The sequence below is a fragment of the Taudactylus pleione genome, unplaced genomic scaffold, assembly GCF_031769625.1.
Source record: "Taudactylus pleione unplaced genomic scaffold, aTauple2 ptg000151l, whole genome shotgun sequence".
In the NCBI taxonomy this organism is placed as follows: Eukaryota; Metazoa; Chordata; class Amphibia; order Anura; family Myobatrachidae; genus Taudactylus; species Taudactylus pleione.
The window spans coordinates 7,706,314-7,778,402 of NW_028284553.1; the positions used below are offsets into that span (position 1 = coordinate 7,706,314).

Below are 72,089 nucleotides of genomic sequence, written 5' to 3' on the forward strand. Positions count from 1 at the left end.
GGCATTGTGGAAGGGGCACAATTACTGGGGCAATAAAGGGGCACAACTACAGGGGACATTGAAGAAGGGGCACAACTACAGGGGGCATTACAGAACTGGTGCAACTACTGGGGTATTGCAGAAAGGGCACAACAACTGGGGGCATTGCAGAAGTGGCAAAACTACAGGGGGCATTGGACATCAGGCAAATAGACCAGTGTGTGCATGTATTTATATATATATTTATTTATATATATAACTTATTGATAGGGGCCCTCACACGTTTGTTGCCCAGGGGCCCCCAGAGACCTTAATCCGGCCCTGAATATCATTGAAGGACCGCTGTTTCTGGCTTTATTACTGGAGTTCCTTATAATTTCACTACTATATACTCTCCACAAGGTACACAAGGGGATCAATCCTCCACCAAGCCACCCAATTATTAGTGCATGGGGATCCTTTGCACTACCATGTTCTGTTCTACTGGACTCTATTTTACCACCTCTGATACAGTCACATCTGAATTTCTTACTTGATACGACTATGATGTTAAATAAATTAAATGATCTGGGTAATGTTCCACAGGGAACCGGGTTGGTTTGTACCAACGTAACTAGTCTGTACATAGTAATTCCACATTATGATGATTTGAAGGCTATGAAAGATCTGTTGATCTGAAGTCATTTATATGAGTCAGGTTTTGTTGAGTTTTGTGTCCAGATTTTGGGGATTGTATTGACTAAAAATTATTTTATGTTTGACGGCGGGTACTTACAGAAACTCATGGGTTGTGCCATGGGCTCGGCAGTGCCAACCGCGTATGTAAATAATCACATGTTTGGCATCAAGCAGGAGCTGTTTTTTTCTGAGATTTCTGTCTCTACAAATATCCTGTTCTATACTAGACATATACATGACATGTTTATGATTTGGAAAGGTAGTGAGAATGTGTTGTTACAGTTGTTTGACACACATAATAAATCTTCATGCCCTGTTAAATTTATTGTCAGAATGGATTAGCAATGTACTGATTTTCAGGATTTCTTGATTACCAAGAAAGGTTCAGTCTTAACTACATCGGCTTTTACTAAAAAGACTGACCGGAATACTTTGCTTCATATGAATAGCTGCCATCTCAGAAATTTGAAGTTGGGTTTACCATACTCCCAGATGTTGAGGGTGTGGAGAATTAATGATGATGCCAATACTGCAATGGTGCAGATTGATGCCCTCATTGATAAGTTTGTATCACGTGGTTATAGTAGCAAGAGTTTGTTTGCCACCAAGGAGTAGGTGATGTTAATTGACAGAATGTTTTTATTGACTAAATGTAAGCAAAGAGAAGAAGACACTATTGCCGTGTTTTAATAAGTTTAATGTCTTGTCTCCCAGTGTGAATAGAGCCTCTAAAAAATACTGGCTTATTGTTAAATATGATAAAACCCTGGGTTTGACTGATACTGACATCATGTCATATTATTCCAGAGGGAGGAATTTAGGCTGACATTTCTGATTGTGGTATAATATCCCCCCAAAAACATTTACTTGTCGATATTTAATCCCTGGTGATTCTTCATTGACCATAATTTGACATGCAATAGTTTGATTGTAGTTTGACAGATTATATGCCCCTATGGGCTCTCTTATGTGGGGATAACCCAACATAAATTTAAAGAATGCATGGCAATGCACCATTCAAGTATTCATGCTGCATTTTCATATGATTCAAATGATCAACCAGTGGCTCGCTACTTTGTGGATTCTAATCATAGTCTGTCATGTTTTTGTTACAGAATGATTGACCATATCCCACTGTTAAGTAGAGGTGGGGAAATAAACCATTTATTGTTACATTGTGAGTTGAGTTGGACTCATCGTCTGGACGTGGTTGTACCACGTGTACTGAATGAGTCACTAGGTCTATCATGCTTCTAACATGCTAGAATTATAATATACCACTATTCTGATATTTCAAATATTCTAGTAGCCTCACATGTGCTTCTAATATAGAATTAATCTTTCATATAATTTTTGTGCACATTATATTTGGCTGTTCTTTTGATACTATTTTGTTGTTACAATGTTATTTTGTGACATGAATCTTTTTGCATTTTTGCTAATGTGTTTATGTAGAACTTATACTTTTTGTTAGGGTCTAGATGAAAAGTATTATATAGATGTACGTGGGCTTACAGGGCATTGCTGTATTGCATATTTGGCATTGTATATTTGGCATCATATGTTTGGCAATGTTATTTCTTTGCATGTTCATTATCTGTGTATGTTTACCTTTAACCATGATGAGGTGTTGGGATCATTGAATGATGGAACATTTATTGATGAGGTCATCTGGATGCATTGCCGACCTCATGTGTCCCATCTGGTGCGCTTCTTGTGCATTGGGCAGTGGGGTGTATTCAAGGTAGGATTTGTATCTGTGTGTGTATGGCTGAAGATAGTACTAAAAGCACTGAAACTTTCTTTATTACTTTCGTGGTTTGTGTGGTTTTTTTTCAATGGAGTGCCACACTTTTAGCTGCTTATTGAACCCCTCTGTGAAGGCACCCCTGCAATATCTGCTGTTTATCAGGAGTGCTGGACCCTGGAGTGTTATATATATATATATATATATATATATATATATATATATAGTCAGGTCCATAAATATTGGGACATTGACAGAATTTTCAGATTTTAGCCTCTATTCACCGCCACAATAGTTTTTAAATGAAACAGACAAGATGTTCTTTAACTGCAGACTTTCAGATTTAATTTGAGGGTAATTACATCCAAATCGGGTGAACGGTGTAGGAATTACAACAGTTTCAATATGTGCCTCCCACTTTTTAAGGGGTCAAAAGTAATGGGACTATCAACTCAAAAGCTATTTCATGGACAGGTGTGGGTTACTCCCTCGTTATTTCATTATCAATTAAGCAGGTAAAAGGTCTGGAGTTGATTCTAGGTGTGACATTTGCATTTGGAATTAGTTGCTGTCAACTCTAAATATGAGATCCAAAGAGCTGTCAGTATCAGTGAAGCAAGCCATCATTAAGCTGAAAAATCAAAACAAACCCATCAGAGAGATAGCGAAAACATTAGGTGTGGCCAAATCAACTGTTTGGAACATTCTTTAAAAGAAAGAATGCACCGGAGAGCTCAGCAACACCAAAAGACCCCGGAAAACAACTGTGGTGGATGACAGTAGAATTATTTCCCTGGTGAAGAAAAACCCCTTCACAACATTTGGTGAAATCAAGAACACTCTCCAGGAGGTAGATGTATATGTGTCAAAGTCAACAATCAAGAGAAGACTTCACAAGAGTGAATATAGAGTGTTCACCACAAGATGCAAACCATTGGTGAGCCACAAAAACAGGAAGACCAGATTAGAGTTTGCCAAACAACATCTAAAAATCCCATTACAGTTCTGGAACAACGTCCTATGGACAGAGGAGACAAAGATCAACTTGTACCAGAGTGATGGGAAGAGAAGACTATGGAGAAGGAAAGGAACTGCCCATGATCCAAAACATACCACCTCATTATTGAAGCATGGTGGTGGTAGTGTCATGGCGTGGGCATGTATGGCTGCCAATGGAACTGGTTCCCTTGTATTTATTGATGATGTGACAGCTGACAAAAGCAGCAGAATGAATTCTGAAGTGTTTCGGGCAATATTATATGCTCATATTCAGTCAAATGCTTCAGAACTCATTGGACGGCGCTTCACAGTGCAGATGGACAATGACCCGAAGCATACTGCAAAAGCAACCAGAGTTTATTTAAGGCTAAAAAGTGGAATGTTACGCGATGGCCAAGTCAATCCCCTGACCTGAATCCGATTGAGCATGCATTTCACTTGATGAAGACAAAGCTGAAGGGAAAATGCCCCAAGAACAAACAGGAACTGAAGACATTTGCAGTAGAGGCCTGGCAGAGCTTCACCAGGGATGAAACCAAGCGTCTGGTGATGTCTATGCGTTCGAGACTTCAGGCTGTAATTGTCTGCAAAGGATTTGCAACAAAGTATTAAAAAGGGAAAAGTTAGATTTAGGATTGTTTAGTTTGTCCCATTACTTTTGACCTTAAAAAGTGGGAGGCACATACAGAAACCGTTGTAATTCCTACACCGTTCACCTGATTTGGATGTAATTACCCTCAAATTAAATCTGAAAGTCTGCAGTTAAATCACATCTTGTTTGTTTCATTTCAAAGCCATTGTGGTGGTGAATAGAGGCCAAAATCTGAAAATTCTGTCAATGTCCTAATATATATGGACCTGACTGTATATATATATATATATATATATATATATAGCAGGAGATTACAGCGCCAGTTAGGTAAAAATCCTCCTAATTAATATTTTCAATATGTGTTCCTTATCTCACACATATGTATACTATGGACAAACCAGAGCATGAACCAGTTATCATGCACTCCCCAAAAATATTGGTGTCAGCTCAACCAGTAGAAAATGTATCAGTGGTGATCTGCTATATACATAAAAATAGAAATATTGGAACTGGAATAGAGCGCCTTACGTGCTTATATACCCTTAAATATATATAAAAACAGTAGTTTCTATAGTTAAAAGTGCTTAGTGATCTACACAAGTAAAGTGCTTAGTGCAAAAAGTAATTCATTTGTAGAAATCTCAAAATAGAAAACAATAGCAGCAATAAATAGAGGCTCCTATCATCTACCCATTCATGAAATTGCCATTTTTAATCAGATAAGCTACTATTTTTTATCCTTATTTATTCTGAGATTATTGAGGCAATTTTAAATATATATATATATATTTATACATATATATACATATATACACATACATACACATTTTTGGTGTTTTTTATGTATTTTATCCTTCATGTGGAAGGATATTATTGTTGTGCTTGATTAAAATTAATTTATATTTTTTTTAAAAATTAGTTCTTTGCACTTTCATCAATCTGCACTTTAATCATTCATGCACAGCTGCAGATGTCCATGAAATTTTGTTGATATTTATTGCTGCTATTGTTTTCTATTTTGAGATTTATACTAGTTAATTACTTTTTGCACTAAGCACTTTACTTGTGTGGATCACTAAGCACTTTTAACTATAGAAACTACCGTTTTTATATATATTTAAGGGTATATAAGCACGTAAGGCGCTCTATTCCTGTTCCAACATTTATATATATTGTATATGTTTATGAACTTAGCCCAGAAGTGCCACCTGATGCCGACCTGATGTGTGCCGAAAAATAATCCATGACTAGTGTCATTTTTTCACCACAAAAAAAGGCAAAAACACATAGGTCTGTGGGCTTATCGCTGACCTTTTGGGTTTTTGTGAGATATATCCTATTATTTTGTTTGAAATAATATGATAGGGTAAAAAATGGATACCGCTTATAGTGGTAGTTACCAGAGGCAGGTCTTGTTTGCTCACACAGGATAGCCTCTGACTTCTGTTATAGTGCTACCAGCCCATTCTTGCATTGCCGAAGATAGTTTCTTGTGGAAGTCATGCCATCTGGTCCCTGATCCTGTATCTGCTGTTTGGTATTCCTGATTCCTGTCATGGCCCTGCCTTGCATTACCTGTACCTGTAGCAAGTATACCTGGAATGTTCATTGTGCTACAAATCTACTATGAAACCATTGGTTTTGTTTACTGGTGCTATTCCATCCTGCAATATATGTACATATATCTTGCTGCTATTATGCTCTGTAAAGCACACACTGGTTAATATATTGCTATTTCATTCTGTATTATATGTTACTGCAATTCAGAACTGCCAGATGCATGTTTCTGAGTTTATTGCTATATCATGTTGCAATTTATCTGTTGTTTGTGATTGCCATTATATTATGTAGTTGTGTTTATATGCAATCATATTCTGTTATTGTCCATACTGCATGCTGCTCTGTCGTAATTATCCTAAAATATCATTACTTAGTATTGCTGATATTCACATTACCTGTTATTAGTGTGCATTCTATTTTGCTTGTGTCCAAATCTGCAGGCTGCTTCTTGGTTAATATTACCTTTGTACTACTACTGCAGTTTACCTTGTGAACTGCTGCAGATTTTATAAGCCTCTACTGTCCGTTAAGACCTGGTGGCATCCTAAGTACCGGTGAGTGCATTGTACTCTATGAGAAAAATGGTTGATTGTTATCATCAGAAGCCCTCCCTAGATAGACTGTAGGGGACTTAAGCAAATAGAGGGAAGATTCATTACATTATCTCCAGCCTACCCACTGGAGAGACTTATTAAGGATCCTCCCTCGTGAAATCCAGGCACAGGTGTTAGCCAATCAAATCCAAGTTTTGTCTTATGTAGTGCAGGATCTATCTGTGTGTGTTAAAACACAGGAGGATAATTTAAGGTCAACTCTACCACGCCAGGTGACCTTAAATGAACCTAAGATGCATTTGCCTGATTATTTTTCTGGTGGATGTAAACTTTTTTGAACTTTAGAGAAAATTGCAAACTATATTTTCACATGAGGCCTTATTCCTCTGGGTCTGTAACTCACTGAGTAGGATTGATTATTTCCTTGCTTCAAGGAGTATCACAGACCTAGGCTTTTGGATTGAGTCAGGATTATGTTACCTTGCACTCTGTGGATGCTTTCTTTGCTGCTTTGGGCCTGCTGTATGATGTTCCTGACAGGGCTGCATCAGCAGAGGCACACCTGTGCACCCTGAGGCAGGATCATAACACTGCAGAACCTTTAAGTGCTGGCCCACTGACTGTGGATGGAGCAATCTGGCTCTCCATTAAATGAAGTAGAGAAGATTCATTTGGTCATACATCTGGTCTCTTCTAAAAATTCTGTGTTAGTACTTGCTCAGTTATCGTTCATGCAACATGCAGTACATATCTCCACTTTTGTGGATAGTGGAGCAGCAGGAAATTTTCTTGACATTAAGCTTGCGCAGTCACTAGAAATAACATTTCTGAAATAACCTCCTGCAATTACCATTTGTGGTCTCGATTGTAATTCTCTCCTTAAAGGAAAGATCTTTTATAAATCCCATTGGAAGATTCATGCAGTCTTAAGGACTGATGTGAACTTGACTGAGGTGTGGTCTAGGGCCGAGTTGCAACCTTGAGGGCTGACGTGTACTTAGCTGATTGCAGCCTTGAGGGCTGATGTGTACTGGCTGGTTGCATGCTTGAGGGCTGAGGCAGCAAGGATATAAATTACAAGAATTTATTCTGAAACTGCAGTGCAACATAGACTGCCGGGATGTCAGTAACTGATAGTCCACTCAGGCACTGAAGTGCAACTGAGACTGCCATGATGTTAATAACAGATAGTCCACTTTGACACAGATGTGTGACCAAGACTGCTGAGATATTAGTAACAGATAACCCACTCAGAAGCAGACATGCGGCAAAGACTGCTCAGATGTTTGTAACAGATAATCTACTCATACGCAGATGTGCGACTGAGATTGCTGAGATGTTAGTAACAGATATTCCACTTTGATGCTGACAATTGGCTGAGACTGCTGAGATACATGCTGGACAAGAGAAACTGGAACACACACGAGGAAGAATTCCATACACCGGAACCTGGAGTTACATACTGAATGCTATACCCGGCATCAGAGCAGAGAACCAGCAGTGGTGAAAAAGGAAGAAGGTGCAATCAGAGCAAGGTTGAGGTGACAGAGCTGTCAGGTAGAAGGATCTAACGGAGTAGCCACCCAGTGTCCAGGTCTCCTGGCAACAGATGCAAGAGAGCCACCAGGAGCACTGATAAAGTTGAGACTCCTCCTCTTTATGAAGCTAATGGCTCTCTGCACACTGAAAACTTGGTCTTCTATCTAATATGTTGTTCTATGGTCACTCTCATTTTGGGACACCCTTTGCTATAGGATCACAATCCTTAACAAGGAGACAGGAGAGATCATCCAATGAGGTAATAAGTGTTTTGCCAAATGTCTGTCCTTGTTGGCCTGGGTTGCGCAATCAATGTATGAAGGCCTGCCTCCTCAATACCAATCATTTTCAGGATATTTTACTTCCTCACAGTGATTAAGGAAGACTATATGCATTGTCTATTCCATAAACCAAAGCTATGGATGAGTACATAAAGGAGAATCTGACAAAGGATTTATTAGATTCTCTAAATCCCCAGTAGGTTCAGGGTTTTCTTGTGTCAAAACAGAATGGCAGTCTAAGCTCCTGCATTGATTTAGGGGCCTAAACAAGATCACGGTCAAGAACACATACTGTATCAACTACCTTTGATCTTGGTGTTATTCGACCAACTTAGTGAAGATACTATCTTATAAATTGATCTGCGAGGTGTCTACAATCTCATCCACATTAACCACTTGCCTGGCATGGTCATATCAGATACGACCATTCCAGACTGAGCTTTCCCTGACATGGTTGTACCTGATACGACCAGTCAGAAAAGCTCTGTAGGCGGCTACTGGAATATCATTTTCTAGCAGCCACCAATCACAGAGGGACCTTCTGGTCCCTCTGTACACTTTGTCCCTCCCCATGGACCGATCACTGCAGTGATTGGCCAGCCCAGTGCTGCCGCACCCACACCCCGGTGGCTGCTGAGAGGACAGGGCAGAGAAGGCAGCACTGACAGTGCTGTCCTTCTTTCCCTCCTCTGGATAGCAGCAGCCCAGCAGCTGCTGACAGGGCAGAGAAGGCAGTGCTGAGAGTGCTGTCCTTCTCCCCCTCCTCTGGATAGCAGCAGCCCAGCAGCTGCTGACAGGGCAGAGAAGGCAGTGCTGAGAGTGCTGTCCTTCTCCCCCTCCTCCGGATAGCAGCAGCCCAGCGGCTGCTGACAGGGCAGAAAAGGCAGTGTTGAGAGTGCTGTCCTGCTGTCCTTCTCTCCCTCCAACTCTGGCTAGCAGCAGCCAACAGGCAGAGAAGGTAGCGCTATCAGAGCTCTCCATTTTTGAAAGTCCCACCCCCATGAATAAAGCAGAGTCATGGTCATAATATATATGCGCGTGCATATATATATATATATATATATATATATATATATATATATATATATATACACACACATACACATACACATACACACAAGCATGGTTATACATGTAGATAGATGGCAGCCTCCAACCTATGTTAAGGAAACATCGGCAGCTGTGGTCACAATTGATGTTTCTATCGATGGCCATCATTACTATATACCATAGAAATTGTCATTTTTATGGTATACAGCATTTAAAAATATATATTTTTTGTTACAAAATCGTGTTGGATAAGTTTTAAAAATCTGTTCCTGACCTAATTCAATCACAAAAAAATTAGAATTTCGGAGCAGTTATTGGAAAAAGAATTTGTCAGTTAAGTGGTTAAGGAAGGTGATAAGTGGAAAACTGCAGGAAATTTAGCAATTTCTGAGTAATGTCTACCTTGTGTAATTGTGTGTGTGGCTCCATTGTTACATGATGGTACCAATGTTTTCACAGACTTGCAAGTTATTACAGATGTGAGACAGGGGAAGTGTGTGTCTTTGTATTGGCCTGTGAAGGCATTGCAATTGCAGACATTATCATATTTTCACAGCAGAATGACATAAGCGATTGCTACCATGATCACACCTGTGATCCATGCTGAATCAGGCCCTGAGTTTGTTGTCTAGATACAGTAATTCTCCAGACACATAATACCAATTTTTTTACCTCTCCAATGCAAGCTAGTGCTGAGGTCCACTTGTGCTGTACATCACTCCCAGATAGCACAGAGGTCCGCTCACATTACACATCACTCCCTGATGGTGCTGAGGTCTGCCTGCGCTGCTCCTATCCTGTCCACTCACTGTCCTGTTACTGAGCAGGAATATGGCTCTCCACAGTCCCATGCTCACAGCGTGTCTCCCCAGCATGGTGGTACACAAGATGCAAGCCAGAGTTCCCTTCAGGTCCACAGTATGGGTGCATACAGTACATGCTTAAGTTACAGTTCAGTGCTAAGCTCCCTGGTACTCAGTATTTGAATAGTCCCAGGGCCTGATTCAGCATGGATCACAACTGCAACAGCATACACAGTTGGCTGATTGTTGCTTACTGCACATGCATATACATAGCGGTGCGCATGCACAAACAATGAACTGCGATCACTTTTTTTTGGCAATAAAGGGTGCCATACATGAAAGGTGCTTATCCCAATGAACCATGCAGAGACATGTGATGTACGATAAAATAAATGGGGTTTATGCCACAGGTGTGTAACAAAATAGATGAACAGACAATCAATAAATCAAAAAACAAATTGATAAACAATGCAGTAATTGATAAACAATGTGGCAGGAAATATGCCAAGAAAAACACACATATATTAGGGCAAGTAAAATGCCCAGAAATGTCTCGAACGGGCCTCTAACAAAGGTGGTGTATCTTGATAGTGGCATCAAATGTCCGGAGAGCACAGGGGTGGGCCAATGTGTTTTGAGACACTTCCTGGTCTTTTCCTCAAGGAACTGCGATCACACTGCAATAAAGCAGAGCATGAAAAGCCATCAGAGAGTGAGTGACAGGCAGAGTGCATTTGGGGGTGGTGACGAGGGGTTGGTTGTTGTAATACAGGTGTGCCTTTTCCATTTAAATGCTTCTACATGGGTGTGCATACATTAGCCACTGCAGGGGCATATGCATATTGAGTGAGTATTCACTGCATGCAGAAAAGTTAGCAAATTCTGAGTTAGGTCTGACCTGCTGTAATTGTGCATGAGGCTCCGATGTACTTCGATATTACCAATGTTTTGGCTGGATTGCAAGGCAATGTGATAGTTTAAGCCTTTGACTTTATGTTGGCCATGCGATGGCTTTGCAATTGTAACATTAGCATTTTTTCGCAGCAGTCCTGCATGTGCGATGGCAGCCACAATCACATTAGCTATGTCCATATAGCCTAGTCCATTATATCCAGTTCCTAAATCTGGTAATTTTATATTCTTCAATACCATCTTGCAATCCAGTCTGGTTTTATCACTGAGCCTTGTTCTTACTACCTCCATCAGCACCAGCCGATACCTCCAATCATCAATCCCATCCCATCCGAAACCTCCAATCATTGGTCTCATTCAGTACCTTCAAGCAGTGGTCTCATTTAATACCTTCAAACATTAGTCTCCCATACAATGCCTCCATTCATCAGTCTCATTCAATAACTCCAATCATCGGTCTCATCCAAACTCCAAGCATCAATTTCAGCTATCATATTCAAATATTGGTCCCATACAATACATTCATCATCAGTTCCAAACTGATTCAGAAATCCAATTCATCATCATAGGTCTCAAACCACTCCAGGATATCAACTCATCATCATCGTCTCAAATCTTTTCAGAACGCCAGTTCTAAAATATCATTCTCAAACTGATCCAGCTCTACAGTTCAGTTTTACCCATCATTACGGCCTTACTCAACAATCCAGTATCATCAGTCCCAACCCGATTCTGCTCATCTACTGTATACAGTTTCATTATCTCCAGTTCTCATTCCTACTAGCTGTTAATAAAGACATTGCATTCTGATTCAACAATTATGTGATAAATTTTAGATCCCCAATTCCCATTTTTTTATGTTCCTTCAATTATGACATTTTATATCTAGTAAATTTCCTCAACTCAACACTCAGAATCCTACTCACACTAATGCACTCCAAGCATTATTATGTTTTTTGTCCTGTAATTCATTTCATATTAGGTATTTATACCCTGATTTGATAGACAAGGATCATATACACCATTGGAGATCTCTTTCCTCAGCTTGGTATAAAGACCTGCTCGAGCTAAGAGATTTCCCAGCCACTATTCACCCTTCAGACAAAATCCTGAAAGTGCTGGATACTACATCATTACAAGAGGTGCACTTAAAAACCATACATAGAGCTTATGTCTCATCAACCCAATTTCATTAAATATTTCCTGGACAGTCTGGTCATTGCCCAAAGTGTACTGCCCTGTACGCAGACTTTATTCATGGCATGTGGTTGTGTTCAAAACTCCGACACTACTGGAATAAGGTCCTACATTTTATTAATCAAAGTTTCCAGCTTCATCTACCTCTCCATCCAATCCCACTATTATTTGCTAATTTTAATTTCTGGAAATCAATATCCAATATCAATCACCTCATCCCCTTTTTTGCAATTATCGTTACAGTTGCAAAAAAAATCTTCTTAGTAAATGGATTAAAAATACTGTAACACTAATTGGTGAATTGCAGTCAGCCCTTTTACTGTAGATCTCATTTATTTTGACCACAGAGATACTTTTTCAGATATAGAGCGGGGTGTCCAACGTTTTTACGAAAAATGGGAACCATATATCAGTACACTTCCAGAAACCACTCAATCTCAGGTTTTTGAGCAAACAGCATGGTATATGCTGAATCAAGTTTCTTGATTTGGGATTTCTTCTACTTTTGTTTATATTAGGATATTTGGTTGCAACTTTTTATAAAATAAAAAAAATATATATATTTTGCTATAGAAACTTTGGCACCCTGATATTTCTTGATTAGGTTTAATATGAGAAGAGTTTAATGCAATATCAGTATCTATTTAAATATTCATTTTCATTGGTATGTGAGCTTTTTTTTATACAGGATTAATTTATTTAATTCGCCCCTTTCTTTACCTTTCTCTTCTTTCCTTTTCTATCCCTTATAATATTAAATATATATAAAAAAATAACATTTCATTGTTTATCCATTTGGTGTCACTTATTGTGGTGTTAAATTGGTTTTGATCTGATTTGATATATTTGGACTATTTCCATGTAACTCATTTTTTTGTGTGTATTTTGTATTTTATGTGACAATTGTGCTTGCTTTTGGAATGTCACAATAAAGTGTAGAAAAAAATAGCTGCTAATTAGTGTCTTTGCAGAAGTGGTGAAGAATAGCATTTAACAGGTTTTTTTTCAGAAAAAAATTAGTCCCAGCAAATTTGGGGTACACGAAAATGGATAATTTAAAGTTGCTAAAGTGAAGATTTAAAAAAATGTAAAAATTCTACCTGGTGCAAGCAGCTGCAAACTTAAAAACACCTGAGGCATCCTTGGGGACCTGGAGTCTATTTCACTAGTTTTTAAGTTTATCCCTCAACTTTTGTTTTTTTTTTGCTCCTTTTTTCAAAGTAATTTTTTGGGTTGTTCTTAAGTTTTTTTAAAAACTTTTTTTGACACATTTTACCTTAGTGTCCCAAGGCTGCAGTGGGATTCCCGCAAGTCTGCACCCCAAAACCCCAATTCTGCACTTATTTTCAACACCTATTCATAGGCAAAACTTATTCGCCAGGTTCATTGCATTGACTTTCTGCACCAGAGAAATGTCTTTGGAATTGAATACAGGGATAAGTTTTTCGCCTGGTGGCTTATCACCACTAATTGAATATGGCCCTATATTGTAATGTGTTGCCAGTAATAGATATATTTTATGTAATTTATTGAATGAAATGATGTTATGTTATTGCAATAGTGTATCTGCAAGTATTAGCACTTTTTTATATAAATTTTATTTGTGTCAACTATTTTAATGAAATGAAAAAATCTGCAGGTGCGGCAGTGTGCACAAATTAAATTATTGGCTTACTAACCTTATGCTTATATGCTTTTATATAAGAATATGGTTCTTTTTAATATTTTCTGTATAGCAATTAGTTCATGCAGCAAACCAATATGTACGGCAGTAAAATAACATCATAAATAAGACTGCAGTGCATACCAAAAAAGGATAGTGCATGAAGTGGACAGTGCAGAACACAGTATACTAATCAATACATACATCTCACAACATTTAAAAGAAACATATACAGAAGCGAGCATCTATTTCAAATATAATAATAGCTTCACAGTTTCAACAATATGAAAAAGCACATTGTGATATGTGCCGCAGATCAAACATATCACATAAAACCTTAATGTCATATATAAGATATTACTGTCCTGTATCCGAACTATAGCCCTTAATATTTAGCAGGGAATCACCATTTCTCATAAATAAGAGGTATAGCTAATTGTCTCATTGAGACCGTTAAGGTGCATATCCATTAGGCGATGGGGTAATGACAGTATGATTACAACATCCTCATCCCTGTGTGTGCCTACACTGAACGATATGTCATTCACCCTCCCTCATCCCTGAACATGGCCAATCTGTTATTATCGGCTGACTGACCAGTATGTTCAGTCGATGATTAATGTCGGAAATGACCAGCGGGAGAACGCATTGCTGCTTGTTTCCAACATTCTACTGCCTGGTCACTGCAAGATTAATGAACAACTGACTGATAACAAAGTCATTATCGTACAGTCGTCAATTAATATCGGCATGTAAATTTGTGCCTTTAGGTGACAACGTAATTAATTTAAAAGTCCAACAGGAATCTAACCTTAATAGTGAATTATCTATGTCTCTCCACCTAATTAAAGGAGGGACATGGTGCACTAGTTTGTATCTTAAGATTGCTAAGGAATGTTTTGCTTCCCAAAAATTCCAAGTAATGGGTTTATCAATATCCCTGCCTTGAATAGCTAAGCGTATGGCAGATCTATGCTGGGCTGCTCTTTCTTTGAACATACCAATGGTCTTGTCAACATAGGCAATACCACAGGGGCATTTGATCACATATATAACATACCTACTAGATCAAGTGAGTATGTGTTTGATTGGGATTCAACACCCTGAATGTGGGTTTGTGATGTACTGTATGGACCAGTTTCAAAATTACTGAAGGTACTGCAGCCAGTACATTGTAACACCCATTAGCTTTAGACATAAAGTGACTCTGATGAGACCTTCCATAGTCAGTAATGTCATTGTGAACTAGGGCATCTTTAAGATTGTGTCCCCTCCTGTAGAAATTCAAAACATTAGTATATTGGAAAGACAAGTTCTTATCTGTTTTCAGCAAAGACCAGAACCTTTTTGCACAATGTCCAATGAATTTGCTATGATGTGAATAAATATTAACAAATGGACAAATCTTTTTTTCACTATGATTCTTCAGATGGAGACATTTCTCACGGGGTATGGCCAATGCCATTCTTTTAGCAAATTCACAATATGAACCCAAATAACCCCTTTGAATAAATGCTTGGATCATAGCCTCAATCTGTACTTCTACTTCATGATCCTCACTTGTGACCCTCCTTACACATAAGTACTGTGAAAAGGGAAGTCCTTTCTTCATAGGTAAAGGATGATTGATATGCGCATGGAGAAATTTATTTCTGTCCATGGGTTTTGTGTATACACTTGTCACCAATTTATTATTAATGTTCTTTATCAATATGTCCAAATAATGGTCTTGTTTTTAATCATGTTCATGGGTGAACTTAATATGTTCATCCATCAAGTTTATAGCATCCATTTTAAGAGAGAACTCGGCTGCTGAACCCTTCCAAAAAATCAATATATCATCTATGTATCTAATGAATAGGATAATTTGTATCCAAAGATTGGGTTATGTCAGAAAAGTAATTGTGAGGTTCTGTATTTGTGTGGACCCGGGGTGGTGATAGGAGCAGACACAGAAGCAGACTTAAATGAAAAAGTGGAGTTTTTAATAAGTGACTTAGAAGACATGGGAATGGCAAATTAAAAAGTCCAGGTATAGCACTAAAGTGCACTTGATAACTGTAGTGGGGGTTAATGGGGAAATGTCCAGACAGTGACAGGCATGAACAGTCCAGTAAATAAGTATGGTGAGCTGAAAACAGAATGCAGGTTTGATGAGCTGTAACTGAATGCAGGTTTGGTGAGCTGGCAAAGGTAGTGAAGTGCAGCTGGGAGTGAAATGAAGCAAGGTACAGGGAAACAGCAGGTTCAGGTACTCAGGCAGGTACGAAGGTATATGGCGGGTGCAGGGTAAGTCCAGCAGGTTGGAGTAGGCAAGGTTCAGGCTAGAAGCATATAACAAGAAGGCAGATAAGGCACAGGTACTCTTTTTCAGCTGCAGCTGAGAATCACGTTGCACTGGCAAAGGAAGGAAGGCTCTGGACCTTCCTAAATACTCAGTGCTGCACTGTGACTGGCTGGAATGAGCATATGACTTACCAGGATTGGACAGCTGGACTCACATGGCTGCAGGCAAGATGGTGGCGCCTATGCCAACGGAACTGAAACACCGCCAGACCTCACCAGGCCTATTGACAATTTGCCCACACAGAACCACACGCAACCAATGCCCCTCGCCAAACACCATCACAGCTGCCAGAGACCCCCCACCATAATGACCTCACAGGTACTACCCAAAGACTACCTTGCTGAGAAACCCTGGCCATGACAGTAGCCCCCCTTATGGGTGGCCTCAGGACACTCACCAGGTTTCTCCGGATGGGCATCATGGAACCTCTTGATGAGTGCAGGAGCATGGACATCTCTGGCATTGGTCCAACAACGTTCCTCTGGGGCGTAGCCCCTCCAGTCCAGTAGGTACTGCAAATGTCCTCTGCAGAGATGGGAATCCAAGACCTGGGAAACCTCAAACTCTATGCCCCTTTCAGTCTGGATATGGGGAGAAGCACGCAGGACTCTGTGAAATTTGTTTAGCACCAGGGGTTTCAACAGGGAGACATGGAAGGAATTGGGAATTTTCAGATAAGGGGGTAGTTGAAGACAATAAGCCACAGGGTTAATGACTTCTATGATAGAGAAGGGCCCATTGAAGCATGGAGCAAATTTGATGGATGGCACTCGAAGTCGTAGGTTCCGGGTGGACAACCAGACCTGGTCTCCAACTTGCATACGTGGTATTTTCCTATTCTGCTTATCCACTTGAAATTTATAATGTGATGACACCTTCTCCAGGTCAGTACAAACATGAGACCAGATTGAAGCAAATCTCCATACAGTGGGCCTCATTCAGACCCACTCGCAAGCGGCTGTCTGCTCGCAAGTGGGTCGATGGTGTGCACTGCGCATGCGCACGATGGATGGAGCTCCGTCATGCGCCAGACGCGACGAGCGAAGGACTTTCCTTCGCTCGTTGTGTCTGATCAAAGGGGGCGTGCTGTCGATGTTGATTGACAGCACGCCCCCTTTGGTGGGCATGCCGGGGGCGTGCCTGCCAGACGGAGGCATTCCCAAGGGAACGCCTACCATCAGAAGCCGGCCCCACTGACATCACTAGTGATGTCAGTGGGAGTGATTTTGGCTCAGATAGAGCCAAAATCACTCCAGGGCTTGTGGTCGAAAACCCCGAACACAGGCTTCTGGTCGCACTCACGATGGTCGCGATGGTCAAGACCATCGTGACCATCATCCTGCATGCTCGTATGTGCTGTGGGTGGTGACCCACAGCTATACGAGTATCCAGGAGGACGCTCCATTTATATGGAGGACGGCCCTCATTCAGAGCGAGCGCTCTGCTCAGAGCGTCCGGCTCTGAATGAGGGCCAGTGTCTTCTACAGCTGGGACATCAAAGACGGGCAGACTTTGAAATTCAGGGACCCGAGGATGAACGCCGTAGACCACTTGGAATTGTGTTTGATTCGTGGTAGAGTGGTAGGAGGAGTTATGAGCAAATTTAGCCCATGGCAGCAATGCAGACCAATTGTCCTGGGAAGATGTCATAAAAATCCTCAGGAAGGTCTCAAGGTCTTGATTAACCCTCTCAGTGGAACCGTTGCTTTGTGGGTGATAATCCGTAAAAAAATTTTGCTTTACTTGCAATACAGAACATAAGGCTCTCCAAAATTTTGCTGTGAACTGGACACCACGGTCAGAGACAATCTCAGCTGGAAGACCATGGAGACGGAAAATATGTTGTACGAACAAGTGAGCCAGGTCAGGGGCAGAAGGCAATTTCTTTAGTGGTATGTAATGGACTATTTAAGAAAATCGGTCTACTACGACCCAGATGGTAGTGAACCCTTGAGAACTTGGCAGATCTGTGTCGAAGTCTTTGGAGAAATGCGTCCATGGACGTGATGGAATAGGTAGTGGCAATAACTCACCAGCCGGTGCCTGATGTGAAGATTTATGCTGGGCACACAAAGAACATGAAGAAAAAATTCTGACACATCTGCTTTCATGGATGGCCACCAATAGCCTCTCTTTAAAATTTCCAAGGTCTTCCGGGTACCTGAGTGACCTGCAAAGTGAGAGGAATGAGCCCAGGTGAGGAGCTGCTTCCTTAACTCCGGGGCCACAAAGGACTTCCCTGTAGGAGGCTGTAGCTGTAAGGTGGCGAAGACTCGACTCCAAAACAGGGGTATTTTGTTGATTCTCTGATTTGTCATCACAGCGGAAAGATCTGGACAGGGCATCTTCCTTTTGATTAAGGGCTCCAGACCAGAAGGTCAGGGTGAACTGGAGCCGAGCAGAAAATATCACCCATTGGGCCAAAAGAGGACTCACGCACTGAAGATTCTTGAGGAAGAGCAAATTTCTATGGTCCGTGAAGACAGTGAAGGGAAACTTGGCCCCTTCCAGCAGGTATCTCCATTCTTTTAAGGCTAACTTTACTGCTAAAAGTTCTTGTTCACCAATGGCATAATTTCTCTCAGCAGGAGAAAACTTCTTGGAGAAGAACCCACAGGGATGAACTCGATTATCATCATAACGCTGGGAAAAGAACTGCACCCACAGCCTCTGAAGATGCATCCACTTCCACTAGAAACGGCCTATCCAGATATGGTTGTCATAAGACTGGAGCTGAAATAAATGCTGTTTTAAAAGTTGGAAGGCGGTCTCTGCCTCAGGTGGCCATAGGTCAGGGTTAGCGTCTTTTCAGGGTCAAGGTGGTAATGGGAGCCAACAATGATGAAAATCCTTTATTAAAATGCCTATAGTAGTTGGCAAACCCAAGCAATCTCTGGATGGCTTTCAACATTTGAGGATGGGACCAATCCAAAATCGCCTGCACCTTCTTGGGGTCCATTACTAGACTGGAGCCAGAGATGACGTAACCAAGGAATGGCACACTGGGAACCCCGAAGGCACATTTCTCCAGTTTGCAGTAAAGGTGGTTCTTTCTTAGACGGGACAATACTTCCTTCACATGTTCATGAAGTTTTGTTACAGAAGACGAGAGAATCAATATATCATCCAGGTAAACTACAACAGGTTCACGGAAAATCTCATTAACAAAGCCCTGAAACACGTATGGGGCATTGCACAACCCAAAGGGCATCACAAGGTATTCAAAGTGTCCATCTCTAGTATTAAAGGCGGTCTTCCATTCATCGCCAACACGAATGCAGATGAGATTATAAGCCCCTCTCAGATCCAGTTTTGAGAATATGATGAACCCTTTAACTCTGTCAAACAATTCTGTGATCAGGGGAAGAGGATACCGATTCTTAATTGTTATATCATTGAGGCCCCGGTAATCTATATAAGGTCTTAGGCCTCCGTCATTATTTCCAATGGAAAAGAAGCTGGCTCCAGTGGGAGAGGTGGAAGGTCGAATAAACCCCTTTGCTAGGTTGTCCTGGATGTACTCTGACATGGCATGAGTCCTAGGCACGGATAGAGGATAGGTGCAACCACTGGGGTGGCATCTTGTCAGGCAGCAGCTTGATAGGGCAGTCCCATTCTCTATGGGGAGGTAAGACATTCACCTGTTGCTCGGAAACACCTGGTACTCCTCGGGTATAGCTGGAGATGGTAACAGAGTTGTCTTTCTTACAGGTCGTATTTTGGGAAGACAGGATTTCTGACAGTCAATTCCCCATGAAAGAATCTGCATTGAGCATCAGTCTATCCTGGGATTATGTTGGCATAACCAGGGTAGTCCCAAGATGATTTCTTGAGAAGCCTCTGGTATCACTAAGAATTTTAAAGACTCGGAGTGGAGTGCCCCAACATGAACTAATACTGGTTGAGTTTCCTTGGTTACCAGTCCTTTAGCTTGAGGACGTCCATCTACAGAAGTCAGGGAAATTGCTTGCTTGAGAGATGAACAAGGAATCTGTAGTTTATCAACTAGGCTGGAAGTCATGAAGTTTCCGGCTGCTGCAGAGTCTAATAGAGCAGAGATGAAGACAGGGTTGGGCTTGAGATCCAAAGCTAAGGAAATCTTGAAATCTTTAGTGTTTGGGGACAGGCAAATAACTCCTAACTTGATGTCCCCAAGGTCAGTTAGGAATGGGTGTTTCCCGAATTGCGGGAGCAGGAGGCCACCAGGTGACCCAAATCTCCGCAGTACAGACAGAGGTTTTTTAGCATCCTTCTCTGACATTCCACTTTGGAGAGATGGGTTTGGTTCACCTGCATGGGCTCCTCATCTATAGGAGGATGGGGTGGACAGGTAGGCAAGGAGACGTAAATGACCTTTGCCAGTCAGTTCTGTGCTTTTCAGCCTGATGTTCTCTGAAGCATAGGTCAATTTTGTTGCAGAGTGAGATCATATAATTTAAATTGGTAGGAAGCTCACGGTTAATCAGATAATATTTTAATTGGTCGGACAGACCATGCCAAAAAGCTGAGGTGAGGGCCTCCTCATTCCACTTAAGCTTTGATGCAAAGATTTGAAACTGTATGACATATTGGGTGACAGGACAGGTTCCTTGTCTCAGGGTCATGATGCTGGATGATGCTGACACTGTGCATCCAGGTTCATCGAAAATCCTCCTGAATGAAGATACAAAGTCTGTATAATTATCCAGCAGCGAGTCTGAACACTCCTAGAGTGAGGAGGCCCAATCCAGAACTGAGCCGGTCAGCAAGGACACGATGTATGCCACTTTGGTTCTAGTGGTGGGGAAGTTATCTGGCTGTAACGTAAAGTGTATATCACACTAATTTAAAAAACCATGATAGAGCTCAGGATTGCTTTCAAATTTGCTTGGCAAGGGTAGATGTAGACGAGGGGATACCCTGATCCCTGTATTACCAGGCACAGGAGGAGGTGTAGTTGCTGATACCCCTGGAGGGATTAATGAGGTTTGCAGATTATCTTGGCATTTAGACATCTCCTGTAGGAACTGGGCCATTTGATGTTGCATAGCTTCCAGGTTTTCTAAACTACCAGCAATACAGCTAAATGAATCCACTTTAGACTCCTCTTCTGTGGCCGGATCCATGGGGCCAGTGCAAACTGTGAGGTTCTGTATTTGTTGTGGACCTGGGGTGGTGATAGGAGCAGACACAGAAGCAGACTTAAATGAAAAAGTGGAGTTTTTAATAAGTGACTTAGAAGACATGGGAATGGCAAATTAAAAAGTCCAGGTATAGCACTAAAGTGCACTTGATAACTGTAGTGGGGGTTAATGGGGAAATGTCCAGAGAGTGACAGGCAGGAACAGTCCAGTAAATAAGTATGGTGAGCTGAAAACAGAATGCAGGTTTGATGAGCTGTAACTGAATGCAGGTTTGGTGAGCTGTAAATGATGCAGGCAGAGGTAGTGAAATCCAGCTGGGAGTGAAATGAAGCAAGATGCAGGGAATCAGCAAGTTCAGGTACTCAGGCAGGTAAGAAAGTATATGGTGGGTGCAGGGTAAGTCCAGCAGGTTGGAGCAGGCAAGGTTCAGGCTAGAAGCACATAACAAGCAGGCAGATAAGGCACAGGTACTCTCTCTCTCAGCCGCAGCTGAGAAACACATTGCACTGGCAAAGGAAGGAAAGCTCTGGACCTTCCTAAATACTCAGTGTCGCACTGTGACTGGATGGAATGAGAACATGACCTGCCAGGATTGGACAGCCAGAATCACATGGCAGCAGGCAAGATGGCGACGCCCATGCCATTAGAACGGAAACACCGGCAGACCTCACCAGGCCCAGTGACAATGTGCCCGCACAGAACAACGTGCAGCCAATGCCCCTCACCAAACACCAGCACTGCTGCCAGAGACCCCTCGCCATAATGACCTCACAGGTAATACCCGGTAACTACCATGCCGAGAAGCCCTGGCCGTGACAGTAATTCATCAATGGCAAACATATGTGTTAGTAAACACAGGGTCTACATTATATTAGAGCCCATAGCGCAGCCTTTTAATTGTAAAAATTATTTGCCATTGAAGAAGAAATTGTTTCATGTAAAAGTTTTACTGAGTAATGTCAGAAAAAAATCCATATAGTATTCATTGTTCTCAAGAAGATTGCATACAGCGTTAAGATCTTGTGTGTTATGCTAGTGTACAAACTAACCACATCTAATGTGCACTTCAAAAATGTATCCGTCAAATTCTACAATTTCTGCAATTTCTGTGAAAGATCAGTAGAGTCCTTTAAAAAAGTATTTTGATGCTGTTTAAATGGTTGAATAAAAAATCCAGGTATTTAGCAATATCTTGCATCAAAGATCCTCTTGCCGCAATAACAGCATGGCAGAGGGGACATGTAGGATGTTGTCTTCATGTGTTTGTGTTAAGATTTTATCAATTTATTTTTAAAACAGAGTTGTGGGATATTGATCCAGCCTTTCATACACAGAATCATCCTTCAACTGTTTATTGATTTCTTCAATATAGGCTGTATGGTCCTGGAGGACAATAGTCCCACCTTTATCAGCTGGCCTTATCACAATTGACTTGCAGTCACTCAAAGTTTCTAGGGCCTGAAATTCCTTTTTTGAGAGGTTCTTAGGAATATTGGTATTCACTTTCACAGACTCAACTGCTGCATGATCCAACATATGAATATAACTTTTAATAGAGGTAATATGCATAATTGGTTCAAAACATGATTTTTTCTCAAATGGATGATTCGTAGGGGTCAGCTGGGTTTCTATGAGTCTATTATGAAAATACTCTTTCAGCTTCAGTTCTGTTGGTGTCTCCAAAAGTCCACAGAACAAAAGTATCAAACTTGGCTGAGATAACATAAGATTCAGAAAAGATTTTTCAGATGGAGAGAGATCATGGGAGGTCAGATTGATAATTAAATCCTTCTGTTGTATTTTCTTCTGCCTCTTTCCTTGCCCACCACAGCAGGTTTTGGCACGTACTCTTCTGCATCACTGGCATGGGTAGTCAACCCTAAAGGGGCTTCTGATTAGAAGTACCAAATGCTGACTCTCTCTCACTTTGTGTAGATACTTCACCAGATGAAGGTTCAGTATCTAGAATATATCTCCTAGGGGTCCTCCGACGAATCCCCTCCTGCCTTCTCCTCTTCTCCTATATGTTGCATAGACATTCAACAATCGTTAATTTGTTCTTCTTATACTTGATAAGTTCTTTACAATAGGATTAGATATTAATATTTGATTTTTCATACCAATTAGTGGTTGAGTCATTAAGGAGCTATGGTTTAGCCAAGGTTTCTAAGTCCACAGTTTTCTGGCACACACTGATTAGTTCTCTTAAGGCTTCTTCTATGACTAAAATTATCAAGTCCATAGAACATTTATTTAAGACAGCCACTGAGCGGCAACACAAAGTGCTGTTGTTACGACCTATTGTGGGGATGTTATTATTAGGGAACCCCCTTGGGATCTTCTTTCCATGATAATAGTCAGAGAGCATGGTACCATGCAGGAAAAAGTCAATCTCCCTTTTTTATAATTAAGCAAATGGTGATACATTTCTTCCACACCATTTTCACCCACAGTTTCTTTAAATGTATTTTTAATCAACACTGCCTCAGCATCAAAATCAGAAAAAGTAAACATCTCGCTGATTGGGAGAATGATGAGTCCATCGCCTTCTTCATTGTATGGATTAATCTGAGTCATCATAATATTCTCTGATAAAGACTAGGAATCTAATGGCTTCTTTTTAGATATAAAAAAAAATCAAACTGTGAAACCATAACACAAACTAAGGCCCACAATAAATAGATAATAGTTAAATACTCCTTCATATGGGAGAATTGATGAAATCTTTCAAAAATAACTTAATATAGCAGCAAAGACATGAACTTTTTAAAGTGCAATAGCACAGAGCAGCATCAGCATGCAGATAATCATTAGATTGCTTAAACAATTTATAGCTGCAGAAAATAGATATCACATTCAGAATCCATTTTAATTGTATAGTGTGGAGTAGCAGGTTCTGGAACTTTTAAATGTTGCAGTGGTAGAGTGCATCCAAACAGAATTCAGCAGACATGTACTATAGATCTATATATACAGTATATAAGCTGGACTTCGTCAGGAGGATGATGTGAGAGTTGGATGAAAGTAGATAGGAACCACCATGACACTTGGGTATCCCGCGCATGTGCGGTTACATTAAAAATGGCGGTGCCCACCGGACATCCGATCCGACCATGTATGGGCTTTATGTAATGATTAGTAGGGGTATTAAAGAGGGGAAGAGGTTCTCTCACATCATCCTGACGAAGTCCGGCTATTTGAGCGCAGAGGACAAAACGCATTGAGGAAAAGGGTTACCTACGCTTACTGACTTTGGCTAGTCATCAGATAAGCTCATTGAAATTCTTTTTAATGTAATTGTTTCTATATATGTTTTTTGTGTGTATGTAATAAAATTGTGTTTACAATTACACTATGAGAGTGTTCTCTCTCTCTCTCCCTATATGCGTGGGGCTTGGTGAGATTCTGTGAACCAGTTATACTGACCTGTGTGTGGGGGACCAGGAGTGACATCCCTAAAAGGATCATATACTACAGGGCTTTGTTTAAGGGCAGCCCGGTACGTGGAATATATATGTGTGTTGCATGATCACTTCCATAAAACGTATTACACTATGAGGTGCTTTTTTCCACCTTTTTATTTATATATTTATATATATATATATATATATATATATATATATATATATACCCAAAGATGATGCACCAAAGTACAAATCCACCAGGCACTCCAGGATTTTTGTAAATAAATATTATTGTATCATGTACATCAATGTTTCTGTGCTACACAGAGCCCTGTCCTCAGGATGATAACATATCAATGAATACAAAGAGAAAAGCTTACCTTATATCCCTTCTTGCTAAATGTGTCAGCGACGGAGCCCGACTGTGCATGTCTGTCCAGTGATGATGACAGCTACAGGTGCCCGATTGTTGTCATGACAATGTCAGACGCTGCCTCCTGCTCTGCCGCGGCACTGGATAAGATACAACAAAACCCAGTGAAATGCGTAATAGAAAAATAAATCAATTATTATATTTACAGTGCTAGGTTAACACAGGAGAAAAAAAGAGAAAAATATGTTGCTATATATAAAACCGACACTATTCAGCTATAAACTATCTGGCTCCAACTTTCAATTATAAATTACATACTAATGCATACATCAGTAAATTCATAAGAGAAAGACAGTCCAGCACCTGTCTGCTCCTGATGACAGACCCAATCACTATTGCTATCATAGTGAACCCCAGTTAATTTTTTCATTAAGTCCTCTCATTTGTAGAGTGTCAAGATGCATAATACAATTGGCCTCCAATTTGAATAAGTCTTTACTAGTATCCCCACCACGTGGTCTTGGCAATATTTGATCAATGATCATATATTTGACAGATGATAGAGTGATTCATTTCTTTAAAATGTCTGTCCACTGGTTGGTCTATTTTCTTGCCAGCAAGTGTCATTCTGATTGAGGACCTATGTTGGGCCATATGTTCCTTGAATTTCCGTGAAGTCATTCCCACATAATATTTGCCACAAGGGCATATAATGATGTAAATAATGTCCCTCGAAGAACAATTGAGCACCTGTCATATATTGTATTTCTTTCCGGTATTGGGATGCTTAAAGTAATCTCCCATTTGTAGATATCCACAGGTAACACAATTAGGATATTGATAGCAGCCTGCCATCTTTATTTGTGAAAACAAAGCAGGTTTTTGTGAATAATCCATAATATCCGTGCGTACAAGATAGTTGCATAGATTTTTACCTCATTTGTAACTGGCCATAGGTCTCATTACTCTAAAGTTTGGTAGTTCGTGATCTGTTGCCACTATTGGCCAAAGTGCCCTGTTCACATGATGTATAATTGGACTGGCTGTAGAATATCTAGTTGTCCATACCAATGTGATAGCTTGTTTATTCTCTTTCTTCTGCTCAGATGGACCCAATAAAGTTTGTCTATTAAGAGATAATACTTTCATTTTTAGCTTGGTAAGATGTTTTCTTTCATACCCTCTTTGTTGGAATTTTTGTATCACTTTGTCCAGCTCTCCAGGAAGGTCATCAATACTGCTTGTTATCCTGGCTGCCCTTAGCATCTGCAAATATGGGAGATCAGTTTTCAGTGATTTGGGATGATGGCTACTTGCCTCCAAAAGTGTGTTCCTGTATGTTTCTTTATAGAATATACTGGTAACCACTTCCCCTTGTTTGATAGACATTAGGATGTCAAAGAAATTGATCCCTTCTCTTCCATTTTGAAAAGTTAATTTAATTGGCATGGGTTTTTCATTGACTTTGTTCATGATGCTATTGAAGAGTTCAGTCCCTCCATCACACTCCATGAAACAGTCATCAATATAACACATGTACCAAATGATGTGTCTCCTGATGTATGGATCACTAAAGAAGAGTTGTTGTTCCAATTCAAACATATACACATTTTCATACACAGGGGCCACATTTGACCCTATAGCACAGCCTGTGCATTACTAGTTGAAAGCCCCATCATATAAAATAGAGTTATGTGTCAATGTCAGATGTAACAACTTGTATAGATGTATAGATGACTATCAAAACTTAATGGTCTATTCAAATTTAAAAGAAAAGTATTCATGACTCTTTGTCCCTCTTCATGTGGTATGGATGTGTACAAGCTGCACACGTCCATGCTACATAAAATGGTCTCCTGTCCAAGATTGTGGATGTTGCTGAGACCATTCAAAATGCAGTGGTGTCTTTTAGATATGTCTGATGGACCACTATGTGTGGTTGGATTAGTTTGTCCAAAAGTTCTGACACTGGTTGGTATATCAACCCCCTGGCCAATATTATTAGTCTACCTGGGGCCTGGTCTTTGTCTTTATCCACCATCAGGACAGTGTACAGTATAGGAATGACTGGATGGGGTTGAATAAGGGTATTGTGTGTTGTTTGAGAAAGAATCCCCTCACTAACTGCTTTTGTCAGTACTTAATTTAGCTCCTGTTGGTATTGTCCTGTAGGGTTACTTTGTAATTTCATGTAAGTGTCAGGACATGACAAGTGTCGTATGATTTCTTTCTTATATTGTGATATATCTTGTATAACAAATCCTCCGACCTTATCTGCAGGGTGGATAACCATAATTTTGTCATTGCTCAGATCTTTTAATGCTTTCTGTTGTTTAATGAACAAATTAGGATAAATCCAATTAGAAGTGTAGTTATGTATTTTGATGGAATCATCCAATAGATGTGTATAAGTTTTAAAGGAGGGGTTCACGGACAGTGGGTCAAACGTAAATTTAGTATGAGTCATATGAAATTTATCCAAGAATGACAGATCCTTATCTATAGTATTACTTTTGAAGTGTTCACGCAGTCTGAGTATTCTTCCTAGATTACGTTTATTGATTTGCCACTCCACTTCATCATGCCAGTGTGTTGAAACAAAGGACAATCCCTTGTTAAGAACAGTCTCCTCTGTAGCTGCTAAATTTCTTGAAGACAAATTGAATATTAATTTTTCTTCCTTCCGACTGATTTTGTGGATCATTTCTGTTTGACCTCCACGTCTGCTTGGCCTATTTTTTCTCCACGGCCATGGGTTTTGAACCCTTAAAGGGGCTCTGGTTGCTGCTTGTGGATCATCAGAGACCGCTATTGCGAAGTCACTGTCGCTATTGGAAGTCGCATAATTTCTGTTTGTTCTATCTCTCCTCTGTCTCCAGCTTGGTCTTATTGAAAATCTGTTAGTCCGGCGATCCGGTTCTGCTCCTGTTAGCCAGCGATATACTTGCAATTTTCTTTTTTTAAATTTGATCAGAGTCCTGTAACAGTGTTTCATGAGTGGTTTTAAAGTTGTAAATCTTATTTCTAACCAGTTGTAATTCCTTTCCTGCCTCCTCTATCACTAATAACATTAAATCTAGGCTGCACTTGTTGAGGATTGCGCACCAGCGACTGCAGAACTTGACATTGTTACAGCCTATGGTGGGTAAATTCCGAACTCTAAAGCCTCCGGAAATAAATTTCTGGCTAAAATAATCTGATAGATATGATCCATGCAGTAGATAATCCACCTCATGCTTTCTCAGTTTAGTAGCTGATGATATGCATCATCTATGTTGAATCCAGCCGGTTCCAAAGAGCTGTCATTTTTAAACAGAATTTGATTGGCATCAGCTTTTGTAAAGCTCAATGTTTCCCCTGTTGTTAATGTTAGTCCCACAAATCCAGTATTTCCACTCAACATGGTGGTTCCTTGGCTAGGTTCCATAGTATTTCCTGGAATGTGAATAATCTTGAACAGATAAATCTTATGCTGATATAAGGTATCTTAAGATGAATGGTAGCAATGGGTGCCTTGAAACTGAGAGTGTGTGGGTACACTCTCATATACACCAAACCTTCAAATCCAGCACTCCTGCTGTTCACAGCACATTGCCAGGGTGCCACAGTCACTATTGTGAATATACCCAAAGATGATGCCCTGAAGTACAAATCCTCCAGGCACTCCAGTATATTTGTAAAGAAATATTATTGTATCATGTACATCAATGTTTCAGGGCTACACAGAGCCCTGCCCTCAGGATGATAACATATCAATAAATACAAGGAGAAAAGCTTACCTTATATTCCTTCTTGCTAAATGTGTCAGCGACGGAGCCCAGTGGTGCATGTCCATCTCTCTGGATGCATCCAGTGATGACGTCAGCTACAGGCACCCGATTGTTGTCACGACAACGTCGGACACTGTCTCCTGCTCCGCCACTGCACTGGATAAGATACAACAACACCCAGTGAAATCTGTAAAAGAAACTTAAATTAATTAATGTATTTACAGAGCTAGGTTAATACAATGTGGGTTACACTACACAGGAGGAAAAAAGAGATAAATATGTTGCTATATATAAAACAGACACTATTCAGATATAAACTATCTGGCTCCAACTGTCAATGATAAATTACATACTAATGCATAGATCTGTAAATTCATAAGAGAAAGACAGTCCAGCATCTGTCAGCTCCTAATGACAAACCCAATCACTATTGCTATCATTGTGAACCCCAGTTATTTTTTTTTTTTCATTAAGTACTCTCAGTTGTAGAGTGTCAAGACGCATAATCCAACTGGCCTCCAATTTGAGTAAGTCTTTACTACTATCCCCACCATGTGGTCTTGGCAATATATGATAGCAATATATGATAGCAATAGTGATGTGCTGTGAACAGCAGCAGTGCTGGGTTTGAAGCTTTGGTGTATAATATATATATATATATATATATATATATATATACATATACACATTCATCAAAGCTAGATTTTTTGTTATAAATTTCAGTTCCCCATGATGACTTGATCCAGGAAAGTGCATAATAATTCCATATTATCCGATCATCAAAAATACTTGTAATGGAAAATGCTTCTTAATTGTGAGAGGCACAATCCCTCTCACCACACATCCACCCTTTTTGCTTTTCCAAGCTTGGGGAAGCACACATCTTCTTCCGTGACAGTAGATTCCACTCAGCTTTCTCAAAGTTCTGGGACAATGCATCTGCATTGCTATGTTGAGCTCCCAGTCGATGCTGTATGACAAACTTGTACTGATGGATGGTCAAGAGCCAGTGTGTCACTCTGGGGTTAAAGTGCATCCACCTCAGAGGTGTTTGATCCATGACCATGACAAATTCTCTTCCCAGGAGATAATACTTAAGAGCTTCTACTGCACACTTTATCGCCAATCATTCTAGTTCAACTATCATGTATCTTGTTTCTTGTGGTAACAGCTTTCTACTTAAGTAGAGGATCGGCTTTTCTTCACCAGCAATGGACTGTGACAAAACAGCTCCTAAGCCTGTTGTGGAGGCGTCAGTTAGCAAAACAAAGGGTTTTCTGAAATTCGATGCCTGCAAAACCAGTTTCAGATCCTGAGCCATCCTCATATCTTCCCAGGCTGCTTGAATTATTTTGGTCCAGAGTATCTTTTCTGGTTGAGCCTTCTTAAGGGTCTCAGTCAGAGGTAAAGCTCTGTACGCAAAAATCGGAATAAAATGGCGGTAATATCCTAGCAGCCAAAGGAAAGTTCTCATTTGTTTCATGGTGGAGGGTCTTGGCCAGGACTGAAGCACCTCAACATTTCACATACTGTACCTGAGGTAATTGGCCTCTAAAAGTCCAATTGTACACTTGGCTGGATTAGCCATAAACCAGTGCTGTCAGAAGCAGTTTTGCACTTCTCAGACTTTGGGCAATGTGTTCTTCCCAATTTTCTATATAGACGACAATGTTGTCTGGATAGGCTATAGCATACACCTGGTGTGACCTCTGCAGGTGATCCATGGCATGCTGAAATGTTGCTGGTACCCCATGAAGGCCAAAAGGGAGCATTTTATATTAAAAGAGGCAATCAGGGGTTGAGATGGCAGGCTTCTCCTTTGCGGTTTCACTTAGGGGAATGTGCCAATATCCCTTTGTGAGGTCCAGGATCATAAGATACTTGCTACTCGCCAAATTTTCTACTAATTCATCCACCCATGGTAGCGGGTATGCATCATACCTGGAGACATGTTTCAGCCACCTAAAGTTATAGCAAAAACATTTGGTTCCTGTTGGCTTGGGGACTAAAACAATAGGACTTTACCAGTTACTGTTAGACTCCTCAATGACCCCAAGTTGGAGCAACTCTTTCGCTTCTTGCTGGACTTTTTGTGACCGCAACCATAGGGAAGCGATACAGTCGCTGCTTTACAACTACTCCTTCAGGCATATTTGTCTCATGCTCTAGTAAGGCAGTGCACCCTAGCAGGGAAGAAAACACATCCTGATTATTGTGAAGGCTCTGTTTTTCTAAGACAGTCCCATCATATATGACCTGGCTCTTTGCACTCATCGCAAATGACCCTGGTGTCTCCAGCAGTTTTTCCTTTAGGAGGAGTGACAGTTGGGGTCACAGGCCAATGGGGTGCCATCTTAATGGGTTGCTTATTCCCTGGTTTCTTTTCTGGCATTTTTGTCATATTTTGTGCAGTCTCTTACCACTCCAGCACTGTAATTAATACCTCTAGATTTTGAGGATCAGTGTGTATTTCCCAGAGCTGCATAATCCATTCAAGGGTTCTTATACACTGGTCAGTAACCACCATCTCTACAATCTGAGTGGCAGTGCAGTCTTCTGGCTGGAGCCAATTCTACCCCTGTCCAAATAGGGACCCTTGGTAATAGGGCCCATTCATGGAAGTGCTGTGCTATCCCAGAATGAGTGAGACCTGACCTGGCTAGAATAGCACTTTTGACTAGGTCATATTTCTCCACATCAGCAGAGGGCAAATCAGCATAGGCTTTCTCAGCCTCGCCAGTGAGATAGGGGGCAAATCTATTATCACAAGTATCTGCTGGACATATTAAATGCTGTGCCACCCTCTCAAATGTCAGCAAATACACCTCTGGGTCATCTGAGGCAGACATATTTTGCAGATGCCCAGCACCTGTTGTGCCCATTGACTTGGTCACTAACTGTAACTTTTGTGCCTCTGTCTTCTTGCGAGAGGCCAACAAATTTACTATAGTGCGAAAAACTTCCTCCATATTTATAGTTGGAGGAGTATGTATAAGTGTAGGTGCTTTTAGATAATAAAATGAAAGAACTGAAATGCAGCGCTATACAGTGATAAATTTCAAAAATGGATAATTTGAAATAGTAATGCTACAGCGGCAAAGAAAAAATGTGCCTGTGGGTGCACAATATTCACCAAAAAGGAGAAACATAGAGAAAAACAAATAAATATATATCTTTGTGCTAAATGTAACCAGAATGAGACCGGTATGGAATGAATCATGCACTACATATAAGTTTATAAGCACATTTAATTAAAATACATATCAAAGTCAATAATCATCTTAAATAAATACTATTAAATGACCGGTCATATTGTAAGCAAAATCTTGTATAAAATTCAAAAGTACATTAATCCTAATAAAAAAAAATAAAAAAATTCAAAATAATAGAAAAATCTGACTGTCAATAATGTGAATATATGATGTATAAATCACTTAAAGAGGTGGATCTATTAGCACAGTTATATGTAATCCCAATAGAATGGGAATGGAGATAATCAGTGTATCCACACTTGGAGAGTGATGAAGTCAATTATATCCAATGTGTAATAATGAACAACAAAGTTAGTAGTGTTAAGCTCCGTGGAGCTTCATACCATCAGGTAGATGTGATTGTAGATCTCTCCAAAATATATGGTAGCTCACACGAGTGAAGATGGGTTGGCAGAAAAAGGGGAGGCACGCTAGGAAAGACCCAATGTAAAGGGTGTGAGCGGCAAATAAGTGGAGCTCCAGCCGCGTCTCTATCCCAGCCTCTACCCCCAAAGCTGCAAACCATTTCTCCTGTCCTCCTCATCCAAATTATTGAAGTCAGTGTGTAGCTGATCCTGACAGGTCCACAGTTATTCCTCTGATGCATTTCGCTCCACAAGATAGGGGCCAACACATGTAAAATGGGGACTTGAAATGAGGACTACAGACAGTCAGGTACTTGGTAAAGCAATGTCTTTTAATTGTAGCAGACACTGCACCTTAGCATACGTGAAGTTATGCCTGGATACACAAAGTCACATAACAGAAAATAAGCAAATCAACATAAAAGTAAATGTCCCAGCACTCCTTGTGCTTAAAAGTCAACAGTTACAATATCTGTGTACTTTTACGTTGCGGACTAGAATCAACCGCTGTTCACCTCTGTGCTGGTTTCCTTGGGCTTAGGTGTTCAGTTGCTGGGAGTGGAGGTGAATGGTGGCTGAGTGTTCTCCCCAGGATCTGCCAGGGCTTTCGTTTGTGTGTCCTGGTTCCTGTGGTGGTGGGATTGGGCACAGCCATGTTGGTCCATATCACCTGACTAGTCTCTCCCAATGGTTGTACCATAGTCACTGAGCTGATCCTCTGATCAAATGACCAGCTACCTAGGTGTATTTAGCCTGACTCCAGGAACAGGAAGTTGCTGTTCGACTTTGGCTTCCTTGTGACTATGATGCCAGTATTTGTTCCAGGCTCTAAGTTACTTTCTTTGTGTATCCCACAGCTAGTCTGTGTCTGGTTCGTTAATACAATTGGAGCCAACTCACGTCTCTGAGACCTGTCACTTCCTGAGCATATTCGCATCAGGATTCCTAGTGTCTTACATTTATTTTACTTCAAGTTTTACTTCAGTTATCCTCCTGTGTTAACCCACCTCTGGCACATTTACCAAGTTTCCTGTGTCTCCTCCTGTACTATTCCCAAGCACTAGTTTCAGCAGAGTTCCCTGCACAGCTACTGCATTCTATGACTGAAACTTCTGTGTATCAAATAAAATACCTGCACCTGAGTTCCCTGCATAGTTACTTGTATGTTGTGACTGATTCTTCACTATATAAAGTTCACTAGCTGCACCTGACTCCCTGCACAATATACTTGTATGCTGTGACTAAATCTCCTGTGTATCAAGTTTACAAACCAGGGTCTGAGTTCCCTGCATAGCCACTTGTGTCACATGACTGAATCTTCAGTGTATAAAGTTCACTAACCTGTATCAAAGTTCCCTGCATAGTTACTCATATTCTGTTTCTGGATCTACAGAGTACATATGCACTAATCCGTGTCAGAGCTACCTGCACAGCATCTCCATTCCGTGACTGGATCTATAGAGTGTCTTTACACTACCCTGCATCCAGATCCTTTGAGTTACCCAAAGTATCCAGTACCTGACCTTCCAGTATTCATCATCACTCCCAATTAGTCTGTGCCTGTACTCCTATGTCACTTCTTGGTGTATATAGCAACATCTCATAGTACATACCAGTGCATCACTTCCACTCATTATTGCAGTGCCATTTCCTAGTCTCCTCATCACTCCCAGGCACCTAACCAGAGGGCCATGACCTGCTTACTCTGTGAAGACCACTGAGTGGGATAGACTCCACTCCTCTGGTTAGGACTAGCCAACACCTGGGACTGACATTTATAGAGGATACTACCTCATTTCGCTCGCTGCCTCATAGCCATCCTAACCCTCTGGCTCTCTGTCCTCCTCAGAGGAATTCCAAGCTTTGGATCATGACAGTTTGACAGCCACAACATGCAAGCTGACAGATTCCAGGGTGATGCAAATTTTCAAAATCTACTTCTTTGTGTGGCTGCTCAAGAGACAGTGCAGCAACTTATTGCTCTACAGTTACAAGAATTTTTTTTCTCAATTAGAATTCATTCATTCTGTTGTTGCCACTTTGTTTCCAGCCTCATTTCAAGTTCCATCTGTAAACCCCTCTGTGCCCCTTCTTCCCAAGTAATTTTGAAAACAGAATCTCTTTCTGATTGTACAACTCAACTTTCCAGTAGTCCTCTGGCTTATGAGTCCTCTAATATCTGTACCTCTGTACAGTTTACTAGTTTCTAAAAGTTTCTAAAAACTACTTCAAGATCTTCTCCCTAAATTGTTTCAAATTTTTCCAAAAGCTTCTTAGTGCCGCCTCTTTTTCAACTGAGTCTACTTTCACGCAAGATAGAGTGAAACATTGTTTCTTCTCACACCCAAAACTTAATGAGGCAGAACAACAGCGATACTGGAAACTTTTTCTCTGCTTATATTGTGGAAAAGCAGATCACTTTATTAAGGACTTTCTCCTTAGTCTTCCCAGAAAGGGTAATTTATGCAAGACTCCCAAGGTCCACACTATCAGTTCTATCCCGCAACCCTCTGCAGCTTCTCTTTCTTCTGCTTTGAGCAAGGAGGTGATGTTGTCCCTACAGGACAAGGTTTGCATTTATGATTGGTGTCCAGTGACCAGATGCTTCCACTCTCATCTTGGGAATTGAGAGAGAATATATTTTAACTGTCTAAAGTCAGTGCAACATGTCATTATGTCTGTGCTGGTCACAATCCGATAAGGTTTCTTCTAGTTCTAACTCTGACAATGTCATCAAGGCATTTACAAAACCCAGACATTCTCTTCTTGACAGTGCCTCTGAACTAATTATCCACTGTGATGAAATGCACAGAAGATGACTTCCTGTAGAATGAGGTATATATTATTTCAAATAAGCCAATCATCGGTCTAAGGAATATCTAAGTGGTTTTGTCTCTGTCTCTGAAAATACTTCTGTAACGGAGGACTAAACTGACGCTTTGGTATCCATAATTTTCATAGGAAAAGTGTGTCAGTACACTGCATTACTTAAGCAATATGAAGCCCTAATGAGAGCCGATCTGTCTTCTGGTATTACTTCCACTAATCTTGTCAAGTTTCTTATCTTGAACATTAGAGGAAATGCTTTGGAGTGAACTAACCCACTCATTCAGTCCAAGGATCCAATCCTACAAGATGTGAAAGCCTTCATTTCAGCTCTGTTTAATAATTTGCTTCTATGTGTCCATCTTCGGATACCTTTTCTTACAAAAGATCTAGTTTGCCTTCACTACCCTCAGACATTAAACTCAGATACACCACTTTACTCCCTTCTCAAGATTTATGGTACAGGATCAGTCCAATATAAAAAGTCTTGAAAGAATATTAAGAACCAACTTTGTGACACTATCAGAGTTGGTTATGCCTCCCTCTATTTATTTCCGAAGTCCTCCAGGATTTCTAATTATATAAATTTTTCCATTCTTCCATTGGATACAGACTTGGAGTCAGAATTCAATCCTATACAAGGCAAAGTCCCATTTTCTGACGATACTCTGTTGTTTGAACCTATCCTTCCAAGTCATGTATTCATCCAGGAGTTACATATGAGAACTATGACTGTTCGGAAGAAGAATCCATCCTTTTGTACAAGATATCAACTTAAGAATGGTAGATCTACAGTTCCTCAAACCATGTCTTGAAATTATTTACATTTTTCCTGGTATTTTAGCTTCCAGTTTCAGAAGTTTATTCAAGTCTTTCTGGTGTACTTCCTAGGTGTCTTGAGTCCACTCTGCAATGGGGGGGGGGGGAACTGTCAGGATAAGGTCTGGGATTGGCCACTACTCACCTCTTCACCAGTGTCCTTGGGCTTAGGTGTTCAGTTGCTGAGAGTGGAGGTAAGTGATGGCTGAGTATTCTACCCTGGATCTGCTATGGCTTCCATGCATGCGTCCTTGTTCCATTGTGGTGGGCACAGCCATGTTGGTCCATATCATCTGACTAGTCTCTCTCAATGGTAGTCCTGTGGTAACTCAGCAGGAAATCTGATCCAATGACCAGCTAACTAAAATTATTTTGCCTGAATCCAGGAACAGAAAGTTGCTGTTCAACTTCGGTTTCCTTGTGACTACAATGCCAGTATTTGTTCCAGGTTCCAGGTTACTTTCTTAGCATATCCCACAGCTAGCCTGCATCTGGATCTTTAATACTAGTGCCTGGCTGAGCATATTCTTATCTGGATTCCTAGGGGTAAATTTACTAAAGTGACAGTTTTTAGAATTGAGTTTTAAAAGTGATGTTGCCCATAGCAACCAACCAGATTTGAGCTATTATCTTCTAGAAGGTGCTAGTTAAATCTTAAGTTGAATCTGATTGGCTGCTATGGGCAACATCACTTTTAAAACTCACTTCTAAAAACTCTCACTTTAGTAAATTTACCCCTTAGTGTCTTACATTTATTTTACTTCAAGTTTTGCTTCAGTTATCCTTCTGTGTTTACCCAGCTCTGGCTCATTTACCAAGTTTCCTGTTTCTCCTCCTGTACTGTTCCCAAGCACTAGTTTTAGTAGCTTTCCCTATGTCTGAGTTTCGTGTGCAGCTACTGAATTCTATGACTGAATCTTCAGTGTATCAAGTTCATTACCTTATTTCCCTGCAGTTACTTGTATGCTATGACTTAATCTTTAGTATATCAAGTTCACTAGCTGCACCTAAGTTCCCTGTACAACTTAAGGCCCCCATACATCTATGACGGATTGCCATGACCCTGCGATTGGATCGGATACAGTGAACCACTGGTTGGGAATCCGACCAGTGGACATCAATATTCTGCGAACCATTGCAGGATAGGTGAAATTCTACATGTTAAATTTCACCAATCCTGATCATTTTTTAATCGTGACTGGTAAATCTGTGACATTCAACATGTTGGATATCACCAATCTGCTGACCAGGAATATCTGGATCATGGTGATGCACCGATCCATCTCTGAAATATGGGGGCCTTTATTTGTATGTTGTAAATTAATCTCCTGTGTATCAAGTTCACCAACCAGAGTTTGAGTTCCCTGCACAGCCACTTGTATTCTGTGACTGAATCTTCAGTGTATAAAGTTCAGTAACATGTGTCTAAAGTTCCCTGCACAATAAACAAATGTAAAGAGTGATACAAAAAGTTACAATGTGTATTAAGTGGTGAGGCCCAGCCAGAACAGCTCAGGAGGCCCCATGCCCAAACGCTCACCCCAAATAAACTGACACTATATAAATATAGCTATGACTTACTTTAGTTTATGCCTGTTATCAAGCGTAGTAAGATATTAGTGCCCTGCTTAAAAAATATATAGATGGAGTTGGGGGAGGGGTGCCAATATAGACTCAAGTAATCTGAGACTTCAGGTGTGTGAATGGATCCTAATAGTAATGAAAGGTGCTATCATGCTGAGATTTAAAGTAATAATCACAGAAAAAGAAAGTGCAGATGCACTATGTGATCATTACTATTGGAAATGAAATGTACATTGTAATTATGTATCATATCAGGTAGTTAGCATATTGCTGACATATGATATGAGCCTGCTGACCAATGTCAAGGTCACCTCATTGAGTATTTCCTTAACATTCTTGGGTTCACATCTGGGCACAAGGAACCCCAGCCAAAGACCTCCTCAAGGCATCATATGAAAAAAAGGGTGACAGTGAAGGTGTGTGAATGTAGCTAATGAGTGTTGAACTAGAAAGAAAGAAAGACAGGGAATACTATTTTTATTCAATAACGTCAATAATGTAGCTCACCCACACTGTGAAAGTGCAGAGCCCCAGGAGTCCAATCCTATCTTTGAGTCAAATAGAGGCTGGATTCAACTATGAAATCTCCCAAGCTGATGTCACTCACTGAGCCTGACTTACCTGTGACATCCTATCTGGGGCTATGGGCAGCCAACAGCAACAATCACAGAGGTAGTCAGTATGCATCAGTCCAGTCCTATGAGACAGAAGACTCTGCCTCTCCCTGAGGCTCCACCCCCACTCCCGAGTCTCCATCTCCAACTGCTGGGACTCCCAGGGGTTAAAAAAAGGCAGATTTACCCACTGTGGGTGGCCCCCTGCCACAATTTCTTGTTATGCTAAGGGGCTCCTTATGCAGACAGTGGTAGCATTGCAGACCCCACCCCTCCACTGCAGAGGGAGGGTCTTAGTGTCAGTGGGACCCCCTTTGGGAATAGCTTGGCTCCCCTGCAGCCAATTCTGACCCTGTTGACCAAGCTGTATATATACTTAAGTAATTGTACATTTGAAATATTGTTTCACCCATTAACCGCTTAACTGACAATTTTTTTCCCAAAAAATGCTCCAAAATTGTAATTTTTTTATGATCGAATTAGGTCATGAACATATTTTTGAAAGTATTCCCATGCAATTATTCTTAAACACTATGTATATACACATATATATATATATATATATATATACACACACACACACACATACATACACATATACACATATATATACACATACACACACACACACACGAGATAGAACAGGCGGCACTTGGAGACAGACAAGGGATTTTATTTTGGATCAACGTTTTGGGGTTCGACACCCCTTCCTCAGGAAAGCAACATTAACATAGTGCTCAAAATACAATGCTTAATACACATCTTAAACACACTTACCCCAATCCCTCCATTTACGACCATGTTCACCTGGTCTCCGTTGAGCTGCCACACTTCCGGTCGCGGCAGCTCCACAAAACCATAAGTGACATCACCCGGAAGGACCTCGGTGCCATGGAAACATATCAAAAATCACTGCAAGTGTAAACAGTAGAACCCATCACTGGAAAGCACCTAAATTATCTTATCTAGTAAAGTGCAATGTGCTAGTACAATTAAAGACATTAGAAAAGTGTGAACACACCTAGAATTAAATATATATAAAATATACATACAATTAATACATTTCTCATAACTACTAGTGCATGCTTATATATCTCTAAATGATATAGGTCTCACCGTGAAAGACCTCTTTTTATACCTATACTATGGCAACCTATAAGAAACATAAAACAATATATACAAGAACATTTATACAGTTACCTAAAACATTAGTTAAATAAAAAATACAGCATGCAAATACCTAGGATTAAACTACTCTCTTCAATAATCATAATATTGCCATCTAGTGGATACTATGTAAAAGTGCATTTGTATAGACGCACCTCATATATCAAAAGACAATATACATATAACTCCATTACATTTACACAAAATTTGATTAAATAAAATTAATTAGCCCTAGGGAATCATTTAAACCTTGAGTGAAAAGGGTATCTAACCAATTTATCCATCATGATGCCAATTGTAAAAGTTTCCTCCCCCTATCTCCCCCTCTAATAGACTTGGGCACATGATCTATGATTTTATATCATAATGTGGCCATATTATGTTTGAACTTCGAAAAATGCATCGCTACTGGTTGTTCACTATGATCAGAAACTAAAGCAGCTCTAATAGCTGATCTATGTTGGCCCATTCTAATTTTAAATTGACATTCAGTTTTCCCTATGTAATACAGGCCACAAGGGCATATAATTATATATATCACATAAATCGAGCTGCAAGTGAGGGGCCAGTTAATTTTGTAACTTTTTCCTGAGTAGGGGTGTAAAATAGTATCCCCTACGGTGAATTCTAAATGGATGAGATGGATTTGTTTGGACAAACGACACTCCTCTGTTCAAGACTTTACTTTCAGCTGTTGTTAATACTGTTGAGGACAAATTAAAGATCAAGTCCTCCTGGCTCTTGGAGGTCTTCTTATGTATCTGACCCCTCTTTTGGCCCCCTCTTCTACTCAGGCTGCTGTCCCAGCCCGAGTACTTACCCCTAAAGGGGCTAACCGTTTCTTAGGTCTAGATGTACAGGGTAAATTTTCTTCTGACTCACTGGCTGATGTGCTAGAAAATCTCACCTTTTGGAATCTTCTTTTCTGTCGTGGAGATTTATTAAATGTAGTATAATTTTGTGTACTCCCCAACCATGAGTATACCCTGTGTTGGGCATAGTCCATCTGGACTTTTTTAAATTTCTCTTTTTTGTATTTTAATAAAATTGTTTTATTCTTTTCTAGTTGTTCTTTTTGTCATCCAATCCGTATTGGTATCCGTCGACAGTATATTTAGATTCTTTGTCTCAAAAGTGCTAATTTTTTCTTTTGTTATATTTAGCTCACAAGTGGATTCCTCCACAACCAGCAATATCAAGCCAATCGAGCATTTATTTAATAGAGAAATCCATTTTTTGCAGAATAATATATCGTATCTACCAATTGTGGGTGTGTTATGTACACGAAACCCATGGGGAATCTGCTTCGCCCGTAAATAGTCAGACAGCGTCCTGCTATGATAAAGAAAGTCCAGCTCTCTCTTTTTCAGCTTGAATAATTCTCTATATCTTTCTAGATTAGAGTCATTACATTCTTCTGTCAGTGCAGGATCCTTATGCAGTATTAGCTCAGCATCAACATCAGAGAAACTTAAAGTTTCATAATTATCACATTCCAACAGGAATGATGTAAAATCACCTTCTGTTTTTTGGTTTGCCATGTTAAAGTGCTACGTGCTTTGTACCAGATTCCTTAAAAGAGTGCTACATAAAAAAATCAGTAATATTTAGAAAAAATATATATACAAAAACAACTAAAGTGAAAAACCATCTTTTGTGCAAAATAGTGAAAAATGGAAGCATGTATCCAAGGTAAGTCCAAAACAACAAAGGGTGCCTTGAGAGAAACTTACTGTCCTTGCCCTAGACCTAGGACCTTAAGTTCCACAAATATAGTCCAAAAGCTCCGACACTCCACTTAAAAAATCCAGGCAGTCAGCCCAATCTTGCTCCGGTGCCCTTCCCGGGGGACAGCACCCCCAATAGATACTGGAGATCGAACAGATGGCACTCAGAGACAGGAAAATGCAAATACCGCCACCAGAGGGATTTTATTGTGGTTCAACATTTTGGGGTTCGACACCCCTTCCTCAGGACAACAACATAAACATAGTGCTCAAAAAACAATGCATAAATACACATGTTAAATATACTTGCCCCATCCCTCCATGTATGACCATGTCCACCTGGTGCCCGTCTAGCCACCACACTTCCGGTCATGTCAGCTCCATGAAACCAGAAGTGACGTCACCTGGTAGGACCTCGGTGCCATGGAAACATATCAAACATCACTGCAAGTGTAAACAGTAGAACCCATCACTGGAAAGCACCTAAATTATCTTATCTTGTAAAGTGCAACGTGCTAGTACAATTTCTGGTTGAAGAAGATTCTCCGTGGGTTTCGTGTGCATAACACACCCACAATTGGTAGATACAATATGTTATTCTGCAAAAAATGGATCTCAATATTAAATAAATGCTCAATGGACTTGATATTGCTGGTTGCAACTTTTGAGACAGAAAAACTAAATATACTGTTGACGGATACCACTATGGATTGGATGACAAGATTAAAAGAACAACTGGAAAAGTATAAAACAGATTTATTAAAATAAAAAAAAGAGAAATTTAAAATGTCCAGATGGACTATGCCCAACACAGGGTATACTCATGGTTGGGGAGTACACAAAATTATACTACATTTAATAAATCTCCATGACAGAAAAGAAGATTCCAAAAGGTGAGATTTTCTAGCACATCAGCCAGTGAGTCAGAAGAAAATTTACCCTGTACATCTAGACCTAAGTAACCATTAACCCCTTTGGAGGTAAGTACTTGGGCTGGGACAGCAGCCTGAGGAGAAGATTTACTAGAAGAGGGGGCCAAAAGAGGAGGCATATACATAAGAAGACCTCCAAGAGCCAGGAGAACCTGATCTTTAATTTGTCCTCAACAGTATTAACAACAACTGAAAGTAAAGTCTTGAACATTGAAATGGAAAGTTGATACATTTAGATTTCACCGTTCATTAAAATTTAAAGAACATTTTGACAAACAACCTCCATCGAGTGCTTCTGAGACATTTCCGGATAGAATTACTAAATTAGGGACAAAATCTAAATTTGACCCTCCATCAACAAACGCCTCGATTAAAACTTTCAATCGATTACTTGAGGATTCTGTGAAAAATGATACCATATGGGTACATTACAATTTACCGGTTGATGAGAAGAAGGCGCTAGAGAGTCTCAGTAAAAGAAAATACATCATAATAAGAGGTGCAGATAAAGGTGGTTCGATTGTAGTGCAAGATACAAAGGACTATATCACAGAATGCAAACGTTTACTCAGTGATGGACGTACATATGAATTATTGACTCACGATCCAATGGATAAATATAAAAAAGAACTGGATATGCTATTGGAGTTAGCAGTAGAGGAGGGATTGATTACATCTACTATTAAAAATAAATTAATTGTTGAATACCCTGTGGCACATATATTTTACACATTGCAAAAGATCCATAAGGATACACAGAGACCCCTGGGGAGACCAATCATTTCTACCCAGGGGTCTCTGTTTGAACCAGTGTCTATTTCTAGACTCATACTTACATCCATGCATACAAAATACTTTCACGTATCTTAGGGATTCAAGTATGCTTTTGAAATTGGAGGATTTAAGCCATATTCCTCAACAAACAAATTTAGTCACCTTAGACGTGACTAGCCTATATACGTGTATTCCACATGTAACAGGAATATTGGCTGTTAAGCACCTTATAGTGGGCAACGTGCAATATCAGGGACCAGACAGCTCTATTTTTGAAATTACTGGAATTTACTCTCTCCCATAATTATTTTATATTTAATGGCCTGTTTTATAAACAACTTACAGGCTGTGCAATGGGCTCAGCAGTAGTCCCGGCCTTTGCAAACAGCTACATGTGGGAGGTGGACAGGGGGTTATTTTTTGAGACTCTGGAGATTACAGAAAATATTTTAATGTACTTCTGTTATATAGATGACGTCTTTATGATGTGGCGAGGAGAGATCCCCCTATTGACTGATCTTATAAAGTGACAAAATACTTCTGAGTGTCCGATTGAATTTACATTAAAATATCATTCTGAAACAATTTGCTTCTTGGATATATGTATTAAAGTAGAGAAAGGGCGAGTAAGTACATCTTTATACTCTAAAGCAACAGATTGCAATACCTTGTTGCACTATAATAATTTCCATCCAATAGCCACCATAAAAAGTCTACCATATTCGCAATTCATGCGAGTATGCAGATGCACAAATGACAAAAATGAAACAAATAAACAATTGGATTTTATGGTAGAAAAATTCTTAATGAGAGGGTATCCACTAGATAATTTGTTGAAAGCAAAGAGAAAGCTCTGGCAGTGGATAGAAAACAATTATTAGCTGTAAGACAGAAAGATACGAGTAAAAAGAAAATTCTGTGGGTTCTTGAATATGAGACTAGGAGTAAACATACTAACAAACAGGTCAAGAAATTGTGGTCTATCATTACTTCGGACCCAGAGTTAAAAAGTCTGCATAAAACTACCTTAATGCCTAGCTACACAAGAAATAGGAATATCATAGATCTAGTAGTTAGGACAGATATGACGGGTTGGGGGAAAGCGAAACCCCCAAATTTTTTGAGCCGGAAGAACGGCTGTTACTAATATTTGGGCTGTACTACGTGTACATATTTAGAAGTAGGGGATACTATTTTACACCCCTACTCAGGAAAAAGGTACAAAATTAACTGGCTCCTCACTTGCAGCTCGAGTTATGTGATATATGTAAATGTATGCCCTTGTGGCCTATATTACATAGTGATAACTGAATTTCAATTTAAAATTAGAAAGGACCAACATAGATCAGCTTTTAGAGCTGCTTTAGTTTCTGATCATAGTGAACAACCAGTAGCGATGCATTTTTTGACGTTCAAACATAATATGGCCATATTACGATATAAAATCATAGATCATGTGCCCAAGTCTCTTAGAGGGGGAGATAGGGGGAGGAAACTCTTACAATTGGAATCACAATGGATATATCAGTTAGATTCCCTTTTCCCTCAAGGTTTAAATGATTCCCTAGGGCTAATTCATTTTATTTAATCAAATTTTATGTAAATGTAATGGATAAGTGTGGAGTTTATATGTATATTGTCTTTTGATATATGAGGTGAGTTTATACAAATGCACTTTTACATAGTATCCACTAGATGGCAATATTATGATTATTGAAGAGAGTAGTTTAATCCTAGGTATTTGCAAGCTGTATTTTTTATTTAGCTAATGTTTAGGTAACTGTATAAATGTTCTTGTATATATTGTTTTATGTTTCTTATAGGTTGCCATAGTATAGGTATAAAAAGAGGTCTTTCACTGTGAGACCTATATCATTTAGAGACATATATGCACGCACTAGTAGTTATGAGGAATATATTAATTGTATGTATTTTTTATATATATTTAATTCTAGGTGTGTTCACACTTTTTTAATGTCTTTAATTGTACTAGTATGTTGCACTTTACAAGATAAGATAATTTAGGTGCTTTCCAGTGATGGGTTCTACTGTTTACACTTGCAGTGATTTTTGATATGTTTCCATGGCACCGAGGTCCTGCCGGGTGATGTCACTTCCGGTTTCCCGGAGCTGCCGCAACCGGAAGTGCGGTTGCTAGACGGAGACCAGGTGAACATGGTCGTACATGGAGGGATGGGGCTAAATGTGTTTAAGATGTGTATTTAAGCATTGTTTTTTGAGCACTATGTTTATGTTGTTGTCCTGAGGAAGGGGTGTCAAACCCCGAAATGTTGAACCACAATAAAATCCCTCTGGTGAGGGTATTTGCATTTGTCTGTCTCTGAGTGCCACCTGTTCTATATCCTGTATCTATTGGGGGTGCTGTCCCCCGGGGAGGGCACCGGAACAAGATTGGGCTGACTGCCTGGATTTTTCAAAGCGGGGTGCCAGAGCTTTTGGACATTACTATATATATATATATATATATATGTAGTATAGTCCATTGACAGCTGTACCATCGATGGCCGATGGGTTCAGCCATCAATAGAAGCAATCAATTTTTTGAGAGTGCAGCTGCCGATGTTTCCTTAACATTGGTTGGGGGGCTGCACACACAATTTATATACAGTATATATACATACATACATACATACACATACACACACACAGTATATGTATATGTACATATACTGATACACTCACTGACATACTCACTGATAGCTGCACCAAGGAGAAGGAGCAGTCCCTGGATACAAATCAGCAGCCACCAAGACAGAAAGAGAAGGAGAGCACACATCTACAGCAGCCGCTGGGCTGGAAGGAGAAGGAGGGCATCGGCACACATGAGCAGCAGCCATCAGGCCGGGACGAAAGGCACACAGAGCAGCAGCTACTGACGGACACCAAGCAGCTGCTGGCGGGAGGAGGAGGTGAGTACTTTGCTGCAGCCACTGCAGCCGCACCAGGACAAGGGGGTGGAGGGTGGGCTAGCTTGGGGACAGCAGCGCTGTAGAAGAGTGGGCCAACCCAGGGTCCCTGGAGCACTGGGAGAAGGGGGTGGAGAACGGGGAGTCTGGAAAAGGAGGGCACTCATCAGCAGTAGCCTCTGGCTGGGAGGAGATGGACACCCAGCAGCTGCCGTTGGGATGGGAGGAGAAGGTGAGTACACTGTAGCAACCGCTGCTGCACAGGTAGGAGGGGGTGAAGAGTAGACTGGCTCAGAGACAGCAGCATTATAGAAGAATGGACCAGCCCAGGGACACTGCAGCACTGGGGGAAGAGGTTGGAGGGTGTTCCAGCATGGGGAGTCACTGCAGAGATGGAATAGGGTGGGCTGGCCCAGGGACACTGCAGCATTGGGGGAAGGGGACCCAGCTGTACTGGGAGAAGATAAAGTCGTGCTGGCTGTCAGTCAGGAAGGTCACGCAGGCTGCCCGATCACTGCTGGCCACAGTGATCGGGATACACTGGAGCCTGTAGCTGCGCAGGGAGGAGGGTTCTACTAGATGCCTGATCACTGTGGCCAGCAGTGATTGGGACACACTGGAGGGGCAGCTATGGGTGCAAAGGGACCAGCAGGTCCCTCTGATGTAGACAGCTATGGGAAGATTAGCTTTCCGCAGCCGCCCAGTGATCATTTCTGACTGGTCATATCAGATATGACCATGTCAGGTAAAGCCCAGTCTGGTACGGTCGTATCTGATACGAACTTGCCAGGCAAGTGGTTAAATAAAATAGCAGTTGTTTCTGCATTTCCTCAACTATTTTTGATTTGTTACAAACTAGTGCATGGTTTTCTACTATGGGCAGTATTCAATTAGCGGCGATAATATCGCATGATAACTTATCACACTTTGATAGTGAGAAACAGTAGACCTCGTTTTTGTAAAAACCATAAAAAAATGCCTACTGTGGCCACGTGCAATGTTTAAAACACTTGTCACCTCCATATGGCTCCCCAAAAAACCAGACCCAATACTTTAAACCCATTTTCAATTTATTTTTTTCTGCCAAAAATTGTGCTGTCATTTTTCATTTTTCTGATGTGGTAATTTATCACTAGGGGTGGTGTCCAAAGGCTTCTAAAGAAATCTTCACATTTCTAGGAAAAAATAGGGATTTTACATTTTTTTTCTCGAGGTCTGAGATGGAGAAAACTTTTCTCCTGTTTCTCATTATAAAAGTGTGCTAAATTATCACAGGTATGATACAATCCGTTGATATTCAGCTGATTATCAGACGATAATCATTTGATCTTGGCACCGGTGATATTATCAATTACTGTTTCATACGGGCCTAAGTCAAATCAGGATAGGTATGAAATACCGCTGGACCTATGTCCGGCGGTTCAAATCCTGATGCCGAAAGACCGGCACCAGTGAAGATCCTGACAGCTGTAAAAGTAAGTACTAAATAACCTAACCCCCCCTAACCCTAACTCTCCTTTAGGGGTGCCAAACCCTAACCTCCTTCCCTAGTGCCTAACCCTTACCCCCCCTAAGTACCTAAACCTAACCCCCCTTCCCCACAGCCTAAACCTAAGTTTACCGGGGGATGCCTAAACCAAACCCCCCCTTCACCTAGCCTAACCCTAACCCTCCTGGAGGGGTGCCTGAACCTAAGTACCCCCCAGGACCCCCTATCCCAACTGTCCCCCTCCCGGCTTATCTTTGATCGGTATGCCGGGCGTTGGACTCCTGACATGGGTAAAATGACAGGCTTTGGTATATCGATGCCTGTCATTAGACCCCTGCCAGGATTAGACAGTCGAGAAGCTGGCAGTCGGCATTTTGACCGTCAGCTTCCTGACTGCATCCCGTCAAAATACCCATCATAGTGATGATGCAAGGGGCTAATTAACTTTATCTCTGTCTCCTTACTCTTTCTCCTCTCTCTTCCCTCCTTCCACACTCTTTTCTTTACTCCTCTTTCTCTATTTGCCCACACACTCTCTCCCTCTCACACACAATATCTTCTCTTTCTCTCTCTCCTCACTTCTACAAATGTGTTATTATACACCTAGCATTTTTTGCTATATGGCATGAGATTCAGTGGTGTACCTATAATAGGTGCAGCTCAGTGCACTGCTGGCCTCCTGGCAGAGAGAAGGGGCCCTTGGACATATACTGCGTATGGGCACCCTCCTCTCTTAATACTCACCTGCTTAGATTTGTAATTTTCTTCCAATTGTGGAAGTGTAAATTTGCTCAATGTAAGGTTACGAGATACACGGTGCTGTGCAACAATATCGGCCCCCGGCCTCTTTCCTATTTACAGCTTAGTTTTCTTGTCAACTGCTTTACAGTAGCATGCAAATCTACTAGTGGGTACTTTGTATTGTTATTGAATTTTAGTGTGAAACCAATGTAAAGTCAGTGAAAAATACTGAGAGACAGGACTCATTTACATGGCTTAGCTACATAAAATATTTCCCCTGATCTTTCTGTAGTACAGGACAAACAATATTGGGTGTACACACTGAAAGATAACTTTAAAGATATCATTCAATGAAGTCTTCCTAGCACATCTCTGAACAAGCAATTCATGATGATATTGTCAGATTGGCCTACATGTATGGAAGACAAAATACATTGTTAATGACCCGCAGGAGCGCGCATCATTGGTCGTTCATTGCATACACACTGAACAATATGAATGATATATCATTGAACGATATCATTATCATCCATATCATACATAAAAATAATCTAGTGTGAATGCAGCTTTAGATAGATCAGCCTGTTCAACTATAATCCAAATCTCACTGTGGAAGCTCTATGGAGGTCATTCAGACCTGGTCACAAGCACCAATGTGCTCGCAATCAGGTGGATAGGTAGCCCTGCAAATGTGCAGTGGCCACACTGTGTGAGTGCAAGCCCCGGAGTGAGAAAGAAACTCTGTCACTCCAAAGCTCGTTACAAAAGGGGCGGCTGTCGATGTTGATCAGAAAGCTCCCTGGGGCTTGCGATTGCCCAGACCCAACCTTAGGGTCTGGTCGCAAGCCCCGATGGTCACGATCACCACAGCTTAGCTAGTGACCAGGAGGCTGCACCAAAAAAAAGAAGTGCCCACTCTCATTCAGAGAGAGCGATCACTTCTTGTGACCGCCTCTGAATGAGGTCCCATGTTCTCTATCTGGACCATTGTTAAAAGATCCTCCAATGTATGACATAGAAAAGGTGAGAACAAGCGCCTAATAGTGTAGTATGGTTTATAGAATTCTGGCACACTGCTTAATAATATAATAATAATAGAAAGCCACATACTGCATCGAAGGTGTGGATCCAGGAAAAGACACAGGACCTCATTCAGAGCCGCTCATAAGCAGCAGTACGCTCGTTCCGAGCGATGTTCGCACATCTGCGCGGTTTTTAATACGCATGCGCGAACCAGTCAGTGCGGCCGAAAATTGTTTGTTCGCTATGTAGCAAGTGCCTGCTATTTTGAGTGACAGGAGGTGGCATATGTGGGTGGTAACAGGGGAAGGTGCTTGAAAACGGGGAGTGGAGATCAGAACGCAGGTGTGCTTAAAAGGTCAAAGCGGGCGTTTTATGGGTGTGCATAATTAATACAGCAGCGTCATTGACCACGTCACTTGGTTGTTTTATAGCCAGAACTGCCCGCAATATAGCGGTAGGAAAAACCAACCACAAGAATAGCGAGCAGTTCATACGCTGTTCGATGTACTCGATTAATCTAATAAATAGCAGACATGACGTATGATGCGAGCTGCCAGGGGGCATTTTTATCAAATAAACAAGCGTATGTTTTGCTTGCTTATTCAGACATGGAGGCGGCAACAGACCGCAAAGAGCGAACGGTTCATTTGAATAGCCACCCCCTTTTTCTGAACGAGCGAGCGCTAATTGCGACCGGCTCTGAATGACCCCCACAATATCAAATGCTATTAAGCTAGGTTAATATGGTACATATTCTATTATTAAGCAGTGTTCTGGAATTCTGTTAACCATACTACACTATAAGGTGCTTGTTCTCACTTTGTCATATATATATATATATATATATATATATATATATATATATATATACACACACACACACACACACACACACACACACTTTGGTGAGAGGGGTGGCCTTACCCTGCATTGCCCACATTCTGGTGGAATCAGTTCCTACCAAGGGAGGGGAAAAGAAGACAGGCACATTCTGCACCTGCAATACTGTAGAAGTTTGGAACTCCAGGTTTTCTGGGCTGCACAGGTCAAACTGGAAATATATAAATCTAGGTTTTCCAGGTCTCCCAGGAACAGCAGCACATCAACAGCACAGGAGGGGTTTAAAACTCTCACATGCCCGTTGCTCCTTTCCCTGATGCTGTCTAGTGGCCAGGTAGTAGGCCTTAGTGTTGGAGTGCCAGGGACCAAGGGCAGTTCTGGAAGAATATGCCCAATTGTGGCTGCAAGCCACTGCTGACTACTAAGCACAAGAAGTGCTGGGACAATAACTATTTGTGTTATATGCCTGTGTATGTTCAGGCTTAAGCTCATGTATGCTAAAGTGCAGTGTCTGCTGCAATTAAAATACACTGCTTTACCGAATACCTGCTTGTCTGAATCCTCATTTCTATACCCCATGTCACATTGCTGGCCCATACGGGCACTCTACACTGCTGTGTCACAGCACAATTTCTAGATGCCTATGGCATAGCGAAGGATCTGACCAAGCAAAATGTTCAATATAAGTGAGTACATGTTTGGCAAACCAGAAAAGCAGCAATTTTATTAAGGACATTGTGTAACTTTCTGTGGACTATAGAAACAGCTGTTGGCTGTGTGTAAAAAGAAAAGTTACTTTCATTTTTTTTTTACTAATGTGCTTAAGAATTATCAAAATGCTAATTAATATGTTCATCAGCTAGTGTTCATTTTGTTTAATTAAGTTCACCTGTTGATTGGAAGGAGCAGAGGGCCTGATTCAGAGCCGGACGCCATTTGCGGACGCTCGTTCAGAAAAAGGGGCTGGCTATTTAAATTAAGCGTTCGCTCTTTGCGGTCTGTTGACACCTCTACGTCTGAATGAGCGAACAAAACATGCGCTCAATATTTAGGAAAAAACGCCCCCTGGCTGCTAGCATCCTACATCATCTCCACTATTTATTTGATTAATCGAGTACATCGAAAGGCATATGAACTGCTCGCAGTGCTTGTGGTTGGATTTTCCTACCGCAATCATGCGTGCAATTCAGGCTAAAATACAACCAAGTGACGTGGTCAATGACGCTGCTTTGTTAATTATGCACTCCCATTAAACGCCCGTTTTGACCGTTTGGCACGCCTGCGTTCGGAACTCCACTCCCCATTTTCAAGCACCTTCCCCTGTTGCCACCCACAAACGCCTCATTCTGTCACTCAAATTAGCAGGCATTCGCTATTTTGTGAGCACACGATTTTCGACCGCACTGACTGGTTCGTGCATGACAACTAAAACCCATACGCATTCGCAGATGTGTGAACATCGCTCGGAGCGAACGAACGGCCGCTTACGAGCGGCTCTGAATGAGATCCTGAACACACATACTGAGGTTTAATTACTTTTTTTCCTGTGTTCTGTTTAACCTATGCATTGCTAAAGAAAAAAAAGCAGAGGTTTATTTTTCTTTGTTGTGTATACTCACTTGTTATCTAAAAGCACCTAGGCTTGTGTATATATCTTCCATTGTAAAAATGGTGAAAGTTTTTCATACTAAATTTGCTAGCCTTCCATCAAAAGACAGAAGAGCAAATGTGACAATTAGTGACCCAATCAATAGGCACAACAGCTACTACAGGGCATCTAAAGAAAATGTCTGCTTCATATGACCCAGAGGCATATTTGCTGATATTTGAAATGGTGGCACAGTGCTTAAAAGACCAGCAGACACTTAGACAGATAGACTTGTCCCTTATCTCACTGGTGAGGCTCAGAATGCCTATGCTGATTTGTCCTCTGCTGATGCTAAGAAATATGACCTAGTCCAAAGTGCCATTCTAGCTAGGTCAGGTCTCACTCCTTCTGGGAAAGCGCAGTGCTTCCATAAATGGGCCCTACTACCTGGGGTCCCTATTCAGAAGCAGGTTGCAGAACTCACCAGATAGAGACAGAGTTGGCTCCAGCCAGAAGACTGCACTGCCACTCATATTGTAGAGATGGTGGTTGTTGACCTATGTATAAGAACCCTAGGATGGTATATGCAGTGCTGGGTCATATGCGCTGATTCTCAGAATTTAGTGGAATTAATTACAGTATTGGAGCAGTAAGAGACCGCAGGAAATATGACAAAAATACCAGAAAAGAAACCAGAGAATGGGAGACCCTTTAAGATGGCACCCCATTGGCCTGTGACCCCGACTGTCACTCCACCTCAAAGAAACACCACTGAAGACACCAGGGTCATTTGCTATGAGTGTGAAGAGCCAGTACATGTAAGGCAAGACAGTCCAAGAAAAACAGAGCCCATGGAGTGTTGGGTTGCTAGTATGGGTGTTATATAAACCGATTTTTGCTTGATCATCCCCTGGATTTAAGACTATTATTAATGTGGGAAACTGTGTTACTGAATGGCCGAGATCTCCCAGCTACTATAGATTCAGGGAGTAAGCTAACCCTGATCTCAGAGGCTGTCCTTCCCAGGCCAGTGGAAAAGGTGACAGGGTTAGTTGAAGGATTCTGCATTCATGGATCCACAGAAAACTTGTCACAGGTGCAAAGAGAGCCTCACCTTAAAGGGACACACTTATGGGGTGGTTGTCACTGTTGGTCCAAATCTCCCGTATCCTAACATACTGGGACACAATTTCCCAGGTTTTTTTTGAGCTTGTAAAGGAAACAGAGACAATGCCAATGTAAATTCTTGAAGGACCTACCTTGGAAAAGGGAGACGAGTGGAAAAGCATTCCAGTCCACTTTGGAGAGGGTAACTTTGCGCAATTCTTGTCTGAGGAAAGAAATCTTCAACACGTTGCCTGATTACGGCCATACAAAAATATTGGCAGAGATTTTATAACCTATACAGATGTTGCCATGGTTGTGCTGGAAACTGCTACCCCTCATGTTACTAGGGGCTGCTGTAGTTTGCTTTGCCCTACAGAAGTTCCGATGTTAGACAACTTGTCAGCAGAACAGCAAAAAGAACCAAAAGCCTTGATTTGCAATAATCAGGATGTATGTTCTTCCCTGCCATGGTGCACTGCCTTAATAGCGACCGTACCAAATTCCTAAAGGCATGGTGACAAGCTATTTGGCAAGAAGAAAGTGCATTCCCTGTAATTCTTGCTTGACCACTCAGATGTCACACTGAAACTTTGAGGAATACTTTGTCTGCTGGGCAGTGGAAAAAAGTAGAACACGGTGTCCGCAAGAAAAGAAGGATGGTCGCTCCTTTGCCAGAATGGACCATGTTCAGGGGTTATGAAGAATACATGCCTGGAAAGGTGTTTCGGAAGGCTGAATGGTCTCAGCTATCATGAAAGGGAAAGTGCATTTTCCCAAGCTGGTGGGATCAGCTCCATCAAAGGGAGAGAAAAACAAGACTGGCACATTCTGTACCTGCAATAGAGGTTTGGGACCTGGGTTTTCTGACCTTCACAGCTCAACCTGGAAATATAGAATTCTGGGTTTTCCAGGTCACCCATAGCCAGTAGGGAATCAGCAGCACAGGAAGGGTTTAAAACTCTCACAATCATGTTGCTCCTTACCCTGATGCTGTCTAACAGTCAGGTAGTAGGCCTTAGTCTTCTTGTGCCAGTCACTGAGGACTATGCTAGTAGAGCATGGCCAATTGTGGCCATGTTAAAGGAAGATGCAACTTTTTTGGGAAAAAATAAGGATTTTAGATGTGTATGATTAAGGAAGATTTTTACTTTAGATGACCTATAAAATGTCAGTGATGTGTGGTCAGGTGAAGCAGAGTTTTTACTATAAAAATATATAAGAAAAAATGAAAGAAAATATTACAAATATCTTCTTTTTATTATTCTAATCATTTAAATAGTTAAAACTCTGGAGTAAAAAGCAGGGACATTTCTAGAGAGGAGGGGGCCCATGATGAAGACTGAACATGGGCCCTCTCCTCTCCGTCCAGTGGCCAGAAATGCACTGAGTGGTGCACGGCCACCACCACACTTATAGAATCTGAACACTAGAGTGTTCCTAGAGTCTATAGTGCATGCGCAGGCCAGTGGTAAAATGGCAGCGGCAGCTATTTTCCATGAAGTTGTTACAGTGCAGACAATGGAGCCAATGTGGGACTCTGGAGAGGTAAGTATAATATGGGTGCAGGGTGTGCAGTGCGGGACCCCTGAGCCCAGGGGCCCATGTGCACCACACACTCTGCACCCATTATAAATCTTAGTTTCATAGGATCATAGTTGCTGATGTTATACTGTAGTCCAGTGGACTAATATGCCCTTAATGTATAAAAACACCGGTAAAAGTTTAACTAAATGTCACAATTCAGTGACCCTCTTGAAATTAGTGGGACACAGATGTTAACAGCACTCTACAGTACTCTACTGGATTCTCAATAAGAAATAGAAAACAAAAAAGACAGCCTCAAATTGCACTCTAGATAGTCCCAGTAGAATGAATCCTAATTTTGTGATATAATGACATTTTTCTTCTTGGTACCAGAGATGATACTCATAAAAATAAAAGAAAAACACGATAGTATAAACAAGACAGTTCCATGTATAAATCTTTCAAAGTGAAGGGTGTTGTGGTAGATCATGTCCCAAGGTAGAGTTCCCAAGTTCCATTGAAGACACCCCACACTTTATCAAATGGTGATATTGTGCAATTTCTTACATGAATGCTTAATTGAAAAATATTGGTGGCATGCTCATAAAGGTTTCTTTAATATATTGATTTCACTGTCATAGGTGGTCTCTGATAAGGGGTAATGCCCTACAATATGTATGCATATGTATGACTATGTATGCATATGATGTAGTTAAAAGTATAACTGCACATATATTAATATATACAAAATGGGGATATAAACAACAATACCACAATAGCATAGATGGGATGCCAGCTTTCAGCAACTTTATTGCTATGAAACAAAAATGGCATCGGTCTGAACACAATGATTAGAGTTGTTACTTTCTTACAAAGACATTGCATAAGACTTGAAACACAATGATTAGAATGTCGTGTTTAATATGGGTAGACATTAAACTTCTTTACCGCAATCACTAATTGATGTTGTCCAGGTTCCATCTATTCCAGTGAAACTTCAACATCTATGCTATTGTGATATGGTTGTTTTTACCTCCATTTTTATACAACAAATGTGCAGTTATACTTTTAACAACATCTTGGCATATGTTTGATTCTTCAAACAAAATTGTTAGAAGAAATAATTGTGCAGTCAGAAAACATATGCTGTTTCTTATTCTTACTCCAGGGCAGCCAAAACCAAGCAGGACCTACACCAACCAGCTAGGTGTCTGCAGTGGAGGTGGGACAGCAACACACAGCCACTGACCTAAATGCTGCAGACCTCAGGGCCGGGTGGTGAGAGCCAATATGGCGGCTCCCAGCAAATCGCTGGTCTATGGACACCCATCACCTGAGGCTTTAGAAGGCAGTAGGGAGGTCTGCGGGAGCCTGCGGTCGGAGGAAAGAGTCAGCAGGTCCCTCCAAAGGCAGTGGAGATGTCCAGTAACTGGCGCTCCGGCAACATGACAGTCACGCCGTGGGTGTCCCAAACTTGAGGCCATGGCTTCAGTGCCCTGAGAAGGCCGCAACTGCTGCAGGGGCACAGGGCCTCTCTGGAAGAAGGGAATTGACACAGGTGGGTAGCGTGTGTTTAGGGACCACCCTGTATATGATGTGGCCAGCGATGGGGTAATTTATAAGTCCCACAGCAGATAATGGATCAGGATCTGTGTTCCAGCACATGCACCTCAGCTGCAAGCTAGGCCATGCCCATGGGGGTCTGTCATTATAATGAATAAAGTGATAATTGTATATAGAAGAAATCGAGGAGTGACCCAACTGAAAATATTATTAAAAAATTAAACTAACTAATGAACAAATCATTGGAGAAAGGGATTTTAACAGAAAATTATTATTTTTTTAAATATCTCTACCCCTACAATTCCCACTATGTATGTCCTACCTAAAGTGAATAAGCACCCAACTAAGCATCCAGATAGGCCTATTCTTTCAAGGACAAACAGTATCACCTTGAACCTATCAGTAATGGTAGACCATTATTTACAACCTCTTGTAATCCAAAATTATTCATATCTTAAAGACACTGCTGACACTCTAAGAATAATTAGAAAAGATAGAATGGGATAAAAATTGTATACTAGTGAATGCAGAAGTAAGTACATTGTATACAATAATTGATTGGGATAATGGCTGTGAAGCAGGGTAATTTTAATTTAAAAAGTGAGTACTCTAAGGATTTAAAAGATTTTATAATAGGATCTATATCCTTAATTTTAAAGATTAACTATTTTTATTTTAATGAGAATTTGTTTTGCATATTTTAGGAACCACTATGGGCACCTGGTTTTCCCATAGCTATGCTAATCTATTTATAGTCTACTGGGAACATTTTCTTATTAAACCATTAAGGCAAGCATGGGCAAATCTTATATGCTGGTTTCGTTTATAGATGTGCATCCCCTTTCTAAATAAAAAATGCATCATCTTTTAGAATAATTCTGTAAAAATCTGAAAATGAATGATTGATGTTAATTTTACATTTAATATTAATCAGATTTCTGTGTCAGTTTTATATCTAACCATATTATTAAAGAAAACAAACTATATGCAAGGACTATATCCAATGACTTTTAGAAAATGAACCAATTCTAATTCATATATAGATGTTACGAGTGAACATCATAGTAGATGGTTAGACAGCATTCCATTGGGACAGTACAAATGTCTGAAAAGAAACTGCACAGAGAATAATATATTGGAAGAAAAACTCAAGATATTAGAATCTTGCTTCAGTGCTAAAGGTTATCCTAAAGTTGTTTTGGATAAAGCAAATTAAAAATAACATAAGATAGATAGAGATCAGTTACTCAATGAAAAGGACAAACAAACAAATAATGATTCAAGATTTGACTGGGCTCTTATTAGCAGGTACAGTTCATATTACAGAAAATTAGAGAAGAGTACATTATAAAACTGGAGAATTCAAAAAGATGAGCCAGTTTTAGGTAAACACTTACCAAACAAACCTGCATTCATTTCCAAAACTTGAAAAATCACTTCATAAAGAGTGCATTAGTAGAAATGAAACCAACAAGTGACCGCACAAAGGGTTTTCATAGGTGCGGTTCATGCCTAATGTGTAGATAAATGAATAATGATAATAATTAAATATAAACAACCCATTTCCATATAGGAACAAATCTAAAAAATACAAGATTAACAGTTTGAATAGATGTTCACTTATCTATAAAACACAAGACATTTAAAGTGCTAACAGCACTTTAACATTATTCTCTGTGTTTTAAATTGATGTTTTATTCCCCCTTTTTTAACATTTCCTCTTTACCATTCCTTTTTTAACTTTTGTATTATTCTTTTATCTGCTATGTCCATAATAACTTGGGACTAAATTGGTATTACAACCTAATCTCCACCTTCCTTTAGGTAGGGTTGGAATGCATGGGTGGGTGGGTTTTCATGCTGAGCCACCTCCCCGATAGTTGTTGTTTTGCCATCATTTTTCTCTTGTGTTAAACATTCTAACCCCGGTTCTTGGGCTAATTTAGTTTATTTCTTTTTTTCACTATACTGTAGTGTGGTTATTTTTTTATTTTTTTATGCCCCTTTTATTCCTGTTTATTTTTAGGAGTCCGGATGCACTGTTTCATATATGCTGGATAGAGCTTTGGATATATACTACACCAAATGGGTATTTTTTTTCCTTTAAATAAACATGGGCTGAATTCCCCTAATAAAAGGAGATTAGCACTAGCCGCTTTCCACTGAGAAAAAGCAAAGGTGATAGCAATGCAGGAAACTCATTTATTTTCATTAGTGCCTCTGGTGATAGGTGATTCTAGTTTTCCTGAAGTATATTATGCCAATGGTCCCTTTAAACATAATGGGGTGGCTATATTATTTCATAGGTCAAAATATTTTGAACTCTCCTGCAAAATGGCAGATTTCTAATTTTAGTGGAAATTAGATGATAGGGAAGTTACCTTGGTTTCCCTCTATGCTCCAAACTCAAGACAAGTTCCCTTTTAAAAAAGGTGTTAGAGGCTATCCATAAAGTCCAAAAAGGTCATCTGGTAATCATGGGTGACTTTAACCTGGTCCCGGATATCAAACTTGACAAATCATCTACTGTAGGAAATTTGAGTCAGGGATCAGCTAACTCCATCAGTTTCTGTAACCTAATGGCAGAGTACGATTATACAATGTCTGGCGTGTTCAGTCTCCATCAGATAAAGATTGTACCTTCTTCTCCCATGTTCAAAATTCCTACTCCCGAATTGATCTGATTTTATTAGATAAATGGATATTGTAAACTGCTCGTCAGGCTAAAATTGTTCAGATAGTATGGTCTGACCATGCAGCTGTAACCTGGTTTTGGGACTATAATAACTTCAGATTCCCCTCTAGACCATGGAGATTTCCCGAGTATTTGTTGACATCTCCTAAAGCAATGAAGTCTATGTCTGAGGCTTTTCGACTTATATATTGGTGTGCTCTTAAAGCAGTGGTGAGGGGAGTAGCCATTCAGTCTGGCTATAGGCTAAAACGCCAATATCTACAACAACAATCTGACCTATAACAACAGCTTGCACAGATAGATTCTTTTGATCGGGCATAGACCATATCATCTCTTTAGGAGAGAAATGGTGGCCATTTGAAATCAGCTTCAAAAATTATTTTTGACTCTTACGAAAAGGGATCTATCTAAGCTTCAGCAGAAGTTCTATACTTTGGGCAAAAAGTCTGGTAAATTTCTAGCTTGAAAGCTGTGATTGCACCAAACAATAAATATAATTAAAACCATTATCACCCCAGATGGACAGAGGTTACTTAAACCATCGTCCATAGCAAACACATTTGCTAAATACTATGAGAAGCTGTATAACTTAGATAAAGATTCCACCACACCTCAACCCACAGAAGATCTTATCACTATGTTTTTGGACAAATTGCATCTGCCCAAATTGAAAGCAGGGGAGTTGGAATCCCTCAATGCTTTGTGGACTAAGGAGGAGATTTTAGCTGTTATTAAAACACTCCCTTCATGTAAAATCTCCTAGGCCGGATGGTTTTACCAATTCCATCTATAAACACTTCTCAACTGAAATTGCCCCTGCACTTACTATGCTTTATAATTCAACTCCTAAGTATGGTTCCCTGCTGAGATCTTAGAGGCCCAGTTAATCACTATTCGCAAACATGGGAAAGATGCTTCTTTGTGTCAGAATTATAGATATATCGCTCGCCTGAATTCTGATGTGATGATATTTTTCAAAATTGATAGCTAACCATCTTTCTCCCATAGTTCCCCAACTTATCCACCCTGATCAAGTGGGTTTTGTCTGGGGACGTCAAGTCTCGGGCAACATCCAAAGAGTTTTTGATCTAGCTGAACTTCTGGTCAAAAAGAAACAGCATGCTCTTTTGCTCTATTTAGATGCTGAAAAGGTGTTTGACCGCCTCCATTGGAAATTTCTTATTGCCACTTTGACATGCTTTGGTTTTCAGGGACAGATTCTCTCTTCCATTGATGATCTGTATAGTAACCCAATATACCCATATTGAATCTGTGGGTTTTCTGTGATTTCTTGTATGTAAACTCCTATCTTTAATATACACATATAGATCTAAAACACAATCTCAACCAGACTGATAGTAAAACTTAACGTAATATTAAAATACTTTTTAGACTTGTTTTCTAGACACCATATTAGATAAATAATTTATAGTTTTGTGCATATTTGTTATCATTTGGGTTTTGTTGCTTAAATTATTCTTTAACTTGGCAATTAAAGCTTCATTGGATGCTGCTTTATTTTTGAATTCATTAATTTCTGTATATAGTACTGCTAACTCTTTATCAACATCCACATAATATCTCTTTTTCTAAAAATTGAGATTTCAGCATACAAATTTGTCTTCCTCTATCAATATTGCTCAAATTTTTCTCTTGTTATTGTGAATCAGGGTAAACACCTTTTTCACTTTTTTGATATACAGTAGCACCTGCAATGAGAATTTGCATCTATTTTTTGTTATTAGCCAACATCTCAGCAAGTTCTGGTCTCCAAATTGTATCCTCAAATGCATGTTCCAGTTTAGCTAGAATCTGCAAACATTTTTTCTATTGAACACGCTTATTTATACATAAAGTATCATGTGTAAAAACCTGCTCTAGCAGTGTGTTCCATAGCATCTCAGCTGATGTGTATTTGTTTGGAATTACAGGGTTAAATGTACTGTTTTTGCACAATTTTCCAATAGTAAAAATTCACTTACCTGTTCATTTGTAGAACTCATTGTCTGTCTGTGATCTGTGTTATTTCTCACCATGGTAAATCTGACCTCCTTAAGTCACCAATACTTTACTGTGTGCATAAATTCTCTTTAAATTTGGTTAGACAAAGAAATAAACAAGTATCCAAATTATTTTTAAATATTTCTAGGTTTGCTGTAATTAATTGTATTTTTTGTCTTTGTCTAGTATTCAGGCAAAAGCTTTTTATCTGTCCAAATTTCTAAAAAAAAAAGACTTGAAATAACATCACACTAGTAATATTTCCTTCTGTGTACTTTGTTACCTATCCCTGGCTTTTCTTCCAAATATTTGGCCTACATATTAACCCTGTTTCACCACTGTATCCTAGTATAAAATGACAATTAAAACAGTAGGACTGGCTCACCAATGTTAAGGGATTCTTATATTCCCTCTAATTCCTTATACTGTTCATTGCTTTATAAATCCTAGTCCACTATATAAGTCCTATCACCACATGAAATAACGTAAGATATCCAGAGTTCAGTGTAATATTAGATTTATAAAAGTAGGACTACACAGTATATACATGACCCTCATATACATATATACACTTATAGCTTAGATGTTGTTCAGGCAGCATTCTCCACCTCATGTATACTCACAGTCTTTGTTAATTCACATATAAGATTCTGTCTGTAACCTGACCCAGGAAATGGGGGTAGTGGTCTGCTACTTCTGATTAAATGTGTGTGTTTGAAACAAGGTCTTTTTAGCTGACTAAGCAGAGAAAGAAGGGGGTTGGGAGAGATAATTTTGGGAAGATAGAGTTTGGAATATAATTCTCCTACAACAGAATCTATCATATATAATAGTATTTTTGATAAACAAATACAATCATCCAATAGGAAAATTAAAAAAAAAGATTTCTCAGTCTAATAGGCAATCTCAAGAATTGAGTGATATACTTGGTGGCCACCTTTCCATTGCAATACTTGTCATGTGAGTTAAATTGTTCTCCCTGAAAATATCCACTTTTATGCTGCAATAAGTCCAGAAAATAATGTTAGTTCCAGGATATTTCCTATATTAAAACTACTGCTGTATCCACACAGTATATCTCCCCGCAGTATGTCCTGCTAACTCTGGTACAAGTGTTCTTGTAGTGCACCACGTTAACCCTATCATTGCACAATCACTGTATAAGCTCTAAAACTTGTAGCAATATATGAACAATGTCACTAGTTTGTGGTTTAGCTATGAATGGGCACAATCATAATAGTGGTCTGATCTCATCCAAGTTAGCAGCTTTATTAGTTGTCACTCATTGGTCTGGAAAAAATTGCCTGATCAGGGAAAGGCTAGCAGACAGCTCACCTGATGGAGGTGCAGCGGTGCTGGGTCCCAGTTCATCACGCTGTGTGTAGACCATGGTCAGCTGCTATATTTTCAGTGTGTAAGGATCCTGGCTTCTAATAGCATGTTGCTGATGTTTTTAGCCCCTCCTTGAGCTGCATGTGTGCACACGGTTAGTGGTCTCATGCACATGGAGGATGATATTAATAAGTTAAAAGTCACAGAAGCAATAGTATCCCAATCAATGCATTTGGCTCACAGCACAGAGCTTTTTCAAGATGGGGTTATCTGCATAACATTACTCCTATATACAGTATTAGAGGATTTGGATTACTAATTATTTATCATCTGTTTTCCCTTAGACTAACACTGTTTTGTGATATATACATTTAATATATTACATTTAATTCAAAGAAGCTTGTATGATTACTATTCCACATACAAATAGAAAATATATATTTATTTGTATATGTTGAATTAAAACAGATTTTTTTTATTTTGTATTAATTATTTCTTAATTGTATATATCTGAATGTATTTAGTATTCAGTAGAAAAACACCACAATCATGTCATTACACACATCTATTACATTACACATATAATCTAATAAATCTGGCTGTTAATAAATAACAAAAAAAATATTATATATAAGGATAATCAAAATCTCAAAACATTTTCATACATATTTATTCTCACTATCTGTGCAGAGAAAATTTTTTTTTATAGGTTTGACCTAGATGAAAATTCCATCTTAATATCAATCTAATTCAATAATACTTGTCAGTTAAACTTACAAATATAATGATATCTAAAACTGTATATAGCATATGACATTTATGACATGAAGAACCTAAATAATGAGACACAGTAGTTCCATCTTTGTGATGATTAGTTCTGGGATACCCACAACCTGCAATCTTTAATACTGATATTGCAATCTAACAAAGACTTCCCCATATATGTGAATCTCAAGGAAGAAATGAAGACAAAATAGGAGACATGAGTTTAAACTGAGCACATAAGTATGATGTATCTACGAAAGGAAGATAGGAATGAGAAGTTAATATTAAGGTGGAGGGAGGGACAAGGGTGTTAGGACCACCATATATATCATATGACATTTATTATGTGAAGAACCTGAATAATGAGCTAATTCCATCTTTAAGATGGTTAGTTCTGGGATACCAACATCCTACAATCTCTTATACTGATTTGGAATTTAAAATAAAGATTTCCCATATATATTATTCTCAAGGATGAATTGAAAAAGAAAAAAAGATATGGATTGAAAATGAACACATGTATATGATGTATCTATGAAAGTAAAATAGGATTGTGATATTAATATTAAGGTGGAGGGAGGGACAAGGAGGGTTAGAACCACCGTAGACATGCAAGTGCAGTGATGGACATCCACTTGCACTTGACTAGGCCACCCTGGTTCTCCCCCAGAATTGATGGTACATTTCCATAAACTGCTCCTAGATACTCCGCACTGTATGAACTACTCCAGAAATGTATAATCCATGGCCACATTAAAACCTTTGGGGTGTATTGTGTCTAATGTGAAGATCCGTGATGACTCCCCTAGGCCAAGATTGTTAAATCTATCTCCTCCTCTCCTAGTACCCTCAAATTGTTCCAAAACTGTGATTCGTATAATCCCCCTGGATCTCTCCTATGGACTTGGGCGAAGTGTCTAGACACACTATGGTTTTGAATATTTCAAAATGTTGCATTCATGTTCTCTTGCACCTAGTTACTGTAATCTCTTTATGGGCAACTTATTTGGAGCTGTCCATATAGAAATAACCTGGTCCTCTATGGCTGTTTTATTGATGATTTATTTATTATTTGGAATGGGGGATTTGAAATAGCACAAGAGTTTGTCACAAACTTGAACACCAACACATTTAATTTGAAATTTACTCATTTGATTCCAAGCACGTGAACTTCTTAGATGTTTCCTTCTCAGTTGGAGAAAACATGGTTAATCAGTAAGTTAGTGGGATGTTATAAATGTGACAAACTATTTTGCCTCAATTGTAAACATATGAGTAATAGATGTATTTTATTTATTTATTAACAGTTTCTTATATAGCGCAGCATATTCTGTTGCGCTTTACAATTGTAAACATTAATAGAACAAAACTGGGTAATAACAGACAGATATATAGGTAGGAAGGCCCTGTTCGCAAGCTTACAATCTATAAGGAAATAGGCATTGATACACAAGGATAGGTGCTATATATTGCATTTTGGTCCAGCCAGAATGCACAGTATGATTATAGTGTCAAACATGAAATGTGAGTCAACATATTGTGTCTATGTTTGGAATGTCCTTGCTGGCTACAATATGTAGGGAGGACAACCAGAACTGTCAAAACCATAGTCAGAGAACATTGATGCAATATTTTGAAAAAGATTCAAAACCATAGTGTGTCTAGAAATTTCACCCAAGTCCATGGGGGAGATCCAGGGGGATTACAAACCACACTTGTGTAACAATTTGAGGGTACTAGGAGAGGAGGAGATAGATTTAACAAACTGCCTAGGAGAGATCATGGATCTTCAAATTAGACACAATATACCCCAAAGGTCTTAATGTGGCCTTGGATTATACAGTTCTGGAGTAGTTCATACAATGTGGAGTATCTAGGAGCAGTTAATGGAAATATACCATCAATTGTGGGGGGAAACCAGGGAGGCCTAGTCAAGTGCAAGTGAACGTATGTTACTGTACTTGCATGTCTATGATGGTTCTAGCTCACCTTGTCCCTCCCTTCACTAAATATTAAATATGTCATCCCTCTTTTCCTTTTCGTAGATGCATCATATACATACAGTATGTGCTCATTTTCAACCCATGTCTTCTATATCTTCTTCAATTCTTCCTTGGGAATCATATATTTGGGGAATCTTTATGTTAGATTACAAATCAGTTTTAAACTGTGTAGGTTGTTGGTATCCTAGAAATAACCATCTTAAAGAAGGAATTAGCTTGTTATTCACATAAATGTCATATGTTATACAGTATATGGTGATCCTAACCCCCTTGTCCCTCCCTCCACCTCAATTTTAACATCTCATTCCTCTCTTCCTTATGTAGATACATCATATACTTATGTGCTCAGTTTCAACCCATGTCTCCTATTTCTTCCTTGAGACACACATATATGGGGAAGTCTTTATGTTAGATTGCAATATAAGTATTAGAGATTGTAGGTTGTGAGTATCCCATAACTAACCATCACAAAGATGGAACTAACTCATTATTTAGGTTATTCATGTAATAAATGTCATATACTAATAATATATATATATATAGTTTTAGATACCATTGTATTTGTAAGTGTAACTGACAAGTAGTTTTTAAATTAGATTAATATTAAGATGGAATTTTCGTCTAGGTCAAACCTATAGAATTTTTTCTCTGTGCACAGATAAGGAGAATAAATATGTATGATAATATTTGAGATTTTGATTATCCTTTTTATATTTCATATTTTTTTGTTGGTGTTTATTAACAACCAGATTTATCAGATTATATGTGTGTAATATAATAGATGTGGATATTGACATGATTGTGGTGTTTTTCTACTGAATACTAAATACATTCAGATATATACAATTAAGAAATAACTAAAACAAAATAAGAAAGTTTGTTTTACTTCAACATATGCAAAAATATATATACTGTATATATTCTTTATGTATGTGGAATAGTAATCAAGCAGGCCTCTCTGAATTAAATGTAATATATCAGAGGCATATCACAAAACAGTGTTAGACTAATAATGGAATACAGCTGATAAATAATTAGTAATCCAAATCCTCCAATGTATAAGAGGAATGTTATGCAGATAATTCCATCTGGAAAAAGCTCAGTGTTGTGAGCAAAATGCATAGATTGGGATACTACAATTGCTTCTATGACTTTTAACTTCTTAATAACATCCACCATAAGCTGCTTTTGGATTCTTTCAGGCAGCAGCATGAGACGGCTAACTGTGCACACACCTACACATGTGGCTCAAGGAGGGGCTAGAAATGGCAGCAACAGGCTTTTAGAAGCCAGGATTTTTACATGCTGAAAAGATAGAAACTAACTGTGGTCTACATACATTGTGACAAACCAGGATCCAGCATCGCTGCACCCTCCATCAGGTGAGCTGTCTGCTAGCCTTTCCCTGATCAGCAAGTTTTTTCCAGACCGATGAGTGACAACTAATAAAGCTGCTACCTTAGCTGAGACCAGACCACTATTACTGTTGTGCCCATTTACAGCTAAACCACAAACTAGTGACATTGTTCATATGTTACAACAATTTTTAGAGCAGATACTGTGGTTGTGCTGTGAAAGGGTTAACGTGGCACACTACCAGAACACTTATGCCAGAGTTAGCAGGACAATCTGCAGAGAGAGATATACTGTGTGGATACAACAGTTTTAATATAGGAATTATCTTGGAACTAACATTCTTTCTGGATTTATTGCAGCATAAAAGTGGATATTTTCAGTGAGAACAATTGAGCTCATATACCAAGTATTGCAATTGAAATTAAGGTGGCCACCAAGTATATCACTCAATTTTTGAGAATGCCTATTGGACATAGAAATCATTTTTTTCCTATTGGATGATTATATTTGTGTATCAAAAAAACTATTATAGGTGATAGATACTTAGATATAATTTTTTAGCCAGTATTATTATAGACAATATATTAAAAACCATCAAATAAGTTATAAAAGGATGAAGGAACATCTTTCTTGCATCAACACAGAACCAATATTCAAAAAAGACTATGGACCTCATTCAGAGTCGGTCGAAGCGGCCGCACAGTCCTACACCACCGATGTTCGCTATACTGTGCATGCGTAAAGTTTGCAATGCGCGTGCGCAAACTAGCCGCTATGATCAGAAATTTCTCTCTCCTTGAACACAGCCAGGTCGGTACTTTGAGTGACAGATGGAGGAGTTTGTGGGTGGTAACAGGGGAAAGTGCTTGAAAACGGGGGAGTGAAGATCCGAACGCAGGCGTGCCTCATTATGCGAACGGCGTTTTATGGGAGTGCATACGGATTATGGGAGTGCATAATTAACAAAGTAGTGTCATGGCACATGTGACATGGGAGGTTTTTACACTGACATGATCGTAGAGCTTAAGAGAGGGTATGGTCAACCTTAAGCTCTACGACCAGTTCCGATGGTTCCCGATGGTCTTGATTAATCCTTATATGCCCGGTGATGATGTGCAATGCGTACGAGAAGGGGGCGTATTTTTTTGTTTCCCCTTGGTCGGCCAACTACCGATCCGAAATTAGGGACGCAACTTGCGAGGGAATCATTTGCATATCCGGCCCCATTTTCCGTACGACCGTGCGGCCGCTTCGACCGACTCTGAATGAGGTCCAATATGCCACCATTTAGGATAAATGAGACATGTATATTGTTGCAAAAAGGATATCGGGAGCCACAACAACAAAATTTGCCTCACAGTAAACAAAAACACAGTGTAAGATTCTCAAATAATGGAAATAAACAAAAAAGGGATTTTTATTATGATAATGAATATACCAAAAGAAGACCCCCAATCCTTTTAAAAATAGATTCAACCCCCTGAGGAGAACAAATGAAGGGGAGGAATCTTTTTAGAATGGGAAACATGGACACCCAGGAGAGAGTAGCACATAAAAAGACTACAAGGGGAAATAGGAGTGGCCAAAAAAATATGTAAAAAGAATCAACATAAATCAAAAATTTATCCTATTGGAAATTACTTATTAAATGAAGAAAAATTGTTTATTTTAAGTACATATAAATTGAAAGAGGATTAAGTAAAAATATTACAAAAAGGACTCAAATTTGCTCCCTCAGCTGAGTTTAATTATTTTGAAACATATACTGTATAGACTTATAGAAATATATAAGTCAATCTCATAAAAAATTCTTATCATTTGACTTCCAGTGGGCGGGGCATCAAGTATGGCCGCTTTTTAATTCAGCTCCCAACTGTGGCTGTTATCTGCCTTAATCCTCACTACAGACTCCTCTATTACACTATTGAGCATCTTTCCTACAAGCCTTAGGTGTGAAGAGTATTCTGGTATCATTTTATTGGGCAGCTATTTTCACCCTGGAGTCTGGCCATCTAATGTGGTGGCCTATATGACCGCCAAGCTTTTGGCGCAAATATGTACATGGGGATTGGAGTGCTTTAGCCTGTTCCTTTCCATGGTATAGGACGCAACTTTCTTTCCTTGGGTATGTAACTAAGCACCCGGTGGCTGGCTGACCTTGCAGGACATTACCCTGGTGAGCACCTTGGTCACAGTGGACCCCTGGCTTCCTTGCCATCTGTCATACTTCCCCTGTGCATGTCTGACCTGCTCCAGTGTGAATGAGAAACCGCTGGTGCGGCAACGATCGGGACTCTACTTACCTGCTGAAGTGGCCAGTGTACTCCTTCTCCTGGACTATCATTGTGGCGTGAAGCTGAAGGCATCGGGTCCATCGTATCTGCTGAGCTGCCTTGTGCTGGTTTCTCCCTGCTCCTGTCTAACCTACAGACTGGGTGTCCCTGGAGGCACTCCCTGTGTTCTGGCTGCCGTTGCAGTGTCTGCCTTAGCCTCCCTTGCTTTGGAGGGTTTGCACCTGTGATCAGTGCCAACTGCTGTCTCTTCTACAGTCTGATGGACCCCAATAAGTTGCCGTATCTGCACTGGAGTTGTCATTGAGTGAGATTTCTGCATTCAGTGTTTGATCCCTGTCACCCCCTGATCCGGACTGCTGATTTTTCCTCCTGCTAGACTCCTGTCATATGTCTGCTATTGTCTCCTCTGACCTGACGAGGACTGACTGAGACTACATCAGGGTGCTGTGTCTGCTGCTCTGGGACTCTGTGCTGTTCACTTAATCAGGTGTTTGTACCATAATATACTGCCCTTGTCTTACTTTGTAAACTGCCGTATTTAACACGGTTATACTACGATATCGCTACTTGTGATCTTACATTGCCATCTAGTGGTGAGATCAGAAATTGTAACTTTATTGTATTTTGCATTTTGTAATTGATCTCCTGTCTCTACAGAATATCTGTGCAATAGTATTATAACATATGTTTTCACCACTGAAGTTATGACAATGCTTCTCGTACACTCCTCATTTGCTACTCAGATGGCGGAAGCCATTGCCCAGATTCTTCTACCCCAAATGGACAGATGGATAGATTAAATAATGCTGAAACCTGATGCTACTCTTCCTAAAGAAGAGTCACTAGAAAATTGTGCAATTTTAGTTTCTGATGATGACCCGCATGGTTTGGGAGACCAGCTCATTTCTCCTCAACACATTTCTACTATACAGAATAAGACAATTTTTCCCACAAATGGGGAGGTTGATAATCTCCACTTTCAACACCAGAGCTCCTTTCTCCCTATAGAGACCCTAGGTTCCCCTACAGAACCAGTATAGCCTCTGACATTAGAAGTGGATTTAGCTAGTGCACTGGATGCAGTAGATGGTAGACGGGTTCCCCAATTTGAAAGTATTACATGCATAACATTCAACGGCTCGGGAGCTCTAGATACTCCTGGGTTTAGGCCACCTAATTTTTCAATCAATATTAGCTCTTTGAAGCTGGCCTAATATACCAGTTTTGCCCCTGATGATACCAACACTGTCTATGCTCCATCTTTAGACCAGGGACCCTCAAATGCTGTTATGTGAATAAACTATTCCTTGCTTATACTCTATTGTCCGGTTGGTAACAAACATAGGCTCAATGTTTTAAATACCAAGGCGCTGTTATTTGAACATTGAGACATTTCTTTGTATATATTCCACCTAGTTTATGAAGCTTAATAAGTATTATTCCCATATTATCGTGTCAAGAGCCTACATTTTATGGTACATTTTCCATTAAAAGTTTGTCTATTTCTATTATCTGATCATTATTTTCTGTGGGAGTATATCACTTTTACTTTAAGATGTTTTACAGTTTGTTGTTTAGATGAGCTCACATTAACGAGTATCTCATTATTTATTTTTTTTCCTAATAGATTATATCTTATAGTACAATTTTGTTTATTTGCACCCTTCAAGGGTTTTATTACCATATATAGTTTGTCTCTGTGCACTCATCTAGTTAGGTTGCCCCTCTACCCAAATAATCTCTTATTATTATACTCTGTTTAGAGGACTTCTAAATGCTCAATAGTCTCTAATTTGTAATAGCTAACTGGCACTTCCGTATCTTCATTTTTATGCACTATAAATGCTGTTAAAATTTTTCAGGGGCTTCAATGTCATCTGTTATGTTAGATTATTTCAGTGGGTTTGCTGATAATTAAAAGAAGGATTTATCAGTTTACTCATCCATCCCCACTCTGTTTTGTGCACTTTTACAACCTTCTGGTTTTGGCCTCTGAGACCATTATCTCTGAGTTGAGATCGTTTATTACACTTTTTAGTATGCAGTATGGTGACTTGTAGAATTTATTTTATTTTTTTTATCTTCGGGAGTAGTCTGCGGCGAAAGCCGTGACTCACCCTGTTTTTTTCAGGTTTGGAAAACTTAGAAATGTTAGTGGAGGAAGCTTAGCATCATATTGCACATTACAATGCATGCTTGGTATATTGGTTCAACTTTACTGTGGTCCATCATATGTCAAATGCAATATCTCTTATTACATAAGTTTAGCATCACATTATGCTTTACATTGTATGTTGTTTTTGATATGAATGTTTCAATTTGACCTTTTTACTTATTTCAATATCTTTTGTGTGATGTTTTTAGTAATTGTGATGTTGGACTGTGATGCTTATGCTTCAATAAAAATATTTAAAAAAAAATTCTTATCAAAAGAACAGAATAAGAAAGTAATTTCTAAATCTAACAAATCATGAACCCCATTCAACCCAAAATCTAAGTTTTTTCCAAAACATGTTAAAGGAAACTGTGTTGAGTGTTTTGGGACATTCACTGAAAAATATATTAGAAAAAAAGATCAAGTTAAAGGAAGAATGTAACTAAATAAGAACAAGAAGTGTTTGAAACTATGAAACAAAATGATCAGATAATAAAACCTGTTAATGAATGGGGGGGGCTGTCATAATGAATAAAAATGATTACATTATGGATGTAAATAAACAACTAAGTGATAATTGTACATACAAGATATTGAGGAGTGACCCTACTGAAAATATTTAAAGAACTAACAAACAAAGCTTTTAGGAAAGGGTTGTTAATAGTAAAAGAAAGATTTTTTAAATATCCCTGATCCCACAGTTTTGACTATATATGTCCTGGAGGCTTTGTTGGGTGAATAAGCACCCAACTAAGCCTCCAGGTAGGCCTATTATTTCAGGGACAAACAGTGTCACCTCAAACCTATCAGCAATGGTAGACCATTTTTTGCAACCTCTTGTAATCCAAAATGATTCATATCTTAAAGACACTGTGGATACTCATAGAAAACTAGAAAAGATAGAATGGGATAAAAATGGTAAACTAATGAGTGCAGATGAAAGTACATTATACACAATAATTAATTGGGATAAAGGCTGTGAAGCAGTGTCATTTTTAAATAAAAGATTTTAAAATATAATCTTTAGCCTTCATTTTAAAGAAAAAGTATTTTTATTTTAATGGGAATTTTTATTTGCAGATATTGGGAACCGCTTTGGGTACCAGGTTTGCACATAGCTATGCTAATCTGATGATGGCCTACTGGGAACATCTTATTAACCCATTAAGGCAAGCAGGGGCAAACATGGTGTGCTCGTTCCATTTTATAGATGATGTATTCTTTATTTGGAAAGAGGATGCACATATTTTAGAATCATTCTGTCAAAATCTGAAAATGAATGATTTTAATATTAATTTTACATTTAATATTAGTCACATTTCTTTGTCATATTTAGATCTAACCACATATATTAAAGAAAAACTATATACAAGGACTTTTAGAAAAGAATCTGATTATTTTTCATAAATAGATGTTATGAATGAATATCAATGTAGTTGGTTAGAAAACATTCTGTTAGCACAGTACAAATGTCTGTAAAGAAACTGCACAGAAAATATTATATTAATTTTTTTCTTCTAATATATTAGAATCTCGCTTCAGTGCTAAGGGTTATCCTAAAGAGGTTTTGGAAAAAGCAAAAGAAAAATACATAAGACAGATAGAGATCAGTTACTCAAAGAAAAAAGGACAAACAAATGATTAAAGATTTGAATATGCTTTTTTTAGCAATTACAGTTCATATTACAGACAATTAGAGAAGAGTACATTATAAACCTGGAGATGTCTAAGAGAAGACCCAGTTGTGGGTCAACACTTACCAAACAAACCTGTAGTTAATTACAAAAAGGCCCAAACTTGAGAAATCACTTAGTAAAGAATGCATTAGTAGAAATTAAGCCAACAAGTGACTGTACAAAGGGTTTTCATATGTTCTGTACATGCCCAATGTGTAGATTAATGAATAATGATAAAATCAAATAAAAACCATCCATTTCCAGATAGGAACACATCCCCAAAAGTACAAAGTTAATAGTTTTGTAACATGTCATTCTAGAAATGTCATATACCTATTTGAATGTACATGTTGCTTAATCTATATAGGGAAGATATCAAT

At 39.6% G+C, this 72,089-nt stretch overlaps 1 long non-coding RNA gene across 1 annotated transcript; it reads right to left on the reverse strand.

Moving 5' to 3' along the window:
- Positions 1 to 10,251: 10,251 nt before the first annotated feature.
- On the reverse strand, positions 10,252 to 28,800 carry LOC148522213 (uncharacterized). The gene is made up of 3 exons (XR_015878772.1): positions 28,581 to 28,800; positions 24,809 to 24,941; positions 10,252 to 10,459 (listed from the first exon to the last, which is right to left on the reverse strand). It is a non-coding gene; the product is annotated as an uncharacterized LOC148522213 (long non-coding RNA).
- Between the last annotated feature and the right edge of the window lie 43,289 nt (positions 28,801 to 72,089).